General features: G+C 42.2%; 3 protein-coding genes across 4 annotated transcripts; all 3 read right to left on the reverse strand.

The window, feature by feature from the left end:
* Positions 1-17,414: 17,414 nt before the first annotated feature.
* On the reverse strand, positions 17,415-24,764 carry napbb (N-ethylmaleimide-sensitive factor attachment protein, beta b). 2 transcript variants are annotated; one of them, XM_079214702.1, is made up of 11 exons: positions 24,626-24,764; positions 23,092-23,171; positions 22,743-22,859; positions 22,205-22,251; positions 21,715-21,792; positions 21,538-21,593; positions 20,379-20,463; positions 20,176-20,280; positions 19,743-19,811; positions 19,596-19,646; positions 17,415-18,644 (listed from the first exon to the last, which is right to left on the reverse strand). In XM_079214702.1, exons 1-11 carry the CDS (start codon positions 24,724-24,726, stop codon positions 18,543-18,545), a joined length of 891 nt encoding a protein of 296 aa, XP_079070828.1. In that variant the 5' UTR covers positions 24,727-24,764; the 3' UTR covers positions 17,415-18,542. The 2 variants fall into 2 exon arrangements, with proteins under 2 accessions (XP_079070828.1, XP_079070829.1); XM_079214703.1 differs by having other exon boundaries at positions 23,080-23,171.
* A 2,748-nt stretch (positions 24,765-27,512) lies between these two features.
* gpcpd1 (glycerophosphocholine phosphodiesterase 1) lies at positions 27,513-40,035 on the reverse strand. Its single transcript, XM_079216031.1, has 20 exons — positions 39,847-40,035; positions 39,525-39,609; positions 39,058-39,148; positions 38,819-38,903; positions 37,252-37,327; positions 36,955-36,996; positions 36,510-36,633; positions 35,949-36,192; positions 35,634-35,796; positions 35,339-35,468; positions 35,144-35,198; positions 34,962-35,054; positions 34,719-34,796; positions 34,278-34,317; positions 33,950-34,008; positions 33,603-33,668; positions 32,863-32,999; positions 32,312-32,447; positions 31,627-31,787; positions 27,513-28,915 (listed from the first exon to the last, which is right to left on the reverse strand). Exons 2-20 carry the CDS (start codon positions 39,571-39,573, stop codon positions 28,717-28,719), a joined length of 2,028 nt encoding a protein of 675 aa, XP_079072157.1. The 5' UTR covers positions 39,574-39,609; positions 39,847-40,035; the 3' UTR covers positions 27,513-28,716.
* Positions 40,036-44,973: 4,938 nt separating this feature from the next.
* Positions 44,974-52,899, reverse strand: LOC306734355 (solute carrier family 23 member 1-like; the record flags this gene model as incomplete). The annotated part of the gene is given in 12 exon segments (XM_079215713.1): positions 44,974-45,239; positions 45,328-45,389; positions 45,391-45,401; positions 45,404-45,423; positions 45,548-45,656; positions 45,743-45,907; positions 46,034-46,286; positions 46,378-46,538; positions 46,692-46,812; positions 46,978-47,159; positions 49,601-49,760; positions 52,877-52,899. Coding segments are annotated over 12 exon segments (1,533 nt in total).
* Positions 52,900-72,089: the final 19,190 nt, after the last annotated feature.

Below are 72,089 nucleotides of genomic sequence, written 5' to 3' on the forward strand. Positions count from 1 at the left end.
GCTTTTATCTCATTAAACATGAAAGATCATCTACATCTCCAGCACCAAGTCACTTTAAGTTTAGTGTGTTGTGTCCTAATTTCTGTGAGAAATACAATATTGCAAATACAGAAGAATGAAAAATGCTGCTCATACATACATGAACCATCACGTATGGATTCTTCGAGAATCATTAACATTGAAAGCACATGATCTATAAGCAAGGAGGAGTGACGTAGGGAAGATGCCGCAGTAGAGGGATTGTAATGATTAAAGGCTTTCTCCCTGACACAAGAATCCACATCAAATGCATGTTTTTATCTGCCGTCCATACATCCATATGTGGGCCGTAGAATGCAGTTAAGCCATTTGTGGTTAATGCCCGTCTGAAGAGTGGGGGAGGAAGAGGGATGTCCATCCAAGTTAGGAAAAGATTGAAAAAGTAAGCAGCCAGATCAAGCTGGCAGGAAAGATAAATTGCACACATGTGTGTGTGTGTGTGTGTGTGTGTGTGTGTGTGTGTGTGTGTGTGTGTGTGTGTGTGTGTGAGTGTGTACATGCTTATGTGTGTACGTGTACTGGGCAGGCACATGAAGAGGTGCCAGAAGAGAGGCTTTGATGAAACAGCTGTAGGCAATGGCAGGAGAACGATGAGACACTGGGTCACTCATCACTTTGTTCTACCTTGCACCTCAGGGTGTGTGTGTGTGTGTGTGTGTGTGTGTGTGTGTGTGTGTGTGCGTGTGTGTGTGTGTGTGTGTTCTACGCCGGCCTGAGTAAGCTGAGATCCTCTTTAACTCAAATAGAAAACACTTGCATCTTATTGCTCTCACATACCCCTCCATCCACAGATTCTCTCCACCTTTCAAAGTTTTCGGCAATCTCTCCCCCCCAAAAAATCGGTCTTCTCCACTCGATGCCCGGGCACTGAGGGCACCGTTCTGACTTTCTACAAGGCCCCAGATTTTTGACATCTGGTGGCCTAGATAAGCAGGAAACTCCCTGAGCACATCAGCTGATCTGTGAGCCTAAAGGGCGATTAAAGCACATAATCTACCTGATATAAATAATGAGGGGAAACTGCCCCGGATCACAAAGGCAGATGGACACACACACTCAGAAATGAGGACCTCACGGTGTGGTGCGCATCTGTCACATTATGAGAAAGGAATGATGGCAAAACCTTTGCATCCTAAAGGTCTATGTTGCTGCGTATGCTTTTTAATAGATGTGAAAAAAATATAGTTTTGTGCATTTTGTGCATATATATTTCATATGCATGTTTTCCTGTATTCATCTAGTGTGTGTGTGTGTGTGTGTGTGTGTGTGTGTGTGTGTGTGTGTGTGTGTGTGTGGATCGTTTTGTTCCCGTCCCTTTTGTTCCAGATGCCAAAAAAAGAATAGAAAAGCATGTGTATGAGTCATAGCGGCGTGGTGTAGTTTATCAGCGATCTGAGTGTCCCTGACGAAGAGCAAATGTGGAGAGACAGACAGACGAGAACCCCCGTGGAAACAGTCTGCGACAATGCTGCTGGGTTGCCATGACAACCCGGCTCTGTGCGAGGATCGCCGGGAACATAACGTCTTTCCCTAATGAGGCAAACTGGATCATTTTGTCCATCTACCTGTGTACCTAGTCTCTCTCCCATCTTTTATCACTGGTGCACACAGAGGAAGGCAGCAGGGGTGTGTGTGTGTGTGTGTGTGTGTGTGTGTGTGTGTGTGTGGAGGGGGGGGGTTATAACTGCAGCTTGTGTATTTACTTTGTGCAACGCTGAGAGGGTAAATTGCTTCTCTGCGCTCTGATGTGAGACTCACTAGACAAATGTGAAAAAGATTGCCCTCCCTAATTTACTGATTTGCACTGCAATGGCAAAGTCAAGGTGACCTCCACACTTCTTCTGCTACTGCTTTAAAAGCACACACACACACACACACACACGCATTCACAATGTCACCATGGCACCACGTCCAACTAATGACGTGTAATCAAAACTGCCATCTAACATCGATAGTGTCCGACTTTAATGATCTTTTTGTTTGTCACGATAAGCAGAAAGGACGCTCGACGTTACGATAAAAGTGAACGCAGGACAGGCGTGAAGGCAGAGCCGACAGGATGCTTAGAATATCTGCATCAGTGCAGCATAGTTCTCATTGCAGCGTTAATCTACGGAGCTCTGAGAGTATTACTATCCGTGTTGTTAACATCGGGTACAGTCTGTACTGCGCTGTGGGCACACACACAGTATACAGATGGCTTCTTAAGGGAGGTCAAGCACCTCTTCTAATCTTGTGTCTCTCACAGAGAACCTTCGTCACTGCACTCCATCACGAGCGTGCACGGCCCTTAAGGGTATCGTCTGCTGTAAAATAAATAAATAAACCAAATAATAAGTGCAAACTGCACTTACAATGATTGAACACACAGACTAACCCCGGGCATCAAATTAATCTAAGTTAATTAATGTTTTCTGGCGCTGTTAAAAGGTATTTACATCACGGATGTACCTCGTAGAATATTAAGGAGAGAAAGTATGTGTGGATTTAGCGCTGAACTGTGATTAAGAATGCAGGATTGGGCCTTACAAGACGGGGAGCATTTTGATTGCCTCTCAATGTCTCTCTCTCTCATTTAGCTCAGGCCTTCACTGAACATAGTGGTTCATTTGCATCTTTAAGAACAACTCAGGAAACATTAAAGGGTCACTCTGCTGATTTTACACATGAATATCAGTTAACTCGTCATGAAGAGTACAGCTCAGTCTGGGAACACAGTTGGAGGATATCTTCTGTGGTTTGGAAGCAGCTTTCTAAAGTCTGCAACGTTGACCACGGAGATGTCATCAGGGTTATCATGGGATTCGGCTTGAGACTACGAATGTATAACAGAAAGCCTGCATAACCATCGGTGTCAGATGCTGAGGAGCACGGACCGAGCAGTATTTTGGGAGTTGGGAGTGAGAACAGGTGGGTAGTTGCATTATGGGAATTGTAGGATTTAGCTTTTTTTCCTGTTTGATCCGTACACTATTCTAGGGGCAACTAATGTGTACATTTCAGGATATGTATCAGCGACCATTCATTTCTTAATGTTAGCGCTAACAAATTCCCCAACTTTATTGAAGTGCTATACAAAATTGCTGCTGTACCCCTTCTATCTACGAATCGTGCAACATTTACATTATTTACGCACATGTATATGTTTAAATATTTCAAAGGGTATCATTCGGTGAAACCTTCTTGGGATTGGTACTCCAATAAAATGGTGATGAAAGTTATTGCAATGCAGGGAAGACATCGAGACTTGTTGAAACATTTTTAGGACAGGGTTGACTCCTGAAAAGCTTGGGATTCAAAAACTAGGCATCTGGACTCTGGACATCAAGACAAGAAGACTTCCTGAACGCATCATCAAGGAAAGTTGAAGTTACATAAAGACAAAAAGAATACATGTTTAGTGTGATTGATTACTGTTTCAATGAAGTTTCATACTGCTGCTTTCACTGTGGTGAGTTATTGGCAACCAATGTCTTCCTGTCATGTGGGATATTAATCTTAACCTGCCTTAGAAAACAATCTGAAAGATTTTGCCCTGCAAGTAAAGACATTAATCAATCATGTTATGCAGAATTGATATATTCTAGACATACACTAGTGTACAAGACATAGTACCAAGACGGCAAACTTCCTTATTCCTTTCAACCCTGACTAAAGCATCGCAGACCAGATCCACTCCTTCAGTTCTTACCTTTCACGATAAAAGCCCTAAAACTGCGTAACTGATCACCAGAGTAAAATTCCCGAAGAGCTTTTTGCTAAAAGGAAACTCAGACAGACCACCAGATGCTACTCTGGGTCAATAGGATGCAGTTGGTCCTTTGCATGCTTGAATATTTAACCTTTTATCAGAAAAGGGTTGCAGCTGTCGCAAAGTTGCATTGCAGGCGAGTATTTGGCATTGCTGTGTCGTTTATTCGTCATGGAAAGGCTATGAAGTGAAGAGTTTGCTAATTGTGGCAAATACGCTAATAGTGCAACCTCTGATATGGCCCTTTAAATGTCTGTGTACAGCGCTGCCCTGTAGTCCAGCTCCGAGGCCTAATGGTGGGAGATGATCTCACCGTCATGCCCACGATGAATGCTGGATGATTCAATTACAGAGCAACACAATGAATCACTCTCCCCTTCTCTGACAATCTCCTCCACACCCCGCTCATCTGACACCGCCGAACCACAGAAGATGGCCCCGTTATCTCCATAATACGGATAAACACTGACAGTTGTCTGGACGGAACGCCATTTGGACGGCGGCAGATCAAATGAGAGCTTGTTATGGAAAACGTGACACATTAGTGTCTGCAGAGAGGCCTCCAGTGGGGGAATAAAGAGATGGCAGTCCTGCAGAGGAGGCTGTGCCCCTGCAGAGCTCCTCACCCGGCCTGGATGCAATGACATTAGTAAGCTGGAGCTTCAGTCTCGTGACTTCAGACACTCTCTGCTGTGTGCGTGCGTGTGTATGTGTGTGTGTGTGCCTGTCAGAGACAGGCATTATTTCTATCTCGTCCTCTCACTCCGTGTCTATCTCCCTCACACACTCACATAGATGTCTTGTTCCACAGTAAATGTGTCAGCCATGGGTCTCAGCACTGGAGCAGCCTGTCAGACCCCCTCCCTCCCTCCCCTTTCTCATCTCTCGTCTCCATTTTTGGACATTTTCAGAAGGATGTTGAAGGAGAGCGAGGATCATGGCAGAGGAAATGGTGGCGTTTACGGCAAAACTGTGTTTTTTGGGATTATTGGGATTTCGCAGCGAGTCAGAAGGGAAATAGGTCGACATTTAAGATCTTGCCTCAGGAATTGGATTCTCAGAAACTGTACAGCAAACACCTCCCTCATTTTCTCACCTGGCACAAGAATTGTATTATGTTGAAAAAAAGAGAAACCGTTCAGGCATCTACAGGCCGGCTATATTACGTGATTTGAGCCAGTTGGCCGTATGGTTGGGCTTCATTTCACATAGGTATTTTCATGTCTGTGGTCTGCTTCACTTCTGGGAGAAGACCCAAGGAAAATGGACAAACGGGAGGCAACCCCGGAGTTAATTCGACACTGTGTATTTGACAAGCGGTGGCGTGTTTGAAAAGCGATCCGTCTTGAGCCGCTGTGTCAACAAGCCAAAGCCTAGCAGCGGGGTGCAGCGTTTCTCGACAACCATTTGTGGTTTATTTTTACTGGGCGAGCCGTCCATCCAAAGCGCCGCTCCAGCGATCCCTGTCAAACCTCCTGTTCGTGCATGTGATTGGCTCGGCTCAAGGTCAGACGTGTCAGCAGGAGTGTTTTGGCACGCCGGGAGGGAGCCCGTGTCTGTGCAAAGTGGTAATAAACACGAATGAGGAACGTGGACGATAACGCCCACCCAGTGTTCCCCATTTACTGCGATAGCAAGCGAATACGATAATCAAATAAACTTTTGTTCAAGAAAAATGAGAGGTGCATGAAAGAGAAAATGTCTGAGGTGCTTTTAGAAGGATCCAAGGTCTCTCTATGTCAGTGTTGTGCATATTCATGTAAAAACAATAAATACCTTTAATAGGAGGAAGAAATGGAAGAAAACTGCTTCATTTCAAGATCCAAAGTTTTGGAGTGTTATTTTCTCAACATCTGTATGACATCGTGACGGATGCTCCCACTCGAGAGACTCGAGGATCGGAGCTTTAATTAGGCAGGGCTCTGCGTTCCTCCATCAGCCCGCCGACATGAAAGGATGACTGGTTGAACTGCCGTTCTTTCAGGCGCCCTGTTATTACACAAGAGCTGGCCTTCTGCCAGGTTACACAATTCGGAGAATAGGTGAACCCGGAGTCCCCCTTCAAGGCTACTGTGACTCCACAGGAAGGTGTCACTTATTTACAGTCACTGAGACATCAGAGTTAAGATGGACAAGGTCTTCAAGTGATGACAGCGTGGGGCTCAGAGCACCGTGACCACCCTTTTCTTGGGGTGGGTTCGGGTAGCATGTTGACCCCTGGTGGGAGTGCGAGTGTGCAGTTACAAGACCTACAGACCCGCCTATGTTGATCAGCATGTGTTTCCTGTATGGGAATGCTTAGAGTAGTGCGATGCGCTTACAGTAAGTGTGTGTGTGTGAGAGCACGAGTGAGACAAAAAGGAAGGGAGAGACAGAAAGACGGAGAGAGCGAAGACATATCCGAGGGGATCAGACCTAAACCACAGGATATTTCTGACCTTGAGGGCGAGCGGGTAAAGCAGAGGGGGAGGAGGAAAGGGGACAAAAAAGAGAGGAAAGCAAGGAACAAAGACATTGAGGGAAGGAAAGAGAGGAGCAAAGTCTTTGGAGGGCAGCTGGAAAGCCTCCAGAATCCTCCGCTCAAACCAACCATGAAATTCCAACTCAAGCCACAAAACCAGTATGAGGACGGACGGGGGTGCCTTCTGCCCACAATGTGTGTGTGTGTGTGTGTGTGTGTGTGTGTGTGTGTGTGTGTGTGTGTGTGTGTGTGTGTGTGTGTGTGTGTGTGTGCGTGTGTGCCCACATTTACTTTATGTGTGTGTGTGTGCCATATGTGATTAAAGGGTCCGAGCAAAGGAGGCCAGGAGGCAGACGAGTGATGCAATCCACGGAAGCGAAGGAGAGGGCACGAGGGCGGCAGGAAGGAAGGGAGGGAAGAGAGGACGGAGGAATTGTTGCTCCTGGGGATCCAGCTCTCCAGGAATGTGCTGACGACCATGTCCCACACAGTCTGGGAGAGTATTGCATTCTGGGAAGCTGCGCGGAGGTGAGACCACCTGTTTTAGTGTGCTACAGATTGCAGCGGGGTGATAAATATCACACGTTATAAAAAGGGATAGACTTTGTGAGTCACCACTGTTAATTTTTTCAAAACACACAACAATCCTTTTTCGCCGTGCGAACCGGTCTCTCTCTCTCTCTCTCTCCCTCTCTCTCTCCCTCTCCCTCTCTCTCCCTCTCTCTACCTCTCTCTCACTCGCAGACTGGAGGCCCAAATCCACCCTCACGCCACCGAGGTGGAGATCTATTTCGGTGTGAGCTGCATAATGTCCACAAGCACCCACACAGGCTCGGTGGGTAAGGTGATTGGTATGCCCGGACAAATAGTCTATTTATGAGCATCACAAGAGTGGGCGGTCGTCCTTGAGCTGGTTTGTCTGTGTCTGAAGTGCTAAGTGCTGTATACAGTTACAATAGATAGAACATGCAAGGACGAGTGAAGGTGGGGAGAGTGGGTGAGGGAAAGAGGAGGATGGGGAGTGGGGGGGGGTGAGAGCGAGAGAGCGCTGGGAATAGAGATGGTGAGTCAGAGGCCATTTGGAAAGTAATTTCAACTCTGAATACCGTATATCTTTTCATCAATGAAAGGAAAGTATTTTCCGAACCAGAAGATAGAGAGAGAGAGAGAGAGAGAGAGAGAGAGAGAGAGAGAGAGAGAGAGAGAGAGAGAGAGAGAGAGAGAGAGAGAAAATAAACTCAGTTTGGTGAAATGGAGCCTATTTGCCGGGGAGAGGACGGACGCTATTCTCAAGTTATTTTTGCACTATATTTATTTTCGCAGAGGTTCGCAGTGAGTTGTTTGTTGCAATACACTTAAGTGAAGTGAAGCTCGGAGTCGAACCACCATCTTGGATGCATGTCAGCACGCGAACGTGTTCCACAAAACTCGATGCCGACATGCCGAGTGTTTACTGTGGTCGGCGTGTCAGCGCAGGCATTGGCTAATTTCTCTTGCAAGTTGTTTGTCATAAACCGCAAGAAGAAAAGTCATTAGGGTGAATCCTCTTGACGGCATGATGGTCTGGACCAAAACATGCTAGCGTGGCAAAAAAAAATTCAAACCCACATTCGGTCATGTGTGTGGCTGTCTGCAATTACTGTAATTTTTCATCAACCAAGGAGAATTTCCACATTAGGGCAGTCGGTGTCCGCTGCAATTTTTGTGAATCATTGTTGTTTTTTTCTTCTCTCTTATGTCCTGATGTCGTCACTTTGAGGTTTTCAGGGTTCCAGGGATATTCTGGACTGGCTGAATGTGGTGTGGCGTCCGGCCAGTTTAGGAGAAAAAGGGAAAAGGAGAAAAGGGGAAAGAAGTTAGGTTGAAGTGTGAGGAGAGACTAGCAGACAGCAGTGCCGTGTGTGTATCCTGGCACGGCAGCCTTGGTCTTCGACAGGACAGCACAAACATGGACAATATTTGACTGCTGCTCAATTTCTACCTTACATAAACATGCCTGGAGATGCCCGTCCATTTAGCAGAACAACTAAAACCACTCTTCAGATCTACATAAAAACAATAAAGTTCATCCTGGTGTCAACGCAGGAGAAGGCCCATTGATAAAAAAACAAAAAACAACAATAACGAAAAGTACGGACTCCTGACAAATTCATGAAAGATGTTTTCTGCTAACCAAGTTAAACGACTGGAGGGGGAAAGAAAACCACCACGGAATGGTGAGCCGGACTGGTTTGTGATCAGTCTGGCGTCGGCTGTGTGGTTCTATGGGAGCGTACAAAAGAGCGCGCTGCGGTTGTTCTTGGACCGCCACCGTCTGCACTTCCACGTCCTGTAATGTTGTATGTTTAACATCACTGGATCCGTTCATCGGCGGGGATTGTGAGTAAGCCCTCTCATGAAGCCGTGGAGAGGTCCTGCGAGGACACCGGCCGGCCGACCGACCCCTCACTGCATCCAAATTAAAGTGTTTGTGGGCCTCCAGCACACAAACCGAGCCCGGACACGACCGCCGCCACAGAACTGTTGAATTCTGCTGTGTTTTCTTTCCAGTGTGTGTGTGTGTGTGTGTGTGTGTGTGTGTGTGTGTGTGTGTGTGTGTGTGTGTGTGTGTGTGTGTGTTCTGTAGCCTCAAATTAAAACCGGCCTTCGGCTTTAGAGTTTAGCTTTTCCCCCCTCACACAGTGCATGTTTTTGTCAGGTTGTGAAGCTATTTTCGGTGGCGTGGAGGAGTCCACCCAAAGAGCCCGACACCTTCTCGGCGAGCATCTTGCAGCTCATCCTTCCTCGCTGACAACGCGATGATGTATCAGCGGGAATTTAATTTGATGCCGGACAACCTGGCAATGCAGCTGGCAATCAAGCTGGCAACATCTCGACTGGAGTCGACTTCCAGGCCAAGCTCTCTCTCTCTCTCTCTCTCTCTCTCTCTCTCTCTCTCTCTCTCTTTCTCTCTCTCTCTCTTTCTCTCTCCACGCCTGAACTCCCGAACAACATGTAAATGCCCTGCGGTCATTGGAAAAGTCAACCAACCACTATCACCGCTGAAAATAAATTACAACGGCATGTTTCTGAAATGCCTGTTTGACCTTTTGTTATTTCAGTGACTCACCATATACGTTCATGCCCTTGATTACACATGTCAACAGGCGATGACATGTCGCAACCTCGTGTCTGTTTCTCTGCCATATCTTCACTCTGACAAAGCATCCTGTGGCAATACAAAACCACAACTCGGGGGTTTAATATTTGCCATCGACATTACTCAGAGCCGGACCCCGTTGAACTTTTTATATGTCACGTTACAGTATGCGACGAGGGAACGTTTAAAATGGGGCCCAGCTGGTCATAACTCTTTAATATGAAGATCGTTTTGGAAAAGCGGTTTATATGAGCCAACTTTTATAATAACATTCATTATAGTCCTTTATTCAGAAATGAAAATAACAAACTTTTGCACAACTTTTCCTAAGGTGACAATACAAGTTGTATTAATGACAATATACTGAAAATTAATTTGTATGGCATGTCTCATTAATTTGCAGTTTCGCACATAGCAAATTAGTATTCCATTAAACTCTAGGCTTATTTTCGTGGTAATACTTTACAACATATTAATATCTATGCAAATATTTGGTGTTTCTCATGAGCATACAAGTTACAGATCATTACATCTGCAGATGTTTTGTCTTTAACGTCAAGCTCAACCAGGTGTGTGCGTGTGTGTGTGTGTGTGTGTGTGTGTGTGTGTGTGTGTGTGTGTGTGTGTGTGTGTGTGTGTGTGTGTGTGTGTGTGTGTGTGTGTGGCACAGGAGCAATGTAATAAAAGCCAGGCGAACACAGTGTTCCAGGTCAAAGCTGTAGTCTGCACAGCTTTCGACCCAGAGAGCAGCATGAGTCACCGGAACAGAGCAGATTGCTAGCTTGCAGAATTCATTAAGACAAATGTAAGGTATATGGATTTCCTCTGGAGGGGGAGGGAGGGAGGGGGGTGGGGGGCTTGGCAGATGCAGAACAGCACCCTAGTGAATCCTCAAGTAGCTTTCCATACACCTTTGGAATGGCAGCAGGCTTTTTTTTGCAACTCTGTAGATGATTTATGCTGGTTGGAATGTATATGAATTAAAGCCTTCACCGTTTTGGCCTATTTTCTTTTTTATATATACATTTTTGGAACCACTCTCATTCAACTACAACCGCCCTCAATACTAAAGCGCTACTTTTTAAGCAGCTAGTTTCATACCTAATGAGTATCAGCCCAGAATGAGAGTAGTATGTGTGGAAACTGATCATGCATTTAAAATCAACAGTAAACTAGCTGTTGACAACAATGTTAATCCCTCTGTACAATGGCGCCCCCGTGCGGTAGCGATGCAGTGCTGCACACATAAATACAATATTAAACCACCATTTAAACTTAAACAATAATGCTATTGTGGCTTTATACCTGTACTATGTTCAACGCATTTACAGTACAACATCCTCTTAGCTTGACAAAAGAGGTGAAATACAATAATTCATTACAGAAACGCAGTGCAACCCGTTATTGCTTTTAAAACGGTATTGAACTGGTATTGAACTGAGTATTTTGGGAAATAAAATAGGCAAAATTCAGTGCTAGTTTGAAATTGATGACCGTAAAGACTTAAATGTAACTTTATCAAAGTTGCTATTTTTCAATTGAGATAACGTTCGTTGCGCTTCTAGTAAAAAAAAAAAAAAAAATGCTTAAAAACGACCCGGGAGCAGCAATTCTAATCGGCAGTCCAAACTTTAGACGCGACCATAAACGAAGCACTGATCCAGAGTCAGTCGCTGCGGCACCGGATGTCGCGAAGTTAGAAAAAAAAGACGAGTGCCGTATTTTCGGGAGCGATTTCTACACGAAATACCGTCCGCTGTAGAGAACATTTGTTAAGGGCTGCCATTTTACCGACCTTACGGTAAGAACGTTTGCTTCGTGTTGATGCGGAGCCAGCTAGCTAGCGGTTAGTCAGCCGGCTCGAGCTCACGCGTAGATTTAACTTGTTTCATCGCATATGTATAGTTTGTTAGCTAGCCTAGCTTGTGTACCCGTGTGTCTACGGCGCTACTGTTGTCAGTAACACGTCCTCGCACTGAGCATTATTAAAGTAAAAGCACAGAAACCATCACACAGATAACAGTCAACGTTATGCTTCAGTTAGTAGGAAGGTTTGAGGGGGTTTCACCTGCACCGTATGCCAGAGAGTTAGCGTGGGGCTTAATAATAGAGGCAGCTTCATTTAGATTTTTGTGCCTTTGCTACGTTCACTGCTCTTTATAGTAGCCCCAGTAATGAAAGCCACACATTGGGGCTTCTTCCAAACATAGGTTGTAGGTCCATGGTTGAAACCTTTGAGAAATGATGTACACCTCTTTAAATGTATTGCACCACAACTAGTTAGTGAACTATTAAAAGTCCTCCACCCCCTTTCTTTCTTTTTTCTCCCAGCAGCACCAATGAATTATGGGGGTCAAAGTGGTCCAGCTCACCTCTAGGTTCCACCATGAGCACATCCTGTCCTCTCTGAATCAGCTGAGGCTGCAGGGACAGCTGAATGACGTGACTGTGCAGGTGGACTACCAGGGAGATGTGCAGGAGTTTCAGGCCCATCAGCTGATGCTGGCAGCGTCCAGTGGCTATTTCAAGAAGATCCTCCTCTCTCAGGACGCTGCCAGAGACAAAGTGTTACTCTCCAATATGCCCTCCAGTGATTTCTCCAAGTTTTTGGAATTCGTGTACACCGGTAAGGTCGAAGTTGTCAGAGACAAGGTCGGCGATGTCCAAGCGGTCGCACAACTTTTGGACTGCGAGGATCTGGCCGAGGTGTGTGGCGAGGCCATGAGTGCCGGAATCCTACAAAGAACTACAAAGAGAAAACCTGCATCAAAAGTTGCAGTTAAAGGTGACTCTCATCGGGCCAAGAACGAAAATATGACCCGAGGGAAGAATCGGACTAAAAGTGTTGTTCTGAAGCGGCGGCTCTCTCCGCAGAGCTCTGAGAAAGAAGTGATTCCCAAAAGATTAAACACAAAGAACACAGTGGAGGATGAAAAACGACAAGGACGAATCCTAAAACTGAGGCTGGCTGGTCGCAAAGTCCTTCAGAGGCGTTTAAATAATAAAAGGGAAGCTAACCACGACAACGAAGACCGAGTTACCAATGAAGACACAGACAAGCCTGAGGACAGGACGGACGCCGAGGCTCTGGCAGAGAAAGGATGCGCGTCTTCATTTGTAAGGCCGGTCTCTGACATGGAGGATTGGGAATGTGAGGAAGATGGGCAGAGTAGTGATCCCGAAGACTCCTTGTTGTTATCGCTGGGGGAGGATGACGAGGACGACGAGGATGACGAGGATGAGGAGGAGGAAGAGGAAGAGGAGGAGGAGGAGGGACAGTCCAAGAAGAAACTAAAAGGTACCTCCAAGGCCCAGTTCCAGTGTAACAAGTGCCAAAGGACCTTCCACTATGAGAGGAGCTACTTGAAGCACATCAGGTAGGACACATTAGGGCTCGGCCAGGGTTTATTTTATTGAGTGATACATAGATACCCTGAAGTATCTCAGTTAAACCCTGTATTCCTTGTAATGGGATTAATTCCAAGGGGCAATTGCAAGCAATTTGGGTGAGGTCAGCAACAAGCTTTCTGCAACCTCGTTATCCAACACAGTTTGATATTTTCCTTGTTTGTCTCCTCGTGTTATAACACCTTTTTATATAGCCTCTTAATAGTCTGATCATTTCTAAATTGTACTAAAAGCTCATACAGCGTATTTTTATTATTATTTCTGATTTGACTGACGGCAATAAGTTACTGAATTCTGAAATTTTCCCAAGTACACAAGAAAGTTGTCCAGCGGTTTTCTAACTATGGCGGAAAAGTTAATGTGTGATAATTGTGTAAGTTGTTGTCTTCCCCGTTCTCCTGACCAGTACGTACCACGGGGTGAAGGCAGACGTCATCTATCGCTGTGAGACCTGCCAGCAGACCTTCGCTAACCGCAGCAATCTGAAGATCCATGAAAAGCACGTCCACAGCAGCGAGAGGCTGTTCGCCTGCGAAATCTGTGCAAAGACCTTCAAGCGAAAGAAGGATGTCGTCCGCCATCAAAGACAGGTGAAGATTAAGTAAATTCCACAAACTTTCCTAAATCTAAATGGCATGGACAGTATGTGTTTTGCAGTAGTGATAACTTCACAAAGAGCCCCATGTCTCTAGGGCTACAACTAACGATTATTTTAATAATCGATTAATTGGTTGATTATTTTTTCGATGAATCGGATAAAAAAATGTTTTTATCAAAAAAGCGTTCATTTCCAACCCTTTATTCAAAAACAGAAGTGACAGTGCAAAACATCTTCAGAAAGTGCACAAACAGGTTGATCCTTGAACATCCCTGAGCTGTTAATTAAAACAACAAAATGGACTAACACTAAAAACCAGGGCTCTCAAGTGTCACGTATTCGGTCTTAAGTCACGCCCTCCCGCCACACATCGTATTTCTCACGCTATTTAATGTGCCGCAGCGCGCAAACATGACCTGGTCGCGCTGCCCTCACCATGAAGGAATCAAGCACGTCTCCCCCGAATCCTCAGCCAATCAATAAAAAGAGATGGGCGACACGAATAGCCAATCAGAAAAAACGTATCTGTTGTATCTGGGTGAAATGTAATCCCGGCCGTGCCTCCGCCCCCCCCGACAATACACAACCCAAACACGTTAGGTAACGTGATAGCAAGCTGACTAGCTTCCATTAAAAACAAGTTTGAGGAACATGAAGACGCTGATTGGCCAAGACTCGACTTGTCAAAGATCTTCTATTTTTGAGAACATCACAACCTCAGCTTTTCTCGTGTCTCACTCCAATCTCAGAAACGCTGGCCGGCCAGTTGCTCTGCTCCGCTCTTTTTTTTTCTTCTCCGCGACTAATTGCCCGGCGTAATAATCGCGCGACACAAGGAATCGATAATGAAATTCGTTGCCAACACTTTTGATAATCGATTTTTATCGATTTTATCGATTCGTTGTTGCAGCCCTACATGTCTCCCTCCCCCGTGATTTCTGTCTCAGGTACATGAACGCAACAACCTTCTACATGTCTGCCCCGACTGTGGGAAGGCGCTCAGCTCCAGAACGGCCCTGTTGCTGCACGAGAGGACGCACACCGGCGCAAAGCCCTTTGAGTGCACCGACTGCGGGTCCAGATTTACCCAGAACTCTGCCCTCAAGATGCACCGCAGGTACGGAGCTCACTCAGAACAGTGATGGACCGGAGGGGGAGGTTTGTAGATACTAAAGATGGGCGAGATCGTAACACTTTTTCAAACTGCTTCGATGTTGGCAGAGAAACTCCAGTCCCATTTTTCCTTCGCTTTCCTGTCCGTTAAATCATCGATTGTGAACATAAACATATTAGTAATGACTTAATGTTCATTTATACAGACTAATACCATGAGTATATGTATCAAATAGATGAAACATGTCTCTTTTGCTACGTGTAGGACTCACACAGGAGAGAAGCCATTTGCATGTGACGAGTGCGAAGCTCGCTTCACTCAGAAGCACATGTTGGCTTATCATAAGCGATCGCACACAGGTAAGAACGATTTGGTTTTCTTCATCATCTTCATTTTTGACTTGAGATTTTAAAAGGGTTTCATAAAAAAATTGTTCTTTTGTCGTTTTTGTTTTTTCTTCTTTTTAGGTGAGAAGCCCTTCATGTGTGAGGCCTGCGGGAAAAGCTTTGCATCTAAAGAGTACCTGAGACACCACTCGAACATCCACACCGGGTCCAAGCCGTACAAGTGCGAACAGTGTGGCCGGGGCTTCGCTCAGAGGAATTCCCTCCACCAGCATTTAAAGATACACACAGGTGATTGTATGAATTATTATTTTGATTATTGACACATTTGTTTTTGGTAATCTGGAGTCCTAGTCTACTTTCACAGCGACGGGACCAGTTCCTTGTTGTTTTCTGGCGCATGACCGCTCCTTCTCTGTTGATTTGACAGGCGAGCGTCCGTACAGCTGTAAAGACTGCGAAAAGCAGTTCACCCAGCTCAACGCCCTCCAGAGGCACCAGCGCATCCACACGGGAGAGAAGCCATACATGTGTGGTCTCTGTAGACGCACCTTTACAGACAAGTCCACCCTGCGCAGGCACACTATGGTGAGCAGCTTTACCTGAGGTGTTGTGTTGAAAGCACTTTGACCTGACAGTGAAAATAACATCTACGCTCTATTTATTTTTTTACGTTCAGATTCATGACTCGGACGCTCCCTGGAAAACCTACCTTGTGGTGCTGGAGGGGAATGTGGAAGACAAGAAACCCAAAACTCCCACGAAGGGAAAGACGGAAAAAGCAGGAGGGATGGAGAAAAAGAGCACGGCTGGAAAAGGTGCTACTGGTACCAGTACTGGTTCTGCTAACGGCCCTGATAAAACCCACACTGACTCCTTCGTGGTGCCGCCTGAACCAGTCACTCTCCCATCTGAATGGACCACTCAGGGGACCATTGCCCTGGTCAGCCACGGCGCCCTCGGCGGAATCACCGTCTTCCACACCGAGATGCCCCCCGGGACCCAGCTCCAGCCCATCGTGACCACGGACAGCACGGGGGCCAGCGTCATTTCCTTAGATGGATCGGCCATCCCCGTCCCCTTCTCGATACCGGTGTCCATGGCTCAAGCGATCCCCTTGCTCTCGGAAGCTTCCTCCACCTCCCTCTCTCTACCCCCTATCTTCGTTCCCGTCTCCGACGGCGCGTTGGCGTCAGTCTCCGAGATCCAAACCGTTTCCACGTCGTCCGTCCTGGAAGCCGCTGTCTCGCAGACCATTTTGGCTCCAGTTCCAGAGACTACGGATGCTTCCGAGGCGGCTATTTTGCAGCCTGATATTCAAACTGTGATTGTCGGCGACGAGGTTTGTGGAACAGAACAAACGGCTGCCGTCCCAAGTGATGACGAGCGGATGACAGACCCCAAAGGGGCCGCAAGTCAAGACTCTGTGTAGAAAGTGCACGTGAACAGGGATAATTTAATGTGGGTTGGGGTCATTTAAAATCCTATTCATATCATGTGTATACTTTGGCATTAGGAGTGTGTGAAGGGGTTTGGAATCCATTAAATTACATCTTTTATGTGAAAACTAAAATACGATTATGGGATTAATGAAATAATGTCTTTTAAATTCACAGAGTGAAATGTGGAACAAATCCTATTGAACACAAATGCTGAATCATTACAGGTGATTGCCAAACATCACATTGGGTTTGGTGCAGTTTGCCAATCAAATTATTAGCCGACGTCAGCCTCCCCCCCCCCCCATAAAGTGTTGCAGGAGTTTGATGTTCGGCAGGACGGTCGGGGAACCTTGACAGAAGAGCACAGCAGCACCTCTGTGAATCGTCTAGTACCTTCCTGTACACCTTTGGAATAACAGCATACTCTCTGCAACTCTGCTGATGATTTATGTTGGTCTGAATGTAAATTAAGTTGTGTAAATCCTTCAAAACCTCTGGCCACCATCAGTCTTCCCTAAGACAGATATGGTGGTTAAGAAAAATCGCCATCGAAGTTTGAGTTTTTAATTCGATGAGAATGTTCTATTTATTGTAAGCAATCACAAAAATCGTAATAAGTTGCCATAAAACAAATATACGCTTGTCAAGAGGGAAGGGCGGTATTATTTCAATGGGTCAGTGGTGGCATGTGAGAGGGGAAGTGCACGCTAAGCATAAGGGAGACATCACTCAGAACAAGGTCATTGATCGGATTAATTTTTCTGTTTGCCGTCCAATCAAATGGTCACGTTTAAGTGTCGGGTTGTCGTGTGACGGGGAGGCAGATCGAGTGCCAGCGAATGACAAGCAGAGAAATTAAATGATCAATAAAAGAACATGTAAGTTTTGATTATGTATCAATTCAAACAATGGAAGCAAATATTGTATCTAGTGGTAATACATTCAAACTTATGAGTGGCGGCAAAGTTAAAAGACTTATTATTCAACTATAGCGTACTTTATTTCCAGTCTTATTTTCCTCTCTTAGAATAAGAAAGGTAAACACATGTGACAAGCTTAATATAGGTTTTTGCACCCATTTTCCCATACTCAAAGTACCTCATGACATGTTGGTAATAAAAGATTTTTAAATATAACATCGCTGTTACATTTGCGGTCAAAGGCAGGACAGCAGAGCCGGGAATATATTATCTTTATTCTCCATTCGCACTAGCATACAGATCACATCCACGGTCCACTGTATTTCCATCAGGAAGAAGCTGGATACGCAGGGCGGCGGACTCTTTAGTAAAAACTTTGGTCTAGCTCACACTAGTGAATGTGACAACACTAATCTATACACAATGACATGCTCAGCGACTGGCCCTTTGGAAGGCGCACTGCGGTAGTAAAACCCTCAATGATGCGTTCACGGCACGAGATGAGTGACTAGTGATGCCCGTGACTCCCCAAGGTCATTTGACAGATTCAAACGTTCAAAGAATTATTACATCAAAGAATCCTAAAGTTAATAGAAATTATCCCGAAGTAAGTGTAGGTTTGAATGTGTGTGAGGGCTTAAATGTTTAACAGTCTACACTTGGTGCATATTGTTGCCCTTCTTCAAGAAGAGTCCCTCCCCCCAGTTGGTGATACAAATGGAATCTAAATCTTTCTGTGTGGCTGTAATGACTTTAGTTTTAAGAACAATCGTGATGTGGATTTGAGCCCTTCCCTTCTACTCTGACAAATAACAAATACAAAGGTACATTCTGGAAATCCATACACATCATGTAGAACAAACTGAAACATTTAAATAAATATATATTAAACTAGATTTAAAAAAAACAAAACACAAACTGCATCCGACTAGGAAACGATAATTGTACAAAACATGCAGCGCTTGTTGTCAATACTAACATGGGTTTCAATACAATGTACCGCTCTGAAATCCCTCGGGACAGACTTCAGCAGAATAAGGTACGCAGCAATCCTCCAAGACAGAGGTGAGGGCGACGAATTTACATTCTGACCAGGTTCAGATATGCTCGGAAGGGAAGCAAAGACAGTACTCTGACAGTATAGCAGTGAGCAGTGGATTATTCAAAGTCATCAACAGACACTCATCTCCAGATGCTATACACAGTGGGCTGAGTGGAAGTGTGTGTGTGTGTGTGTGTGTGTGTGTGTGAGTGAGTGAGTGAGTGAGTGGAAGCATGCGTGATGGGTTTGTCCCTCCATGCTGTGTTTGTGACCCTGGGTTTCTTTCATTTCAAATCCCCTTCGTCGCCCTGGATGGTCTTCTTGATGCGCAGCAGGAGGGCCGTGTGCCACTGGTCCAGACGGGAGATCGCGTCGAACTCCTTCACCTGCAGGCGGGCAAAAATAGATTAGGCGAGGAGATGAGGTTTTCTTTCCGCCCCTGAATTATCTTTAAAGATTGAAGGGTTCTGCTCATTTATCTTAATTTAAAAGATTCAAGATTACTTTATTTGTCCCAAAGGGAAGAAGAAGAAAAAACACGTTACAGTGCAGTAACACAGAGTGCATTCAAATATCTACGATATGTCCTGAGTTTAGGAGATTTGCCGTTTGAGGGATGAAAGAGTTTTTATATTTATTCAGGCATCTTCTCCTGTATTTAATTTGAGCCATATAGCGTCTACCTGATGGCAGCAGTTGGTATTCTGAACACAGGTTTGCCTAACCCAATCTTCTTAAATATAATTTATTTAGAGGGATGCTCTCCCTCCCCCATCGCTTTCATGGCTGTGAATCAGCCTGTTTGTGATTTTTATTTATATACTACCTGAGCTGAGATTGATCAAATAACATCATTACAGTCTGTAATGATGTTATTTGAAACATCCTGAGTTCGAGCAAAAGGTGAAGTCCCTGTTGGGTCTTGAATTTGTTCCACATTACTAGATCATTTCAGATTAAATTGCACAACATGATCACTTCATTTTCTAGCAGCAGCACTGAACTTGTATAAACTAACACCTGTGAAAACTACGACATGAACAACGCTCTGTATGTAACATACTGTAGAGAAGGACTCTTCCCTCTCCGACTTTGAGTTAACTTTGAAAACTCTTCTCGGAGCTCATCTATATTTAAATGTACTCCATCGGTCTGCACCAGTTCAATACAAGCACACAGTCCTGGGAGACTGAATGGATACCTGAGATTCGGCTTTCAACTGTTCTGAACACACAGGGGATCCAACAAAACTACAAGAGCTGAAGCCCAGGTATTTCCTGTGCCATATTTTTATTTTTTTTTTACTTGAAAACTTTCTTAGGGTATACAAGACTTACTGCCTCTGTAAATGCATCGCAGTTCTGTTCCTCATGAGCCTCAAGAAGCTTCTGTTAAGACACAAAAAAAAGTAGGTTACTCATAGAAACAGATTAAAAGGGAAAAGTAAGCCATCAGATTCCTCAGAGCTCTTAGCGTTGCGTTACCTTCAACAGTTTGCATTCTCGAGAGTCTGAGAAAGCCGGGAACATCTCCTCATATTTTTCAACAGCAATCTGTGGAGACACAGTGTTAAAGGCAAGGCAAGTTTATTTGCATAGCACATTTCAACAACAAGGCCATTCAAAGTGCCTCACATAAAACCATTAAAAGCATCAACACATAATGCAGAAGAAAAGATTTAAGAACATTCATTAAAACATTAAAAAAGAAATTGAATAAAAGTTGCATTGCAGTTTAAGAAATAAAATGCAGTATTGAGATGCAGCCATTGATTAATATCCTTGAATCTGGTTCAATTAAAAGGCAGCGGCAAACAGAAAAGTCTTCTCAGCAGACCCCCAGCTTTAGCTTTAGAAAAGCTAAACTCCTAACACGACTCCCCATACCAAATCCAGACACTGAACCACGTGAACTCGCCTTAGCGTTGAGCTCGTCGACAATGAAATGACACAGGGAGGCTTTGAAGAAATACTCTTTGGCGCTGTATTTCAGCAGCGGGTTGTCCATCGTGTTGGCTCCAACCTAGAGACATCCACGTCGCAAAAAAACGGTGTTAGAAATGTCAGCGTCGCCGGGTTGACAGATGAAGTGCAAGCATGACAAATACAAGAAGTGTACACCTGCTCGTAGATCTCAATGGCCCTCTGGTACTGCTCCAGCTGAGCACAGTAACCCCCCACCTTCAGCAGACACTTGTTGGCAGAGCTAGGGACAAATTGCACAACACAAAAGGGACGCGACTCATTTAATACAACACAGACTATTGAGTGTAATGTTTGTTGTGTGCAAGAATGTGAATGTGATGGAACGAAAGTCTGAGCGTAGGTTGGACTTGTCACAGTAGGAAAGGCAAAGGTGTCGTAATAAAGTGTGACAGAGAGCCGACATGCACAAAACCAGGCAGCAGCCGCTGTTAATGTGAAAAATGCCTTCATTAACTTCATTACATGCACCTGTGCTTCTCCTTCCACAACATGTTATTTAGCGTGAAAAAAAGAGGCCTCCTGTTTACGGTACAACTCTTTACTTGTACTAGTTTGTCAGAGAAGTCTGCCTTTTGGAACAATAAAATATACACACTAGCTGTTAAATGAAGGTTAACACATTTTAAAACCCTGAAAATTCATCAGAAATCCATTTTTTTTTAAACGTAATAACTGCTGCTTTGCTTATCGCAACAGCAAACTGGTGAAATAATGCAGACGGGCCCCTTTTTCACTGCAGACGCAGGGACAACACAGGTGTAATTAATGGCGGTAATGAGTGCACTCTGTGTCGGTGACAGGGTGGTGGCGTTTTACACGCTGGTTCGCTTGCATGTGCTTGTTAACGTCATTAGTGACAGCTGTGCTGTCGATGCTACGAGGAAACCGTGGGAAAAAAATGTCTCCTGTCAACGAGAGCGTCTCTGATTCTGGACGAGCAACATGGAGCCGGAGATAGAGACGGAAGCCATCCACCACACAGCAGGATCAGTTCAACTTATTTACTTAAGATTTAAACAAAGTGTTATTCTTTACAATAGCATTTGAGTCTTAATTAGTTGTATAAGTTGCAGAAAAAGAAAATCAGTGTACTAGACCTACAAATTTAGAACAAGACTTCCTCATTTTGTGAATTACCTATTTTGGGTGTTAAATACGACAGCGATGAGCGAGTTTTGAGAGATTTTAATAATAATAATGCATTTATTTTTTAACGCACTTTTCTTTCAAAAGAATCTCAGAGTGCCAATTTTAGATCTGAAAAAAGACTTTAGTAGACAGAATTTGACGATACCTGTTGGATTCTTCCCCTTTGTAGTAGTCTGCTGCTTGTTCATAATGTGCAATAGCCTTTACAAAGGGAAAAACAACAAAAATACTGTTCGTCAAAAGAAATATGACCTCTAGTGATAGTATCAATAATTATCAGCAGAATTAACCAAGCATGTAAACTCTGATTATGAGATATTACCTTCTCGATATCCACCAGTTCGGACTCATAGATCTCTGCGATATTGATGTGGTGTTTGGCTGCGATGGTGAATCTTCCCTGCAGGAGGAGGAGGAGGAGGAATCGTCACTAACTGGATCAATCCAACAGACGCCTCTCGAGTCAATGAAAACGTTGCATTACACTCTCTGTGCAGAGAGGCGAGGTCAAGCAATAGCCTGCGGCTTCCCGTCTACAAGGTTTGAGCTTTTTAATCCCGTCTAAAGAGAATAACAAGTATGCAATTTGATTAAGTTGTAACTTTTGTGTGCTATAAATATATAGACATGGGCCAAAAAAATTAAGTATCTGGGAGTGTGAGGAAAGGCAGGTCTGCTACTTCATGTGTGTTCATCTCAGAACTACTAAACACAACTACTCACTTCTCAGCTATAAAAATAAAAATAATCATGTGTCTAAAGGTACTGTTGTGAATCAGAACATAGATGGACACTCTCTCCATGCATCTTACCATGTCTGTGTATATATCGATGGCCGCATTTAAACACTTGATTGCCTCTTTTGGCAGCATAAAGGCGAGAGGAGGGGACAGTTAGACATCCTGTTAGTTTTGTTAAAACTTTACAAAGCGTTGCACAGCACCTCACTATGCATCAGCGCGCATGCTGTGTCCCTGCAACCGGGTGAAATGAGGCCGATGATACATTCAAAGTTTCTAATATGCTGCATGCAGTCAGGTGTTACATATGACAGGTAAAACACAAAATAAAACCCCAAGTCTCTTTTAAAAAACAAATATGTTCACCCTAAACCTATGGCTACAACTATATTTAGGAGAATATAAAGCGAGGCCACAGAGAGTAGAAAGAGCACTATAACTCGACTAATGGTAAATGCCAAAACAAGGGCACTAACTCGAGTCCATTAGAATTGATCAAACAGCAGAAAATATGTATCCATATGAAAGGGGAAGGAAAAATTCAGGGACAAACATGTAAGATATGGTTTGAAATTGGGTCTGAACTGAATGAGTTACCACATAATCTCACCATTAGGATCAGACTTCTTGAAAGCATTTCCTGCATCAATGAAACTGGTGGCGCAGTCATGTTTGTTCTGCAGCTGCATGTGGAGACGAGCGGCCTTGCAGAACGCACTCCCAGCAGCTAAAGACAGAGGAGAGAAGGACAAACACTCAATGCTTTGCATTCATTTTACACTCTAAATTTATGCACATAATTCCACCTTTTTGTAATTTATTTTTACTTGTGGCACCAATATGAGTGCTGTGCTTTGCCGTTATTGTGCAAAAAATTCAATAAGTAATCCTACAGCTTCTCAAGCGTGTTGAAATTGATACGGTAGATAATATCTTTAGTAGAAAACAGCGTATCGCACCACTCCAGTTCTTGGCCATCTTGAACATGTTAGCCGCTCTGCAGTACATCTCACATGCTTCTTCCACTTTTTGAGGTCCTCTAGATGAAGAAAGTAAACAAAGAATATAGTGAATATAGGGCACGTTTTTATACAGGCTGTGACGACAACAAAAATCACTACTCTTGATCTACATATTAAAGTTATATCTAATGAATTATGCCTAAATGGCACAGTAGGGTGATGAACTGCTTAACATGCAAAGTTGCTGCATTTCTCAGAGGGATGCAAGGCTCAGATTGGTGGTTTGGCTTATATCAATCCCTCTAAACAGGCACTGTAGATCACCCTCCCTCCATGACAACAAGTGGACCCCTGGGAGCTCCATGGAGTTGTAATAATACTCTAGCCATTCAATCACGGCAAAGGTATTACATCACTGCCTGGTCAGCCACAGAATTAGCAGAAAGCCTGCCAAGAGTTATCACGCACAAGAGTTGCCAACTAGTAACATCTGGGGTCACCTAGGACAGAACTTTGGGGAGAAAAAATAACACTGAGTCATGCAAGGCAATAGCTGCTGGCATTTTGCAAGCCCATGTAAACAACGTCATCCTCGCCTTCTCGTCTCTATGACATGGTAAAGTATTCAAATATAAGATGGCACGCATTTATCAGTTTGAAATAACACCAAATCCATGATCTCCCGAAGGTCACTGGTAGATAATAAGTCATGAACGGGAGTCAGTTACCTTTGTAACGACGGCTGGTGGAAACCAGAATCAGTCTTTTGAATGTAAGAATTAAAAAATGGTATTCTATGTTTAGGTTAATATTATTACTACTAGTTAGATAAGCAAAAATGTCAATAAGGGGCCTTTTTGGAGAATACTTTGCCTCTGTTGAAGTCATTTTTGTTGCACATCACTCCTGCATGGTGCCAACCCATTAATATTGGCACCTTGCAGGAGTGATATTGGTAAAGTCAATATAAACAGGCGGAAACCTTCAGCATAAATCTTATTACAGCATCTTCCACCGGAGAGATTTCCCCTAATACTTTTACCTTTAACCTCTAAGAAACCTTTGTGTGTGTGTGTGTGTGTGTGTGTGTGTGTGTGTGTGTGTGTGTGTGTGTGTGTGTGTGTGTTTTGGTGTTAATGAGTGCACTGATTAAAGGAACCATTAACATTGAACCTTGTTATGAATACTGTTGAGTTACAAGCAATAAATTCATAGCCAGGGATTATGAGGTGAGGTCAGAGGAGGTTGTGTTTAATCATAGCTATAACAGCCTGCCAGGAGAGAGTCGTGATCCGCTGGCTTGTTTACAACGGTACAGCTACCTTAGCTTAACTGACACATAGGGGTTGTTTCACTGAATGTCACGTGTCGTCCCCCCTTGGTTTAATTTAACTGAACTACCACATCTCGCTCATGTACACGTCGAGAACTAACTGTACTGAAGTGTACATAAAGGTCGGCTGCGTGCCAACTTCGCTACTGCCAGTTAACGGTTGCTAGCAGTTTGTTATTTGGTGCAGTGCTGTCTTACCCTCCAAACATCCCTCCCAAAAAAGAGCCGGAGGACTTGACTCTTTTGTCCGCGTCGGCCATTAGCTGAATCGCTTCCTTCTCTTTCCCGCTGTTGTCCATTTCTTTGCTTTATTTGAGACAAACTTATGGCGAGGCAGAAGAAAAAAGAAAATACCCGCAGAGGATTTCGCTGTGTACAGTGAGGATTACAGTCGACGGGGTTTATTCAGCGTAGGCGTGTACCAGCCAGTGGCTTAGCCGAGTTCCGTTGCATCATGGGAGTTTGAGTGCTTTCCGTCACGAACGCAGTTGGCTTCGAGGCAAAATAAACTACAACTCCCTGTGAAACACGCAGGTATTTTTACACACGATCTCTGATGGTGATTCGCAAAAAAAAAAAATATATATATATATATATATATATATGTTTTTGTCATTACATACAACCAAATCACGTTGTATTTCCACTTTTCCTAAAGAATCAAATAAAATATCGTATTGTACGAAAAAAGCAACAGTGTACGCCGTATTTCTGTACATCAGGGGGCGCTAAAACATTACCAACTGACCGGGAATGTTTTTTTTTATATAGTTCTTTATTCAACAATTGCATATTTAAATTTCATGAATTGTCAATAAGAAATGTCAAAATACATTTGAACTAACATTCAACCACAGAGAATAAAAAAAAGCATAAAAAGCATTAAATACAATTTAAAAAAAGGGGACACTAAGGCACAAACTCTGATTGTATAATTACCAACGTATATCTTAGGTAATGCATGCCACCACTGTTCTCATGGCCTTGTTGGAACAGCATTTAAGAGTTTTTATATAGATTTCAAACTATTTGTAAAAAACACAAACAAAAGTGTTATTTCTTCTTATGTAGTGCTCATTATTTATTTTACGAAATAGAGATGAGCTATATTTTTTTAGGTCGACTGCACAGTACAATTCACGTCATATTGTTGTTAAATAAAAGGATGCATAAATTGTACCACGTCTTAAGCCGCTGCTTTTAGTAGTTGTTTTCATAGTAGACATTTAGCTAGACTTGTATAACAGGTGTGGCTTTTAAGATTAATGACTGATGAAACTCCCCCTCGACATGCACCGAAATTAAGATGTGCTCACATGAATGCAACATTGATAATTATACAACGTTCTCAAAAAAGAACTGCACATTAAGGCCCTGACACCGACGCACCTCAGTGGAGCCCTAATTTTTGTTTTCCAAATGAGCGTAGAAACCTCTCGCCTTTAACAAAAGAGCTACACTTGTACATTTAAAACGCTGGTCTAGTATGACGCTCAGTCAGTTGTTGATGCCGAAAAGGTTGAGCAGTTATAAATCAGGTTCAGGTTTCATACTGAGAAACCCTGTGACGTCGGACTTCTGCTGAATGTGTATGTGTTATCTAATTTAGACTGCAGGGCCAACAGCACAACCTGTTCCATCGTTCATAGGGACAGAAACATTATGTCAAACCTTTGAAGGCTTAGTTTTGTGAATAATTTAGATGTATTATAATCCTACGCCAGCACTAGTTGAACGTTTCAACTCAGGCTACGGTCGAATAGTCAAATAATTACCTGCTAACGTCTAACCCTAAGCACTTTTCATTAACCTCTGTGGAAAACATCACGGGGTTAAGGAAAGATGGGAAGGAGAATTCATGAGGAGTTAGGAGAAGACAACCGCGGTGTTTGGCAAATCCGACTCCACTTTCCCTAAGCGACGTAGTTATGACGCGACCTCAGTCTGCAGCCAGCGGTGAAACTACAATGTTCCGAAGATGGACTACAAAAAGCGCATCTTAGATACTTTGTCCGTCTTCTTACAGTGTTGTCATAACGCCATAAACAACCCGGTTGATAGTATCATTTTAATAACGAGGTTGGAATAGAAATGAACGAAGGAATAGTGAAACCAACGTATTTTTCACAGAGCACAACGCTACTAAACTGTCTCTTTGTTCAGTTTCAAACATGCTGAATTAAATACGTTATCACACTAACGATGTGTGTCATATGTGTGTGTCTCATATCCTTTTTTTGTCGTTATGGTTTATCTATATGCAGATTATAATCGGATCATAAAAATATGCAGACAACAGTTTATGAAACACCACACAACTAGTGTTGACTTGATATGTTTTATTGTAATGTGACAAAATAGTTGATTAAAAAGATGATAAACAGAAACATGACTCAGACTGAAGAGCTCGTCCAGTTTAACTCTTTCATCAGAGCTTCTGTAACTGAAGTAAAGTAAAATAAAAGAATGAGGGCTGAAGCTGCAGTTCAACACCAGAGAGAATATCAAATACGTCAGTTTGATCACTTTACAGCAGTTTTCAGCAACGTTACGTTGGTAGTTTTCCAGCAGGTTTAACAGATTATTGAAAGTATTTCCAAGTTATAGCAACGGTTATTTACATGATCTGCGTTTGTTGGTCATGATCGTCTGTTCTCGTGAACGGCCGAATGATACGTCACTTTAAATGTTGCAGCCGCAAGGAATTGTGGGTCAGCATAAGCTCCTTTCCTTTCGCAAAGGCAGGTTCAGTGGTTCCAATGCTAAAGGAGCTAAGTTAGGAAGCATTGAAGCTCCTTTCCTTTGCGTTTGGACAATTCGACCGGCACTTATCATGGCGGCCACTTAGGTACTTCTGGGTCATTTCACTCAGTTAGGAAGGTTCCTAACCAAAATGGACTATTTGACTGCAGCCTCAGTGTGTCCTGATAATGGTGATGCGGTAGTACAACTGTGAAGCTTTTAAAGTAAAACAACCTCTTAGTTATTTAAAAACAATCACTCTATATTACTTAAGCAAGCCAGAGGAGTCTGCAGCCAAACAAAATGTACTAACCGGATGCAAAATAAAAGTCAAAAGGCGTAATTAACAAATATAGGTTTCAATTTTATTTACATTACCTTTTAAACTTTTCTGTCCTGAAGTGGCAGTTAATATATACTAGATTCATACAGATACAGAGGCCATGCACAACTCAATCATTACAGTTTGTAGTTAAGCGATTGTGTGGTGAAACAGATATATTACAACACATGGATTTGTTTTTGCTCTGATCATACAACTTGCATTACACGATTACATCATATCAATATGAAAACGATCAATTATTTCAAGCGTAACTTGTGCCAAAAACATGATCTTTCATGCAGTAAAAAGCAAGTGTGTCGTGAAGTTAAAAAGGATTCATCGCAGAGAAGGAAAGTATGTGTTCATTCTGTCCACACAGTTCAACTCAAGTCTATTCTAATATAAGATGAGTGAGGTATTGGCAGTGTTAAAACAGAAACAGACCTGATTTTTTTTTCTTCCCCCTTTAAGGCTGTGGTATTAACTGTGTGCACAAGGTCACAAATAAGACATTCTGCTCTTTTCCTCAAATCAACAAGATAAGAAGAATAAAGATTATCGCACATTCAGTATGCAGCATGTAAAGGAGAAGGAAGTGCTTCCAACAGTCCACTCAAAAGGAAATAAATCGTTCATGCAGGCTGAGGCGAGTGTTTCTTAATGGCACCCTGCACCCCCCCCCCCCAGAAAATAATTTCTGTACTGAACCTGAAATAACAGCCAGTTGCTATTACTCACTCCTATTTGAGACGACGAGAGTAACACTGAGTGTAATGGCTACATGCACAGAAAAGAAAGCATCATCATAAACTTAAACATAAAATCTGTAGTTACACTATTACACCCGTAAAACATCAAATGCATTATATTTGAGCACGGTAAAAAGCTGCAACATATTAGCTAATTACATATGCAATGTGATGTAGAATTTGCCACAGTTGTAAAGACCTCTTTACACACTATTCTGAAGAAAAAAAAACATGGCTGTCTTAATGTTTTGGCAAAACATGCACGTATTTCAATATGAGCATAAATAACAAAAAACTTGAGTGAAGATGCACGACTAGACATAGGCTGTAATCAAGTGGTTTTACAATTGTGATTATCGAAGAGGTAAAGAAATGATGACTCCTGTGACGATCTTCAATCAACACGTTTTGGTTTGATGATCTATTCCTACCCACGGTCCTCGAAGACCTCGTCCACGGAGGTTTGGGGTCGTTCACGAGGAGCTGAGGCCAGAATCGGACTCCGTGCTGCCAGCGTGGCCCTTGGAGGCCACACAGGGAGCCATGGAGCAGGGGATGGAGTAGCAGGAGCAGGATGCACTCTTACGGGTCTCATCGGTAATGACCTCCTGCAGCGTGTGTTGCTCCTCTACCTGAAAGATGTTCCCCTGCTCTCCTTGCTCCTCACAGATACTAAAAGGAGAAAGTGAGGAGATATATTTATGTTAGATCAGTGAATGTAGATTGTGTAAACTGCTGCCTAAAGAGTTTGTCATAAAAAAAAAAAACTAAACAAAAAAAGGGATAGCAGAGTTCTCCTGATCAAAATAACATACACACACACATATATATATATAATTTATACAATTCTTAATTGAAATATTTATAATTACCAATTAGTACGAATATGAATCATCATATGGCACATGAAGGACAAATGTCTTTTAAGACAATTAATTTGAACTGTGTGCTTTATGCATTACATCAGACAAAACTCTTCACTATTGTAAAACTAAACTCATTCATTAACATTAAATTCCAATCGGCGTGGAATCAATAAATAAGGGAACAACATTTTGTAAAACAATATGGATATGATGATATGATTTTACTATTACTATTATTGACTAACAATCACAATGCCCTGAAAGTAACTTAAAGATCATATTGAATTGTAACTATAAGTCAGACTTATGGATTTCTTTTACATTTTATCTGATAAAAGAGAAAGAAAAATGGTTGAATATCCTTCGGGCAAGATGCAAAACAAAACAACTCCAGTCTATTTCTAAAAAGGGCAGTATTACCGTACACGCCATACTAATGTTTTGCATGCACCCATGTTGATGGAAACAACACAATCGGCTCCATTCAAGTTGGCTTGAGGGATGATTACACTAGTTGCCAGCAAGTTCATGCTCTCAGGTCAAATCACATGTACCATGTATGGTAGATCCTTCCATCCCCATATGAACAATGCCATGCATTGTTCCAGTAAGCGAAATCCTCATTTCCATGGTTGTACAATACATTTAGCACAGCTATGCAGGCTTAACAGTAAACGCTGTTCCCACAATGAGCTCCCTCTCAATCAAATACTTTACAGTGAGTAGGTTCCCGTTTCTGTTCAAGCTATAGCCAAATATTACACATAGAAGTTGAACTTTTGCCTTCTGTCTGGGAGGTTGACGTCAGGGTAAAATAAATAAAGTCTCCATAGTACAAGTTATCAACCCCATCTCTTAAAGTGAACGCCTTCACAGGAGGAAGCTCATTGCCAGCTTTCTAAGCCGGCCAATCAAAGAGCTGTCTGTCAAGCAGGAACTTCTGATAACGTTCAACTTGAGTCGTGAGAGAGGCCACTGAAGGCTTGGTCACACGACAGAGCAACTACTTTCTAATCCAACAAAGAATGTCCAGTGCAATCACCCCTCCCGTGAAGAAACCAGACAGCTGTACAAGCAGATCATCTACAAACGTAATCGGTGCAAATAAGAGAAAAATGCACTAGGCCGTGGCATCTGACAAAGTTGCTAAGAGGTGAATAGCCACACATATGAGGCTTGCATCACAAGACCATCCCCGACACACAGTGGCTTGCATACATCCGCTTTAGCCAATTCTATTACAACCAGCATTTCCAAGATATGCAGAGACATATCCATCATTTTGGTCCATACAGAAGCCTAATATACAACACCAACTCATGCATGAAGCAAGCCATTCACTTTCGGTGCCTCTCTTGTTTCAAAAATTAAGTCGAAGAGCATGCCAAGCATAAGATGAAAAGGCCTTTCATAACTGAAAACAATAAGCAGCTTATAAAGAAGGGGGAGTGACCCTAGCCTTAAAAAAAAACACAAGATAAACATGGCAGTTGACTAATCAAACCACCATGTTTAGTACAATCCAGAAAGATAACAAACACTCATTGCCAATGAAAACTCAAGTACGGTACTCTCAAAAATATCAGCCAAGACTGAGTAAATAAACAAAAACACAGCCAGGAACCAGAGAGACATTACGGGAATCTGAAGAACTCGAGTCAAAATATGGCACCAAGCATTCACAAATTCTGTAAGAAAGAGGCACAGTTATAACAACAACCTGGAGGTTTCAAACGGATTGAGATCGAACATGAAGTCACATAAAATAATGGAAGCTGCAGGGACTCTTGGTGTTGTAAACTATGCGTTTAAAGCCTGTGGTCTTCTTTTCCGCAGGGGTCTGAAAAACGTCTGGGCTAAAGTGCAACAGACATAAATATAGCGCAAAGGCAGAACTGAAACAGCTGCACAAACAGGTTATGGTGACCGTGCAGCTTTTCTGGAACCAGAGGAAACTCGTTCCACCTGCGAGCAGAACAAGCTTTATGTAACAGCATTGGCACATCATCAACGTGTACCAGTAACAGACAAAGCGGTCAATGAACGATCACACCATTTTCATCAACAGCTATGGCAGATGCCAAGTGACGAACGTGTCTGCCAAGGCTTGATGATATAACCTTGAACCTTGTGGCACTTTGCTGATAAGAAAGGCCCTTTATCTAACAAGGAGCAGTGCTGTGAGTGCACAAATCAAATTTACAAAACTGAAAACCCCAATTAATAACGGTGGCCTCGGTGCTGAAACGGAGACACAACAGGACAGAGTGTACTGTTGGGTTTGGAATAACAAGAGATTGTCGCTTGAAAACACAAAAATAAGAATGTTAAGCGAAGAGAAATTAAAATGAATGTTTAAATAGAATACATTGTTTTACAAACAAATCACCATAATGTCACTTTTAAGATAGTGTAGGTTCGACACTTTATGCTTAACATTAGCAGAAATGGTTGCATTTGTGGTCTGCTCTGCACGAGTGAATTTGTTAAGGAGATACGTGTTGTATTTTCACCGACCTATCGTAGATGAGCCCGTCAATGCCCTGCTCTCTCAGCTTCCTCCTGATCTCGTGTTCGTTGTTGTCGTCTCCCCAGCTGAACACCACCAGGCCTTTCGACTGGGCATCCGCAATGTAGGACAGGTTCTTTAGCAGCTCCTCAGAGTGGCCACTGATGCCCTGAAGGACACAGGTGAGGGAGTCCAGTCAGAAAAGAGTCATCTTGTTTAATTTTGTTCAGTTCATCTAAAAAATAATGACTCACTCTCATGTGGTTTAAAAACACTGGTTAAGTATGTATGTAACGTGCCTTCAACAAAAAAAGAGACGTTGTCAGATCACGCTGCACAAACTGTCTGGAGTTTAGCATTTACTAAAACCACTTAGGATGACAGTGCGATGCAACGGACTATTTATTTGACTGACGTGAGAGCGGTGAACTAATTCTCCAAGTCCTTTGTTCAAGGGCACTGCAGCAATGCTTGTTAAGAGAAGGTGCCAAACATTCTGATGCAAGCCAGGTATCTGTTCAAAGTAAAGCTCTAGCTAGTTTTGGAATTACTGATTTTAATACATTTATATAGTGTTTTGGTAACTAAATCCTGTATTCCCATTGCTGTATGTGTTTTTTAAGTTATATAAAGCCTGGAAAATTCTGTCGATACGTTATGACGAGTATTTGACTTTCTGCAACAACTTCTCACCAGAATATTCTCACTCTGGGCGAAACTTATGGCGATCTGTGTGGTCTGGCAGCGAATGTCCATCAGTTCAGAATATTTCTCTGAAATTCCCTGAGTCAGGAAGAGGATCGGGTACTTGTTCTGCTTTCGACGCACCCTGAAGGAAACGCATGAAAAGATGTCAGGAGCTGTGAGGAGCACCGTCTGTGTTTATAAATTCATGCTGCAAAAAGCAGCATCTTAACTGGCTAATTAAATTTTTCTTGAAAACTGAATCATAGTGAATCCGAATCTCAAATGTCTAAACTGACTGAAGCACAATTAACATGCTAACTTTAAAGACAATGTACACTGAGTATTTTTAGTTGATGTAAGCTTTTAAACCATTTATTCAGAATAATTGTGCCAATAAATGGGATTTTTCTGAAGATTAGGAGAAGACTTTCTATGGGTTTTTTTTTCTGAAACCTTGTTAGGCAAGCCAAAAGGTTATTGCATCTTTGGATAGTATGAGAGTCTCCAGCCTAATCAAATCTGGGCGTACTTTATCCTCTGCTGTTAACTGTGCTTACATGGTGCAGATATCTGGGTCGAAGCAGGAGAAAACGATGCGTCTTTTTCCTCCTTTTTCCAGAACGCAGGACAGGATGATGTCCAGGAAGTTGTTCATGTTGAAGTAGGACGATAGGTTGCCATCCCATGACCCATCCTGTCAACAGAAAGCATTAATCATACACGTTTACCCTGAGAATATTCCATAAGCCTCATTTATTGAGCAAATGATTATATCGTCGACCCTGTTGACCGATGCCTAGTCACACTGCTTGACTTTAACCCCGACTTTCCCCTCGTTGGCAGTTTTGGAACTACCAGATATCTAGCATGCTAATATCTGACCCTGTCTGGGAGCTACAGCCAAGTGAGAGCGCAAGACACAATTGAGCGGAAGCCCCGGGGGAGGGGTCGCCTAAAAATATAGGAAGTCTACTGTACGAGTTGCATTTGGAACACAGGCCAAAGTTGTTGTTGCACCTCGAGGAATCAAGGCTGTTAATAGTCAAGGCGTGTGAGCAGGTGGGAAACGAGCACGACTACCAGAAAAGCCCCACAGATTGCTTGAGCAATAAATCATGCCTCCCGCATGCTTTGGATTTTGCCATTTTCCTTGTCGGCTTCTGGGGTTGGTGGGGATGAAATTCTTCCCAGTGAGAGATCTTATAGCGTGGGACCCCTTCTGTCGCTGGTCAGTCATGACGTGAAAACCACTACTAGAGCAAATTGTGTGGCGTGAACTAGGCTTCAGTGTACCCACCTTCAACTGGCAGATCCATTTGAGCTCAATGTTGAAGCCCACGTTCTCAGGAATGGCTTGAAAGATCTGGAAAAGAGGTATGAAGGATACTGTTAATTATATTATGACTTTGATATGACAAAAGACAGGTGGGTGATAGGTAGGTCATAATGACAGTGAGTAGGTAAAAATGTATCAAATCAGTTTGATTACAGGAAATTTGTAGCAATTTGGCAAGGAGCACCATCAAATGAGGTGGGGAAGGGAGTTCCTAATTCTTCCCGTTTATCAATAGATATGTTCCGGGGAAGGCGAACAGTTCATACTGATTCAATAAACTATTTAACGATCACTATAAAGTAATTTACCTGTGAGAGAGAAGGGAATGGCTGATGTTCATCGATTTCCTCCTCCTCATCCAGCAGATCTGACCCGGCAAACAGATGATCGTTAATGCGCGTCACTCAAACTATCTGCTGACTAACTTATACATTCAGTTTTATACGTCACTCTGCTGTGAAGTGTTACGCAACGTTCACAATCTTATGATTTACCGTTTGTATAAGAATACAGAACACTGGATGCAGCAGCAACAACAGAAATGTAAGCACACTGTTTTGCAACGTGTCGTGGCACAATTTTTTGTTTCCTAGGCAGAGGGTGATGAAAAAACCCCCACAAACAATGGGTGCATACCTTTAGCATCATTTTCTTTCATTGCAGTGGCATGGACCAGCTGTGAAACAACACAAAGCGTACATTATCTACTCTGTAATCGTTAGTTTCAGTTCCATGTTTTAATCATGAATTGTTGGTGGTGCTATTTTTTTTGGTGTCCTATAATGATGACTTAGCATTCTGTCCAATTGTAATTTGTGGGAAGTACACAAAGTACTATAATGCTTCTTCCACTGAGAAGGCACTAAGGCCAAAAATGCTTCAGTGGCTGATGGAAGATAGAGCTATTTTATTCAATGTTCATTATATTAAATCGGGAAGATGCAAATGTCCTACGCGGCACGAAGCAAAAGACATTTAAAAATGTGCAGGAAAAGCACCGATGTAATTAATAAACAAAAAAGGTTAATTTCAACCAGGGTTGTATTTTTTTTTTTCTCAATCATTCCAGGTTTTTACCTTCAGAAGCTGCAGCTGATCAAAAGTCAAGTCTTTGACTGGCACCTCAATAAGCTCCAGAGACGTCTTGTCATTTTTCTGTCAAAGAGATTTTTTTATAAAATTCATGACATTAATAGATTTCAGTAGTAACATGCATTTGCTTTACAACTTTCTAAACTTCTGTTTGTAGTTAATGAAAAATAGAAATGACAGAAGTTCATATGTCCTTTATTAAACTCGACAGGCCTGTCCTGATTTTACCTTCTTGGTGGATATGCAGCACGTCAGATCGTGGTAAACAATTGGAACAGCATCCTTGGAGAGGTGAACATCAAACTCTACGTAGGCAGCACCCTACAAGTACACAATGTTCAAATGATTGAGGCTGAAGTCCTGTTAAAGGCAAATATTCAGTCGTGCTTTAACTCGTCTGCATAACTCACATGGTTGGCAGCGCTTTTAAATGAAGTTATTGTGTTCTCCCTGACTCTTTGGTGCCTGTAAAACACAAATTTAAAAACGATTTATTGACAGGGAACCGATGCACAGACGTAATGACACACACTATTGTGATAATAACTGTTTCTTTGTGGTGTGCATTCCACGCAAGCCAGTCAAAGACTGTTGTGATGACTCACTTGGCTGCATGCGTGCTTCCAGCTCCTCTGTGTCCCACATTCAGAGTACTTCTTTTCTTCCAGTACTTGGTGAAGGAGGAACTCATGTCACACTTAAACGTCTGGATGGGCCGGATCACCAGGTAGTCAACTAAAAAAAACAAAACAAGGCAAGTCAACAGGTTTTCCCCACGCACATTGTTTGAAGAGAAGACCAAAACAACAAGCTCAAAACAAGTTTGGCAGTTCCTCCCTTCCTTTCACATAGTCGGATCAATGTCAGCCAGTATGAAATTTGTTTGTGCAGAAATCTTACCTCTGACTTTCCCGATGGTCTGTCTCGAATTTCGACCCATTATGGGAAGCGTGGCTACTCCATAGTCCTTCCCGCTCTCTGAGAAAGAGGAGGAGAGGAGGCAAGCTGTGCCCACATAACCTGGATGACCATCCCCCTGGACCACGTGTTCACTCATATCCTCCTGTAAACAAACATAGAAAATCAGTGCAACTCCAATCAAATGGAAACAGACCAATCTAATCACGATAACTGATATGCTCTTCATTTTTCAAGAATACTAATTTAAAATCAAGAAATGTTTTCACAGGTTTATCAGAGGCAGACGAGCATTACCTCAAAGAACTCAAATGTGAGCTCCAGGTTGTATGGGTCCATGCTGTGGATACTGTACTCGGTCCACTGGGAGGGCTCCAGGGCATAGCCACATTCAGGCTGAGAGTGGCGCGACTTGTAGCCGTTGGCACTGATCATACTGATCTCCAGTGTGGTGGTCTCCTTGTGCAAAGATAAAGGACTATCCTCCTCCTCCTCCTCTTCCTCCTCCTCCTCCTCAAATCCCTCCAAAGTCAGCTTGATTCTGTATCAGGCAGGTCAAATAAACACTTACTTAAATACACAGATGTGGTGATCGTGAAATCCACATGTTTCTAAAAATAATTATATACAATAATTATTTTTTTTAAAAAGAAATAATTATTCATCAAAAAATACAAATAAATGGTTCAAATTAGTCATGTTTTACTCTTAGTTTCTCTTATTTATATTTCATACGCAGCGCTTCTGTCACACGTAGGTAACAGTAGCACTGTAATGATCCTCTGAGCCGCCTCATGTCACTTTCAAGTAGAACTTTCTCTGGGTGGTGTTAAATTCGACCTTGGTGTCTCGCCTTACCTGAAGCGAGACTTCTTGTATTTCTTCTTAGTGATGGACACAGGAGACGTCTTAGAATGATGCAGACGCAGGCGAATCTCTGTCTGGCATGTGAGCCACCCAGAGTCAACACAATTCACCCCATCTATAAATAGGAAGGACACCGGCAGGAAGCATGTGATGACATTGTATATCCATCAAAGAGCTGGTGTCAGCGATAATAGCAAAGGAAGAGGTAACGGTTTGCTCTGTTGTAAAGAATGACTTCAAAAACTCTGCTGTACAAAATACAGGAAGTGACAACAATGTGGCCTCCAGGGGTTTCAATTTTCTAGGGGGATTGCATTACATTACTAAGCAATTCAGTTTTACAGTACATGGAGATCATGTAATAAATGTAGAAAGCACTTTAGTTACAGTTTGTGTTTTTCTAAAGTGGTAACTTTGTTTTTGTTATCCAACTTACTGTGAATTCCAAATTGTCCATCATCAATATTTTGGTGTGAAACTGCAATAAAAGGAAAAGCGGATTAAAAACAGGGTAGAAGAATCTCTCAATTAAAAAGGTTGAGGTCAAATAAAAAATTAAAAAACATTTCCTGACAGAGGAAAATCTCAATTTGATGCCTTTAATAATGATTTGCCTCAACTTTGATTCCAAAACTCTTTCACTATGACTGAGCATGAGCACATCATTAAGGCTAATTTAGCAGAATATGACACACTTTCTACAACGTGCATCTTTTTTTTCTCCATTCTATACCTGTGGGGCTCATCATGCGGGGCTGTTGATGGGTCTCCCACATATTGACTATCACTTGAGAGGGACCCCCTGCATTCTGCAATTCCAATGTTTGGTACAATGTTAGGGTTTTCAAATCAGATACATTGCTATACTTTTCAGTCTCATTTCAAAGCCGCTGTTGGACTAGAGTCTCAGAAAGGTTTTAGAGCTGGTATAGTCACCAATCCCCATCTAGGGCAGTCAGTTCCCCTGGTTGAAATCTGAAAAGGGGATTAGTTAGTGAAGAGAAGAAAAGAAAATGGCTTCAGTTACACATTGAGCTGCTCTCTTCATCTGTAACAAAGACATGATCAACATGCACACCAATATGGTAGTAGCATCACATTTTTTATTATATCATTATAGATTTGAAAGGAATATTACACTAAGGCAGTGGTTCTCAAACTGTGGGGCGCGCCCCTCTAGTAGGACGCAGAGGTATAACAGGTTTAGAAACAGGGTAGAACAAGCTCTGAATTAAAAAGGTTGAGGTCAAATTTAAAAAACATTTCCTGACAGAGGAAAATCTCAATTTGATGCCTTCAATAATGATTTGCCTCAACTTTGATTCCAAAACTCTTTCACTACGGCCATGCATGAGCACATCATTAAGGGTAATTTGCACTCATTCCGTTTGGTTTTGCACAGGTTGCACGTTATTGTTATCTTAAAAAGATATTCAGTGCAAAACAGGTTAATTCCAGCCACAATAGGCAATTTTTTTGTGGTGGGGCATGAACATTTTTCTTCATCCAAAATGGGGCGTGACAAAACAAGTTTGAGAACCACGGCACTAAGGGAATAAATATTGCTCAAACATATAATTGTGAGAAACATGGTCCCCGAGTTTTAAAGCTGGATTGCTGCTAACATTTGTACACGGTCATGAGAGTAACTTTGGTTTCTTAAATTTCCAGAATGACACTGATTCAATGAAGAAATCAAAACCCTGGCGAACGGTAACCTCTTGAACATTGCAGCAACTGTTGAAAGCCAGGGACATGTTTCACTTCGCAGGAACATTGAGCCTGTGCCGTTTATAAAGTGAGGCGTTTCACAAACAACACAGTACAAAAATGTGAATAAGACAAGTCAACTCATGCAATTTCAACCAAACCCTTGATATAGAAAAACAATACCACACCCATACTAGAAGATAATAAGAGAGGGAGCTAGATAATGTATTTTTCCAGGCCATTTTCTGGCCCTTTCTTTTCAGGGGGAATGCGTTTCATTCGTGTAGATCAGAGTAAGGTTGCTGGGGCTGGCTATTCCACAACTATACCATGCATGAGGGTATGGAAAGAGATAACATACTTTTTTTTTTTTTTTACAACAAACTCTTTCAAAGTCATAGGAACAGACAAACTAATATAGCTTGTCTTCCCCATCCCTGCTGAGGAGCTGTAACAGGAAAGGTATGAATTTATATGGTCTTTAAATTTAACAATATCTATCTTTAGCTACTCCTTTGACAGCAATTTAGCAAAATTCAAATCAGTTATTTTAAGGCTACACCACTGTAAATAAAGGAGACTCTGTTCACCTTTGACTGCAAAAAGAAGCCTTTGAGATAGCGGTACATAGACACAACTCCTTTAGGCACAGAGACCGTTGTAGTCCATGTGTTTCTGTCAGGGAATAAACACGCACATTAATATTGAAGATGGATGGAATAGCAAGGAAGGCAGACCACCCTTTGCACGCAACATAGTACAGAACATCACATACTGCCATGATTCAAAAACGTGTTTTATTGATGGCGACACGTGAAGTGTAACGTACCCATCATTCCCATCAGGGTGTAAGATGGTGGCATTTTCATAGCTCCAGCTCCCCAGGGCCTCACAGCTACCAACAACTGCAATCACCTCCCCTGGAAATGTTCAAAATGGCCTTTTAGATTATACTATTTCAGCATGAGATGTAAACAAATAAAGAAAAAGAAAAAAAAACACAAAGATGACTCACACTTATACCAACCTTTAGACTTTTAAACTACAATATTTAGATGTGAACATGTTTTAAATGTCTTTGTAAACAAGGAAATGCTGACATGGGCCATAAATCATCTTACATTCCGTGTCTAATATAATATAAAAAACCTGAAAAATTGTGGAAAAATAAGTAACACCACTCGAACAATGATTTCGATATTTGTGGCCAGGTAGAATAATATATTGGCAACACTATACTTCACAAATAGATCATCACCTATGAGAAAAATAAATGATGAACATCGGATAACATACCTGGGGATGTTTCGCCTCTGACAGCAAAAGTCACCTGAGCGGCCTCCATGGTGGAAAGAGATGCACAGGGAAAGGCTGGAAGCAGCTGAAAGACATCAACAGATTGCAACAAACTGACACCACAACACAATTTAAGCACTACTTCTGGCTAATAACTAAAAGGTGCTTTGGATATATTATCACTTGAGAAGTATGCTAGCTTACTCATCTTACCGCTTGCTGACACATGGAAGGAAAGTAGAATTGCTAATTTATCTTTACGTTTCCAGTAAGTTCCACGTCTACTAGCTAGCTAACAGTAATAGTGGCCATGGGAACTTACCTTGGGGACTTTGGCCGCTGGCTAACGGGTTCGCCTCAGGGGTCTTGAAGATGGAGGGATCACAGCGCGCCAGGTTCAGCTATCCCGCAGAGAGGCACCGGTCTAACGTTACGCTTCGAGAAAGCATCAAGCAGCTGGGTCACCGCGATCGATAGAGAGAGAGCTCGGCGCTAACTAACTAAATATCTCGAGTGTAACACTAACGCCAGTCGTAATGCAGTAATTAACAACATAAATGTAACGCTATCAAAAGTATGTACGCTCAAAATAACCCGGCCGCGACAAAAGGAGGTTACACAATGGTTGATACTTGGGAGAAAAACATATCAGGCACAGACAAAAGCGTCAAATTCGATAAAATGGAGAATAGGACTTCCGGTGTCGACTTTCAAAGTAAATTTGTGTAATTTCTTGACCGTCATTCTTCGGTGTATTTAGCAATAAGTAAAAATAGTACTAATGCCAATTTGTCGTTAATTATGAGGCAATTTTGGATGAAAAATCCTTCATTTCATTTATATTAATTGGCACAACTTAATAATAGAAAGTAAAAAGTGACATCAAATACATTATACTCTATACACTGCTATGTTTTAAGGACCGATTTTAATGTATTGTTTCTTTGGGTTTTGGACTACATATCGTTACATCTACATAATTTGACTGCAATATTCTACACCATAATTGCATACGAGGTCTTCAACTCAGAAGAAATTGAGGGCATAGCTTCGTTTTTTTCAAAATCCTCAATCTCTCCCAGAATCGCAAATTCGTCTACCTGTACTAGTATTTAACCCTTTTACTTTGAAAGTATCATTTACTTTTGTCGGGACGTGTTCTGGCTTCCGCCTGCTACTTGACGAAACTGGCGCATACCGCCCTGTTCTGGATCCGCTGCGTGTCAGTTGCTGCATTTACGTACCCTCGGAAACACGATCTGGACGCTGAATATTATATAAATAATATTGATATAATTTATATATATATATTATATAAATAATATACTAATAATAACACTTGATCCATTTTACCATTTACGACCAAATTATCCATGTTATAATTTACGACGAAATGATCTAAAATAGCAATGGCTTAGGAAAATTTATGTTCACGTAAATGACTCTGCATGGTAACAAGGTTACACACGTCACTCACGTGTGCACCATGTACAGTCAGTAGAAATCGATACACTCGCACGTGTGGAGTAAAAACAGAACTTGTTTTGAAGACAAGGCAAGAGTGTTCGTGGAAGTAGAAATGGGATGTTCTTGAAAGCTGTGCCAAGAGCAATGTCCTTGACTGGTGGCCGTAAACATCTCGTACGCAATGGTTGCCATTATATAACCTACAATAACAGAGTCCCAACTCGGGAAATATGTCTTCTAAGAAAAGCGTCCAGTTGCACAACTGAAGTGTAACTTTAAAACATGCAGCTATTAAGACACTTTCACTTTTCACGTTATACATACTACTCTTCAATAAAATAAAAATAAAAACAGTTGATAGCGTTTCCACATTCTCCGGAAGTGTTGTTGCGCCAGGATGATGTCAGGTGTATTTACTTATTCTTGGAACAGTTATATAATACAACCCAGCTTGCTCAAACTATCGCTGCCACAGCAGGCCTCTGAGCTGCTCCAAGGAACACGTGGGGATGTTCCGCTCAAAAAGTTACGATACTGTGCATGAGTTTTCGTTGACAAAAAAGGTTGTGTAATACAAGCTCAAAGCATTTTTAAATGAAGCTGCTAAAGAAAGCTGTGACCCGCCTCCTTTGTGGTTCAGACTGAATACCACCGTTTAACCTATAGCCCCCTCCAGTGTTTGAAGGAGCATAATGCAGGCAAGGAGGAGAACACGTTGCAGTATACATTTAAAGTAAATCATGTGTCTTCCTCACAGTGCCTCATCTCTCGCATGCAATATGCATATTCAAATAAACGTGAGGAAATAAAGCCCTTCGAGTCTTTTGATGAATCAGGGATTGCAGGGTCCCTCTTGTTTTGGGTAAGGCAGACAGGGCAGAGTGCTAATGAGTACAATAAGAGCTAACATTTAGGGATGAGCGGTTTCTTAAAGTTGGGTGTCTGCACTTCTTGTATGTATTTGTTAATGAAGAACAACGGGACCCCGCTGTGATGACGCAGGGTAGGGAGAGAGTCATCCATCTGACCAGGGGAAAGGCCGCATGGACATCTGCCCCGGATGTTTCAAGCATGGTGAGTTTGGAGAGCTAACTGCCAGAGTGTGTTTATGAGCCATAACAATGGATCAGTGCTGAAAAGTGGTTTGAGATGGTGAGAGAGAGAGAGAGAGAGAGAGAGAGAGAGAGAGGACTTGATGAAAGAGAAAAATGAAACAGATAAATCCTGATGAGTGAAGCGAGACTGCAGGATTATTAATATTTCAGGCTATTTCTCAGCACCCAGCAGTGCTCTCATCACAGACTTGCAACCTGCTCCACTCATTCATTTACATATATTTTGCCCACACACTTATATATCTGCCATTGTTGTCGGTTAATTATGGAGTAAAGGTCCCTGGATGCTGCAGCAAAATCACCAGAATTACGTTACTTTGTACGGCCACAACATTGATCACAAGGTTGGCGTCTAGATGCAGCATCTTTTCTAGTAGGTGACGACACATCATTCACTTTCTCTCAGATGTTTCGAGCAAACACCCAATAACAAAAATCGTTAGTGTCGTCCATACATTTAGCATCATCCATAGTGAGTTACTACAATTTAATTGATTGATTTATGATCCCAAAATGTAGATGATACAAATAAGAACAAAACACCACTGGAGAATAGGGCATACCAAGTACATACCTGTATATGAAAATGAACATAATGGAATATAAAGAAGAAATAAAGAAGGATAACATATTCTATAAACAAAAATACATATATATATATATATATATATATAGACGTGTATATATATACATTGATATATAAATCTATGTATATATATATAAAGACAGTAAAAAGCTAGGCTGAAATGTTGTAGCAGCATTTAGACAGAAGTTTCACCCTGAATCAAAGTCTGTGTCAGAATTAGTTGTAAAGTAAAATGTATGTAAATAAAATGATGTCTTAAAAAAAACTATATATAATAGTACTTCTTAAAGTAGACTTAAGTAGACTTAAAGTACAGCCACATTGTAAAACGAAGTCCTGCAAGAGAAAAAAATGACTTAAGAAATATACATTTTGGGAGATTTCTTTTTCTACACAGCATGTGGACGCTATAATACAGTTTCTGATGAGAATCCGTGAATATGTTATTATATATTAACCTTTCTGATAATGTGGCCACACCTCTAGACTAACAATGATATCAATGTTGGTTCCATTGATTGTTTAGATCAATCTGACATCAGAGTGGCGTTAATGAGTCAGACTTAGCTCAGCCTAGGAGTCAATAGTCACGACATTCTTGCTCAAATCGAGATTAATCGAGATACAGATTTACCTCAGTGTGCTGACTCATCCAGTGGTAGCAGATATACCACGGAGCTCAGCAAATGAACAGACTGAACTCATGGCTCACTGAAAGAGTCAGAGACTTAACCATTATAATAATGTAATATTGTATATTGCATAACACCACATTTCCTACAGCATGGCTGGATAGGAACATATCAATATCCCCAGAATGTGAGCACAAACATGTAAATTAAACAAGTGACTGGGAAACAGTTATGAATAAATCCTTAGTGCGGATGTATTTGCATTTGGTTTTACATCGTGAATCAATTTTCTAAGAATAGAAAAATAATAGCAGTTAATATTGAAATTCCTGCCCAAATTGCAGGGAAGAAAAAAGAAGCCACTGCATCGCCTACAGTTTGCACATAAAAAAAATCAGTCATATGAATGAACGTGGGTACCGTGAATGAGCTGAGATATATTTACTCATGGGTTGAGTCATTGAATCAGCAGGAGTGTGCAGAGGAGTCTCTCTCATTTGCCTGCAGTTTGATCCTCATCTGCTGGTGATGAATACACAGTCTCTCCCTCATTTCTTCTGTTTGTCTATTCCCGTTCTCCAAAACTCTGTTTACGTCCAAAAGATAAACTTGCCGCTTGAAAGCGTTCGAGGGCTTACAATGAATCTCATAAAGTGCCTGAAAGCTGAGGGGGGACTGATGAGATCATGTAGATTTCAGAAAGGAGAAAATAAAAGCAATTCCTCAAAGCTGGAGTCTCACAGACAAATAAAAAGTAAAAATAAATGGTGCTGGCAAATTTGAAGCCTTCTGTGATGAAGATGATTCCAGCAAATTATACATGCACTAATGTACCATCCTGAACCAACATTAGAGTGTGCAGCCAGCCATTGAGAAAGCGGCCCAATTGGACCTTGGGGAAAACCAATGGCTCCACAGATCAAAGTGTTACGCAATATCCCACCTGCCTGTCAAGAGCTGGGAAAGGCCGAGGAAATGAATACAGAGAGAAAGAGATGAAGGCACATCGGGTCAAAGAGAAAGATTAAGACGATCTGTTATCTGTGTTCGCTTCTGCAGAAAGAAACACAATAACAGCCAGAGGGTTGCCGCTGTGGCTTTTTAGAAAGCTGCCTACATCAGTGTGAAGATAGGGGATGTGTGATAATACATTTATCCACAGGCTCAATTTAATTTCCTTCGAAAGAGGAGAACGAAGAACCCATTGCTCTAGTTTTCGGTCCGTCTCTCTCCCTTCTCTGTGTGTGCGTGTTCCCGGCCGTGAGTTATTGGAAGAATTCTGAGTAACGGTGGAACACGGCAACATTTGTTGACTAGTTCTCTTTTAATTGGTGTTGACAACATGTGAGAGTTCCAGTTCACATGCAGATGTTTTTATTTCTCAAATAGTGAAAAACATGGTTTACACACCAAAAAATAAACCCACTCCCGGTAGTCTTGCAACAAGTAGGTCAGAATGTAACATTTAAACTCCCTGTTATCAACCAGTGATGGCTAGTGCAAAGATTGAGACAATATAGCTCCACAGATTGGCACATCATCACGAATGTACACCTGATAGATAGAAACAGACGGATAAAAGAACTCAAGGTCAGTGAGTACAGAGTCGAGTAGCTTTAACGTTCACTTCTATGACACCACTTGAGATCTTATAGATCAAGTTCATCCGTGACCACAGTGCTTCTGAGCGGTTGCTCACTCCCCCGGCACTGTGCCGCTCTGTTGTCCTCCGACCCGTCTCTAGATCTGGAACCCTTCCACGGGCAGAAAGGGACGTAGGGAACCCAGGATTGGGACGAGAGGCAAGAGGTAATGCCAAAGGGGAGGTCGTACACCTCTTCCGTTCCCGCGGCATAGATAGAGTCCTCCAGATCCACTTTGTCCCAGGCTAAGAGGCCTCGCTCACGTTTGGTCCCTTAGATAGTAGTATGAGAAAGACTATTAGACGACACATATAGTTTACATGCTATTTGATTCAATAACAATCTTCCACTTCAGCTTACCAGGAATTGTGTTATCCAAGAAGAAGCCCAGAACCCCTCCCACGAACATATTTGTGGTCAATTATATGCGTTACACTTGGTCTACCTCTTTAACACCTGAGTTACACACCAAGGGCAAGAAAGAGAAAAGTCCAATACAGTCAAAATGCTTTCAGATTGATATGCATCACTTGTAATCAAACGCAAGCTGTTTAAAGTAATAACATATCCTGTTAGATACCTGTTTGTAATAAATCCGAATTCTTCATTATAAAGTTCGGAATGACGAGGGCAGAAAACATGGAAAAACCAAAAACAAATATATTCCTGGAGGAATTCATGTCTGTGGACTGTAAAAAGGCACGTGTCAGCAAAATTCTGAATCGTGGCAAAGCATTTGGAAAAAAATGTGGCTGCATATCAAATCATCCATTACCTGCAGGTTAGAAACTCCTGCTGCAGTGATGACTCCAAACATGATCAGGAACATCCCTCCCATCACAGGGGTGGGGATGGTGGTGAAGATGGCTCCAATTTTACCCAGCATCCCCATTAAAATCATGAATACTCCACTCACCAGGATCACCACCCGGCTACCCACCTGCAGGCACACAAACAAGGAGTTTTAAATATAAGAGTTTTGTTTGGTCTGTTCGTCCAAATCCAAGTCAGCTATGAAGTCATGCAGTAAAAATGAGGGTTAGACGTCAATATCTTCTCTTTTCACCTTAGTGATCCCCAGGGCAGCCACATTCTCACTAAATGATGTGGTCCCGTTGCCTGTGCCAAAGGCCCCTGCCAACAAACTACCGAGCCCTTCAACACCAATGCCCCGGCTGATGGCGTGCTTGGGGGGAGGAGGGGCCCCTGACAGCCTGGCACATGCGTGGTAGTCGCCCACTGACTCGGCCATAGAGCATACTATTCCCGCCATCATCCCAAACACACCTGCCAAACTCACAGCTGGCATTCCCCACCGACTTATTCAATAACCGTGGTAAAAAACAGTGGTTATTGAATAGCCGAGAAATAGTCGTTGACACGAGGTATGTTCATAGTGGTCTTGTGGACCGACCGGGATACGGTAATGTAAACCAGGATGCCTGGTTCAGCACATCTCCCTTCACATCGGTGCGTGCCAGGTGGCCAAACCCGGCTGGATCAGATGGTAGGACGTCAGTGATGGTCAGGAGGTAGCAGACAAACCATGACAGCGCAATACCCAGCAGAATCTAATAAGATGTATTATATTAGTATCAGTATTTCCAAGTAATCAAAAAAAATGCAAACATTGCTTGTTTTAAATACATAGAATAGAGTATGCATGTAACAGTATGTATTTAACAGTATCTGAGTGTATTGCGAAGACCTTCAAGAGAACCTACAGGCATTATCTGGAAGATGTATAACTTTGAGGTGTGCAGTTTCTTGGCTCTGCTGTAGGCAGGAACAGGGATTGGTATGCGACGGAGGTACTGGGAGAACAGGATGATCAGCACCGTGGTCCTGTGTGTATGAGGAGAGCTGTCATTAGCGCGATGAAGCTAAATGAGGGACTGCCATCAAGCTGGAAACAGGCAAGTGATGACACCGTCTCCACTGAAGGAAAACACTGCTGGTTCGTTTCCCTTCTAGCCGAGACGTTTACCGAAGCAGCAAGCGCTTACGTACATAGCAGAGATGCCCCAGTGGCTGCCGACCTTGGCGCCGACTGAATCGTACAGTGACAGGCCGATGAGAGAGACTGTGGGGGCGATGGTTAAGGGGCCAACGAAGCGCATGAGGAAGCCGATGAGGCCCGAGAAACCGATCAGGATCTGGAGCAGAGAGGCCACCATGATGGAACCCTGCAGCTGTGGACAGCAGCACAATAATCAAGATCATTATAATCAACGTCATCGCTCACTCTCTCTCTTTATAGAGTGACAGACTATAACACCAGCAGGATAGGCAGTGGTATATAAAGTACCCAAAAGCCATACTTGAATAAAAGTAAAGCTACCTCACAATACAAGCGGCCGAAATGAGCTTCCTCCGTAGGGTGGCCGGGCTCAGCCTTAGGGATAGGGTAAGGAGCTCGGACATCAGGAGGGAGCTTGGAGTCGAGCCGCTGCTCCTTCGTGTCGAAAGGAGTCAGCTGAGGTGGTTTGGGCATCTATTCAGGATGCCTCCTGGATGCCTCCCATTAGAGGTTTTCCAGGCACGTCCAACTGGTAGGAGGCCCCGGGGAAGACCGAGGACACGCTGGAGGGATTATATCTCCCGGCTGGCCTTGGAACGCCTTGGGGTCCCCCAGAATGAGCTGGAAAATGTTGCGGGTGAGAGAGAAGTCTGGGTCGGCCTGCTGAACCTGCTGCCACCGCGACCCGACCCCGGATAAGCGGTTGAAAATGGATGGATGGATGGATGGAGGTCCGCCTATAGAAAAAAGCACTATCAGGATGATTATCTCCTTGAAATGATGCTTCACTAATCCCTGAAGCTCTCCCAAATCATAGCACAATTTGTGAACAGTCTCTCTGCACTGTTTTCACTTGAAAAAGTGAAGCAGAACAAAGTCAGATTGGGTAAAGTACAGAGAAAATTCAGGCGAGGTTTACAAAATTTGCATTTCGGCACATTTGCGCATATTTTCGCACATCTGTTACATTTGAATTTTTTCATGTAGCAAACCTTATATTTCACTTTCATATGACTTATGGTGTTAAATAAACTTGTATCAGTGTGGATTTACTGGGGGAAATGCATTTTTAACAAAAAAAAAATAAAGTTTCAAAATGTGCTGACGCGATTTATGTTGCTGTGTTCTTTGATGCTTTGCAGCAGAGGGATTTGGTGAACAGATTTGGAATCTGTGTGGAATTGTCTTGCTTTTTGTCTTTTTCTGATAGCACCAAGCTACGGGCTGCTAGTTCCGGAAACATGCAGAGTGGGCTGACTCGTGACAAAATTATAACTATTTTATTTTAATAATTATTTTAGTTGGTGTTTGAGTTGTGTTGAAATGGCTGACTAATTATTGTAGCCCAGGTTCCCTTGTTTAATTTGATGTGCAGCCTCAATATATTTGTTCATGATTATTGTAATGTTTTACACAGTTTAATTAAAATTTTAAAAAAGGACCTATATAGGTCCATGCGGGGCTTAAAAGGTTTTAAATGTACTTAAGTATTGAAAGTAAAAGTACAAGTAAATGCTGTTAATAAAAAAGCAAAGGGTCAGAATTTTGAGAATTATGAAGTTGATTCTTTTAGTGGCCACCATGTCCAAGGAGCTGTGATCCATCCAGGAGCTTTCTTTGAAAGTGAGAGAAAGACATTTTGTAAGCGCAACAATTTTAGCTAGCTCCACTTGCTACACAAATTGTAATGTTGCACTCTCGCAGCTCCTGTTAATCCTATGGTGTGGTGGCTAGCGTTAAGTTAGCTAACGTCAGCCAACTAGTGCTGCAATGATTATAGTTAAGATGACTCAAATCAACAAAATCTCACAACTGTCAACACTTCCTCAGCTAACTAACTCGCTAGCGATCTGTCTACTACACTAATTGTCTCATTTGATTTACGATAACTAGAGAACATTAGCCTAACATACACCATGCACAGCTAAATTAGAAGATCAGACACCTGTCTCCTCCCCTCGCCTGCCAAACATATACTCCAAGGCCAGGTTTTTGAAGGCCAATATTCCAGTAGCTTTGGGTAAGAAATGAGGCATTTCATCCGGTACGAAGAATCTTTCACTCCAACATAAGAAAACATTTCTCGCAAATATTGTCACGGGTGTTGGTCTTTGTCACCACCGTCGTTTGTTGCGGGAGTAGCAGGTGCTTCCATTTCTGCTTCCATCATGAAATCAGTCATCGTAGAGTCATGTAGTCGCTCGCTAGCTAGCATCCTGGGCATCACTGGGAACTCTGCACAGTCCCCGATGTTGGTCTCATGATTCTTTTTTTTCTCTAAAGAAGATAGATTTGATTTTGTAGCGAGTAACAAAGGTTTCAGGGGAAATGTATCTGAGTCAAAGAATCATTTTTCTTTGCAAAATGTAGTGAAGTAAAAGTCAACAGAAATATAAATAGTAAAGTAAAGTACAGATATCCAAAAAATGACTTAAGTACAGTAACAAAGTATTTCTACTTCATTACTGTACTATACACCACTGAGGATAGGTTATACTTTCCAGAGATGAAACTACAAAAGCTCACTGAATTAATCATGAGCTCCACAGAAGTGCTGTTTCACGTCAAGCTTTCATCAGTTCTGTGAATGCACAGGTGTTTTTGCCGGCTCACTGTTCTTATGCGGGTCTGCCAGACTTCTATAAAGAGAGGCGAGGAGGTGTCGACCAGACTGGTGTTCTGGGTCCAAGCTGGGCACCTCCACTCTGGCATGGACAACATGGCCATGGAAGGGGTCAACAAAGCAAAGGTGCCCCCCTGGAGGATGGGAAGCCTGCAAGTGTGACATAAACAGAAATGGTTCTCTGTCAGACAAAAATACTAATCATTTCACGTCTACTGATGTATGAGACTACAAAACAGTTCAGTATGCAGCTGCATTAAATGGACATTTTTATTTTCCTTGTTATGGGGTATTGAATCAATTTTTGGCACTAAAGTTTGCTAGTTTAATGGGTTCTTCTACAAGGCATTAACACAGGGGTGCCCAATACGTCGATCGCGATCCCTATCAGGGATCCTGTAGTGTGGGTAGATCGCATACCATTAAAAAAATGACTTTTTTTTTTTACTCTTGCAAAAACTTTTGTGACAAAACGCAGCTCCCGGTGGGCAAATTAACAGGCTTGTTCGAAAGAGCTGCACCTCGCCTGGAATCCAGACGAGAGCAGGCGGGAGCAGCAGGGGGCGGAGTAAAAACTGCGGTCAAGTCGACAGTTTTCAGCTGCCTTCAAAGTAGTCAGTAACAGGAAGTCACAGAAAAAATGACTTCCTGTTAGCTCCGAACTTTAGGCTTCTTGTAGTTTACAGATCACGTTTGGATTTATTCATATGTGTTTATAAATATATATTTATGTAGAAATGTGGGTCTAGCTGCATCCTTTGTTGTTTTTATGTCTGCCTGTGAAATACATTACTACTGGTTTTGATATGTGCTATATAAATACGATTTAGTATTATCAACCACAAAAGATATGTTTTTAGATTAAACATGAGACTAATAGTCAACAATCGAGCGTCAAGTATTACAACTACACATACAATAAGGATTTTCTACAGCACGTGGTGTTTGCTGTCAAATCTAAGAGCCAATCAGCTCTCTGATGTGGACGACAGCCAGGCGTTTCCCCATCATGCACTGCGCCACGCAGTCGGTGGAGAGCTACTGCGGCGCCTGGCTCTGAAATCGGGGTCTGCCTTGCTCTCGTGAGATTATCGTTGGCTACGTGCGCATGACGTCAGATCAAGTCGGGATCAAGTCGGACACAAATCCAACCGGCATGCATTGCGCGCTGATAGCCGGCGATCGATTCTGTGCAGAACTGGCTCATCTCGAACAAACCTATTATTGTCAATCACCACGGACGGTGCGTCCACAATGGTTGGCAGCTTGAATGTATTTATTGCCAAGTACAGGGATGATGATGTTTTCCTCGACTTCCATAATTACCACTGCATAATACACCAACAAGCATTATGCGCTACAATGCTAAACATGAAAGAGATCATGGATGTGGCAACGAAGATCGCCTGTTCTGTTTGAGCGAGAGCTCTTCAAAGACGGCTGTTCCGTGCGCATCTGGAGAAGGCCAACTGTATAATAATATTATAAAAATATTAAGTCCAAACACCTTTCCATTACATTTTCATCTTTCCACCATGACTGATGACTATTTGGTCTGCCTGAGGCTGGCTACCAGCAGCTACTGTCCGGGCTATGCAACCCTGCTGGTTCCATTCAGTGACGTCATCAGAGTAAAATGTAATGACCAAAAGTGTACAGAATAGTATTGTGTCATAAGGATTCATGCAGTTATGCAAGGTACGCCAATATTGTAAATATAAAGTATACTCGGTATATATATATATATATATCATTATTAATGTAGGTAGATCGTTTTGACTTGGTCATTTTAAAAGTAGCTTGCGAGCCAAAAAAGTGTGGGCACCCCTGCACTAAGACATAAGCATTCTAACATTCTCACAACATGCTAATGTTTGGAGCTGATGGGAATGTCATCGGTCTTTCAGGTATTTGGTCAAACTGAAGAGCAGTTCACATATTAAACACAATCATTAACAATCTGACATGGTCCTCACACATCTCCATCCTAGTGAAAAAAGCACCAAAACGGCTGCATTTCTTGAGGGAATGTAGGCAAAATTCTTGTGCGCTCTCCGTCTTGTTTATGCTTTATAGGTGTGACTGTTTTGCTGTGTCATTAAACAGATAAAATAATTCAGTACAAACAATCCTTAATAGATCCCGCCTCTTAATTTTGCTCTCAAAGTGCATCTATTTTCTGCGTTGCCTGTGCATTAACACAATAACTGGGGGTGATGTGGTTTAGCTTTAACTTGGTCTCCACCAACTCCTGAGAAAAATATCCCTCTATTTCTTCACCAGCTAACTTACTGTCTGCTAACTTAACTATTTAGCACTTAGTGCTGGGAAAGCAGCATACAACAGGAAGTTTACCAGATAGCAAATTGCTGCTGCTTAAAATGGTGCAAGAAATCTCTGTTTGTCACACTTTTGTTAACATAAATATACCAATTTGTGGAACCCCAGTTAAGCCCCAGCCATTTAAAAAAAGAAATTCCGAATGGGTTTGCATACCCATAATAAATACAGCATATCTCCTCAACCACAAAGGCTATTTGAATAATGTCAAAAGGTATAATATACATACAACACTTGTGAGACTAGTTAAGAGGTTAATATAGCAATATATGTGTTACTGATTTATTGGTTGACTATAGAACAAAACAAATTCTAGGATGTATTTCCTCTTTTTAATCATGCATATCATTGCTATAAAATAGCAGCATGTGTTAAGAGTATCTCTGCAAGGTTTGACTTTGATTGAGTGAAGTTAAATTATTTTTAGTAATTAATTTAGTGCAGATTTCGTGAACCATAGGTTTAGGTCCGTTCTATCATTCTTCCTGGACTTTGGATGCCTCTGGTTTCACAACAGAGGGGCTCTGCTCAAGCAGATGCACCAATACATACCAAGCAAGGTCGCGTGGAATATTGTTTCATCCATAAGTAAGTCATATTTCAGGTTTTTGGCTGGAATGTGGTTGATATCTTGCTGAAGCTTTGTCTCACAAGGGATATTGGCGGATTCTGTAGGTCGTAAGCTTTCCAGAAAAGTGGACCAATCATGTGCGGCATCAAGCTAGGGATATACAAATTGATATTTACATAACTTGGGGAGCTGTCTCGAGCCACTTTTGAGTCCTCACAAGTCATATTTTTGGTTTATGTTCATATTTATGGTTGAATTGTGTTATAAACATGTACAATGGACTTATATGCGCTTGTAAGTCCAGGCTTGATTCATTTATCGGAGAACGAGGACTTGGAGAGTGAGGAAGAGCTACCTGATGAAGAATTCTGCCCCCATTTTTCGGGGAGTAGGGCTCAACGACTGTGTCCATGAAGTGGAACGACAAGTAAAACGTTTTAAAGTTTGTCTCGATCTAACTATCTTTATATCTTTATCCAATAAGCACAACGAAACGATTGCATCGTTACTATCATGTGACCGTCTCTCTAACTTCAGTTCATTCTATTACGCACTCCTCCACTTCCCCATCGCCGCACAGTTTTCGCAGATCTCCCTGCAGAGTCTTTAGAGACTTTGTCATCACATATCCCCTGCTAATAATACACAATTATCTTTTCTTTATCTGATTTGTCTCCCCTGATTGAACTGACATTCATAAGAATGGATACATGGATTTATAGATAGATAAAAAATGTTTGTTTCTTATTGAGAGTTTGAAATGCCATGACTTCTCTTCCACAAGAGGCTGCTGCTTAACTTTTAAGTTACTTACAGAAAATGTATTAATTCATGTTGATGGAAAAAAACCTGAAGGAAATTCTTAACCAGGAGCTCACCACAAAGTACTGAGGAACTATTTGAAACAAGGCATGGAGGGCAATGCAGGCAAGCACTTTAAGATACTCTTTTTTTAATAATAATTATAATGCTAATATGTGCAGTCGGGCTCTACACTTAGGGAGTCATTTATTTTCTAAAGGATGATCTTTGCAGAACACCAAACTTTAATGTCATTGGCTGCGATGTAACACATCGTTAAGCCCCTGTCATATTTTCATAAGTAATACCGCTTTATCATTTTGTGACTTATAACCAGGCAAGTTATTTTTTTCACGTTTTCAATTTAGAGAAGCAACTTAGCCAATTTGTGGGGAGATAGTATATCGTAGTTTTGGCTCTTACTCAGCTCATTAGAGCACAGAAGTGTACCCCCCCAGAATGAGTTATTTATCTTTGTTCTGTTGGGTAGCTGCTCATGCTGATGCAAACTGTATATGGGGGTGTCATGACCCGGCTCTAATGCCACGACGAGAGGGAAACACAGCGTTCACTGCAAAACATGGCTTATTTACTAACTAAGGTGGGTGGCAAAACCCCAAAACAAACAGAAACAGTTAAAGACCATAAAGCGCTGTCGCCTGGCTGGCCACCAACGAATAATGCACAGCGGCAGAGAGAGCTCGCCGTCTCAGAGGCGGAGCTTCATCCTCGGAGAGCACCGGGCCCAGGTGCTTCCATTTAGGGCGTTCTCCCCCCCCCCCCCCCCCGTTATCTGTTGGGTGCAGGAGACAGACCGACAGACAGACAGGGAGGCTAGGGAGCCGTCACACCCCCCCTCCATAAGAGCTGGGTCCTGACGGGAATCCCAGCATCAAAAACACCACAACATTTTCTAAATCACAGAAATCAATATGCCTCATCTAAAGAAGAATTTGGATGAACCAGTGAACTGCCCAAAAGCTGCAACATGGATGAACAGCCAGTCTCAGTGCATCTCCCAGCCCGCCAATCAATCCGCACACTGCCACCCAGCAACTCCAACATGTGGAGAAGCATCTAAGAGTGAGAGCTGAGGAAGGAAGGAATGACAGCCAGAGAGACTACACTGTAATGTGAAAGCACAAGATTGCACAGCAAGGTTTCTCAGGAGGGCCCGTTAATGCATAGAGATGCATGAACGATTTGGTGAACACAGAACTGTAATTTCCATAATTACCAGCGAACAAACAGAACTATCATAAGCACCAATCCAAAGTAGTATCCAAAGGTTTCTCTGAAACAAAGGCTCTTTAGCCAACCAAGTCGTCCACAGACGCAGACCACAAAGAGGCAACCCAACTACAACACAGCTCTCACAAAGCAAAACTGACAGACAGACCGGCAGGCAGGCTAGGGAACCGTCACACCTTCTGTGATGAAGAGAATTGCAGAGTTGTCATTATTAGACATCCAAAGAAAAGATTTCCAGCAAATTACACGTGCACTATTGTACCATCCTGAAAACAACATTAGAGTGTGCATCTAGCCATTGAGCAGCAGCCCAAAGGAGTGTAGGAGAAAAGGGCAAGAATGGGTTTTTCACAAAATTAAAAATGGCGGAAAACCAGACACAGGGATGGCAAGGTTGGGTGAAGGTAATGTATTTTATTAACAGAATACTGATGAGATGGTAGGGCAGGAGGCGAGTGCAGGCAGAGCGGTGAGGTGCACGAGCGGCTGAGCTGGAGTGTAGGCATGGGAATCCTGGGCACAGGGAACAGGGGTTAGTAGGGAGTCAAAACACAATGCAAAGTACGAGAGTAATCTAATTCCTAGAGAGGCCGCGTGTCGAAGTACAACTGGAGATGGTGAAATAATTTGGCAACTGGAAAGAGGTACGCCATGGTGTTTTAACAGGAAGGATCTGATGATATGATTGAAGACAGGTGCCAGTGATGAGGTGCAGGTTTGGCAATAAGGCCAGGTGCCGTAAGCCACGCCCACGGCACACACGTAATAGGGAACGAACAGGGGACACAAGAGACACAGGGAAAAAACAAAAAAGGACACGAGTCACGGGCGAGCCGTGACAGGAAGGTTCCTAACTGAGTGAAATGACCCGGAAGTATCTAAGTGATAAGAGCTGTTTGAATTCTCTAAATGCAAAGGTAAGGTGCTTGTATTTATAGTTCACAAGAACAAATGATCATAACGACAAAAATGCAGGTCATGTAAGTAACCGTTGCTATAACTTGGAAATGTTTAAATGTTGTGAATTTGAAACACTCATTGGTGTTGTACTGCAGCCTCAGCCCTCATTCTTTGATTTGACTTCAGTTACAGATGCTGAAACCCGAGCCGGACGAGCTCTTCAGTGGGAAGAGGAATGCGGCATTGAGGGCAGCAATGCTGGTCCCTTTTTGTCTGAGGCATGTTTTTGATCATCGTCTTTTGAATCAACTATTTTGTCACATTACAATTGCTAAAACACTATTAAGTCAACAATTCCAGGTGACACTGAGTTTTGTGATGTTGCATAAACTATTGTCTGCATATTCTTATGATCAGATTATAATCTGCATATACACCACAACATCAAGGTCGTTTTTTTTCAACAAAGAGGGATATGAGAAATTGTTAGTGTGAGAAGGTACTAAATTCAGCATGTTTGAAACTGAACAATGAGACAGTTTAGTAGCTTTGTACTCTCTGCGACAATCCCTTGGCTTCACGTTTATATTCCTTCTTTAATTTCTATTCCAACCTTGTTAATAAAGTGATACTTTGAACCGGGTTGTCCACATTTAAGTCGTCTGCATGATACAACACTGTAGGAATACACGGACAAAGTATCTAAGATGTGCTTTTTTGAAATTCATCTTCGGGACATTGTTGTGTCACCGCTGCAGAATCACTAACATCCGCCTGGCAACACATCATAACTACGTAGCTGAGTCGGGCCCACTCCCAATGTCCACTTTTCTAACTGAAACAATAACAATAAAAGGGGTATAGTGTCTCATTACATTTACTTAGAACTGCAACATGTTAATGTGTCATGTTTATTGTTCAACAGTATCACAAATGTAATGAATTTTGTATGTACATGCATCTTTGTGCTAGACTGAAATTGGGCACACTACATATTTTTTTTTAGAACAAAACAACAGACACCTTACCTGAAATGGGACACAGGAGCAACGTGGACTTTATTCCACGAAACAAACATTTACATATTCAACAAATTATACTTGATTGCTGCCACAATGTTAGTCCGGAAGGATTGTGCAGGAAAGCACACTTTCCTTCAGGTTTGAGTGCCACTGACTAAGCTGTGTTTTTTTTAAGCATTAGTGTGAAATTAATTTAGATGAAAGCTCAGACACACGTGTCTTTCCCAACCCTCAGTTGGGAACTCATCCTAACCATTTGAAATATAATTACAGCTGGAGAAAACAAAAAAATCCCCAGAGTAATTTTGCCAAGAAAACAATACAGAAGTGTGTAATCCTTTTAAATATTTGTTTTATATTATAACTAGGATTTATTTTAGTTTGAGTATTGGCTATCTAAAACCGCACTTGTTCGACCTGTAGAAGAAAAAAAATATATATTTAAACATATTTTCGACACTTCAATAAAAAAATTAAATAGACATGTTTCGCCAATTGAAGAAAACCAACTAGAGTATTTATACCATCCCTCGTCTGAGCAACAAATGAAAACCTACTTGTGTGTGTAACAGTGAAATGTTATCAGTGTGAGAGAGGTCTTGCCTTTCATCCTGGTTTGAACACTGCAAATTACAAGCTCTACCCACTGGACATCACAGTGGGTAGTAGACAAAGACCTACAAGATATTAACTAATGTTAATGCAATTGATGTTTATGGTGTATACATTTGTTTTCCCAAACCTGAAACTTTTTTTAAAAAGGAGAAGAGTATACATTTTAACTCTGGCATCAGGCAAAACATGGTCACACCTGTGTATTGTAATTAACAAATGTATATAACAGCTGGTGATGGATCAGAAAGCAGTCAGTCACCTCAGTGTTGGTCTGCTGTGCTGGGTGTTCAGTGCCTAGCTCTGATAGCAATTGGATTCCTCTAGTTCTTTTGTTTGGCTGCACTTGGACTGCAACATGTGGAGGCTTGGGAACATGTAAGTTAATTTAGTTTCTTTTTTCAAAGACTGCTAGCTGCACATTTAATGTCTCTAAATGATGTGTTTTACTTGTTTAAGGTTGTTATGGAACTTGATGGCTGCAGTAATCTTCTTGGGTCAAGCAAGGCCGAATATGAAGCTCAATTCACAGTCAAGTAAGCCTGAACTCAAACAAAATTACTTTACCATTGTTACAGAAAGTTTACTCTTCCTCACAAGCCTTTTCTTTTAACAGGCAGTGGCTTACATTCAGACTGTTCGGGTAATCTAATGAGGCTGTCTTTGGACAAGGCCCTAGCAGTGGGGAATGAGCTTGAGGTGGAGGCCATAAGTAAGTCAACAAGGCACTAATAAGCATGATTGGTTCCTCACTAGGAGAGTGGTGTCCTCGTGTTTATCTTTATCTCCCCCCCCCCCCCCCCCCCCCCCCCCCAAGATGGCACCCAGCACACTGTGTTAACACCCAACTTGGCTGCTCAGTGTGGATACAGCATGGAGTCTGACCCGTGGGGCAACACCAGAATCTACTCTTCTCTGCTGGGCTGCTACGTGGACAGCAAAGTATGTTTGAGGTCATTTTATTTGATGACGCTTTATTATAATTTGCCAGTGAGAAAACGATGTTTGCAAATGTTCTGCATTAATTACTTAAACAAAGTGCTTGATTTCAGCTTTGACTTCCCTCATTGCCAAATTCTTTCTCATGCATTTAATTTGTAGGACGATCAAACCTTTAATGTTGGCTTAAGGCTCAGAATGTACGGCCCCAGTCGATCAGATGTGGTTACCCATGAAGTGACGCAGACGTGCAGCTACACTCGGTGGGCCTCTAGGGAGATTCTCTGCGACAGAAACTACATGGAAGTAGGTCACTTCACATTGATGGTTCTACCAACTAGTCTCTCGGAAACTTAAGCCACCATTTCTTGTTCTTAGGTGTCACACCACATTGCTACTCCTGTTGCTGAAGCTAAGGGACAGGCTCAAGATGTTAAAGAGATCGACACCATTCCTGAAGTATGTGTACAAATTCTACTGTTTCAGTGGACTTGCTTTTCAACCTGCACCCTTTAACTCAGTCAATGGAGGAAATTATTAATTACCCCCTTCCCTATAGGCCTCTGGGGCAGTGCATGGTATCTGGAAGGTGACATTTTACACCCCAGAACCAGTGACCATGGTGCTGGGGGAGGCTGAACAAGCCGGCTATGGTGCCATGGTGACCTCGACCCGTCTGGTGATGCGATCCCCGTACAATACAGCAGAGACTTATTCAGAGGATGTAAGCAACACGCCCATCAAGTGTTTTGCATTAAACTTTGCTTCAAAGCATGACATTAAACCTGACCTTAGGTGGGTGGAGTCTCCATGGACGTGTTCGGGGTGAGCGCTTACTACAAGGCCCCACATGGTCTAAGTGTGGTGAATTTGGCAGCTGCTTGTCCCACAGGCAAGTCACGAGCAATCAGTGGATGGACACGGTTAACGTTGCATTGTCACAGTTGTGTCAACAGTTGGTTTATCATTAACAGGTGGCGTCCTCTTCATCAACAATGTAATCTCTTGGCACGTACCTCGCCGTGTGACACCTCTGGTAGATGGAAGCTTTGAAATCCTAGAAATGCACATGGGCATCAACGGGAAGAGGCTTGATAGATCTCAGATGGCCGCACGGGGGTACACTCTGTCGACCACAGATTTCCACATCGTCATTGAGATCCCAGTGGGGTCACCTGATGGCCACTACAAGGTTGGGAAGTCCTCTATCTTAAAAATGCAAGAGTCACTTTTTGGGTAGTTTTATTAAATATCATGGATAATTGCAGAGCCATGCCCCAGATTTCCAGTACCACATCACCTATATTGTGGAGCCCATGCTTGAGGTACTGTGGAGGACTACTGACACCCAAGATGATACCAGATACAAGGTTTTGTTCCCCATTACCACCCCGCTTATGCTTCAACCTCCCCAAGTCCAAGAAAGTAAGTCATTATCTGGCAGACAAAATAACTTCAGGCAGTGGAGAAGGCTATAAACCTGTTTTCTGTCCCTCAGATACTGTCCCAGAGTCCCGGGTCTTCAGCGTTCTCTTGGGGCCCCTTCTTCATGATGTGGTGCTGAGGAACATCACCTTCTTCACCCAAGTTCTCACCGTTGAAGAGAGCAATGCCAGAGGCTTTACCGTCCAGGACCACCGCTACTCCAATGGAACAAAGACCATCTCTGTTTTGGTGCCTTTTGACGCAGATATTGTCCTGACATATGTATGTGAAATTATAGATGCTAAATGTCACTCTGTGCCAGCTTATTTGCTCTGCATTGAAGTGTTTCAGTGACATGACTGGGCTGTTTATATCTGCAGAATCCTGAACCCTTGGTTACAACCTACTTTCTCTCATTGATCTTTGGGTTTATCATCCTACCTGAAGAAAGTCCATTTGCACACCCAGTCGAGTTGCAGGTATCTCTGCAGGATGTTGGTGAGATATTTAACCTTTCACGGTATCTAGCTCATAATTGCTTTGACCAACAGGTGACTAATGCCGTGTGTACAACAAAAGAGTTGTCTCTTCTGAGTCTGAATGAAGCCGCTCCTTCAGCGGACCCGCAGCAGTCTGCTTCAGTGACAGTGGTGATGCCGGGCGGAGCTTCTCAACGGCGCATTCGTCTCCGAAGTTGAAATATTTCAACTTCAGCGAAAAATGCTTTGCGAATATTCGCAATGCCTTTTCGCCTCTATCGCGCCGCCCGGCATGCAATCTACTCGCGCGACTATTTTGCAACTCATTTGTAACACGGCATAAGGAGAGCAATTTAACCAATATTGCCATGAAATTGAAACGCGTAGTTTTAAAATGTATGTTTTAAAATGTTTAATTTTGGTGCATTCGGGAGGCATCAAAAGGTAAAAATACAGAGAAAAGGAACATGTATTTTTCATTCTTAAAGATGTGTTATGGAAGCAAATTTACCAAAATCTTCAGTGTCTCCCCTTAATGAAATGATGCCAGCACAACCCCAGTGAGAGCCTAAGGATGCGCAGTCAAACGGTGAACCTTTTCTCTGCTTTTAGAGCTGCCCACCATCACTGGCACCTGTGACGAGAACCAGTTTTACATCAGTGTGACATACGGAAGTCAAGGCAACAATTTCAAGGCAATGGTTGGACATCAACAGCTGACACCTGAGATGGCTGACTACCAGTTCCAAGAAAACAGCACACACTTCAGCCTCGTACTGCCGTACACTGCCAAGGACACAGCTTTTGAGGTATGTCTCACTAGAACATCTCGCCGTAAATCTCCTGCACTGGATAACTTCCCTCTTCATCTTACAGCTGATGACCTCAGATTCAGTAAGAGCCCGCGTTGACTTATTTCTGTTGCATACCAGTAATGACTGGGTTCTTACTGATCTCTTCTTGGCCTGCAACTTCCCCTTAAGAACAACCGGTAAGTCTTAAACATGTAGTTTTTCTGCTGATGGGGATTGTAGGACATTGTCTTAACCCTTACACCTCTACCCTCAGAGTGCTATCCCAATGGAACAATGACTGCTATGGCTGTGAAGGTGGATTCTGTGACTAATATCCTCCCAAGTAGGCTGACCCTGAAGGACCAGTCGTGCAAACCGGCTTTCAGTGATGACCGCTTTGCATATTTCTCTTTCAGTGTTGCTTCCTGTGGAACCACTAGAAAAGTAAGTGTTAGTTCACCTTAAATCCCCACATTTGTGTTAAACATTCTAATGCCTCTGCTCTTTAGTTCTTTGACCACTACATGCTGTATGAAAATGAGATTGCCTTGCCTTACAATAAAGGAGCATCACCAGTTGGTCCGCAGTACAGGTAGAGGGACTCAATTGTTTATCCTAATAAACTGTCTAGTGAGAGGGCACCCCTTCAGTGTAATTTTCTTTTCTCCAAGACAAACTATTTCCTGCTACTATGTGGTCAATGAGACTCGGACTGTTGGCTTCAGCTCAAAACCAAGACGCTATGAACCCACTGCAGAGATCGGCTCAGGACAGCTGATGGTGCAAATGAGGCTAGCCCAGGGTAAAGTTAACTTTATTAAAAACCTTCTCTTGCGAGACTGTACACTGTCTGGGCCATGTCTCTTTCTAATGAGACTCTTCTCCTCCAGATTCATTGTACGAGCTCTTCTACCAAGCAGAAGATTATCCAGTTGTAAAATATCTGAGGCAGCCTCTGTTTTTTGAGGTGGAGCTGGTTGAGTCTACTGACCCAAATTTGGAGCTCATCTTGGAGAGCTGTTGGGCTACACTTGATGAAGACCGGACGTCTCTGCCTAGCTGGGATGTCATTGTGGACAGGTAATGACTATCATAAAACTAAATGCAATCTCAAACTTCCGGTTTGACTTGAAGCATTTTATGTACCCCCCCCAGCTGTGAGAATCCTGATGACAGCTACGTGACAATTTTCCATCCTGTTGTGAGTGATGCCAGGGTTTTAGTCCCATCCCACATCAAACGCTTCTCTATGAAGATGTTCACCTTCACTAAAGATGAGAAGGTTCTGAAAGATGAGGTAAAATGAGTCCAAATGAAGCGTCTTGGCCCCATCGCATGGTAGCTCTGCGTAATAAACCCTTCTGTTGATCTACAGATCTATGTCCACTGTGATGCAGCAATTTGTGACGCACACAGCCAAGCAGATGGTTCATGCAGAGGCCAGTGTGTGCAACCTAGACACCAGATGAACTACAGACAAGAGATAAAACGGGGTATGTGATACCTGGAATAACATTTTGTCAACTAAATCTACATGCATTTGGTGATCACTATTGGTCTTGTTTTTCTAGTGCAAAGAGGAACAGACTCTACCAACCAAAGGCAAATCTCCTCTGGGCCTATTCTTTTAACTTCTGAATAAACTTTTGCAATCATCTCTTCACTCAATTTATATCAAAGCTTTGCAAAGTCCTTTTGGTTTTCACTCTGCATTACACCATACGTGACCCTTTGTATACAGATGCGATGGAAGCTGCAAAATGCGGACTTTATAAATTGTTTATTCAAAGCATCAATCATTTGCTTTTGGGGTAGTGGTCCATGTGCACTTTGTTGGAGCCTTTACATGCGCTTTAGCCCTCAGAGCTTCGCTAGACAAAATTATCCCATGCACTAAAGCTTTTTGAAAGTGACCTGTTTCATGCGTCTTTCTGCTGAACTCACCAAGAAAAGTAAAGCGTTACAAAGGCTGCACCACTTGGACTGTTAAAACTCCCTGAGTGTTATGTTCAGTATAGCCCACGAGATCTGACTGCAATTACTGACACAAATGATTTTAGTTGTCAACTAAGGGTACATCCAAAGTGTCTTGTCGTTTCCTTGCTTGAACCAGAAGTTGTTCTGCACCGCCATATTGACAGCCGTCCCAAAGCGCTTGCTTCTACTCGGAGTGGGTAGCGATCTCAAAGGAGCCATGAGCGAGGACGCACTAACAACCTTCCAGGAAGTGGTTTAACACGACTTGGCCCCTCATTGTTTGCTTGGAGCTGCAGCTGACTGATTGGACTGATCACTGGAGTTTAATACTATAAGACGGATCACAGATACTGTTTTGTTATCTGGTTAAAATGCTCATTGAAGGTCTGAACAACAAAAGGACCACAAACTAATTTCTATTATAAATCATCCTTCCTTGATCAGTTTCCCTCTCTTATGGATACGCTTTAAAATCAACCAGCTGGAGAGGAAACCTTTTACATTTATTGTCACTTCCTTTCAGTCACGTGAGGCTGATCATTCCCGCGTGTCGGTTTGAATTGTAGAATATAAGTTTAACCTGAAACATTGACTTTTAAACTAATTCCAGTGTTCAAGAGAAACTACAATCACATTTTGGTTATTATGACATCAGAATTGCAAAACATACAGACGCAAATATTTAAACTCATTCCGCCGGTAGAAATTGGTCCGTATAAGTAGAACACAGTATCTATACTGTGTTCTACTTATAAGTGCCACCTAGTCGGAAGTGCCACTTTGTGTCAGAGGAGCTGACGGAATGAAACCCAAGCAATTAAGATATTTAAAAAAGACACCTTAGTCACATCAATAAAAAGAAAGTGATTTGATAAAATGTCAGTGGAAGTTGTTTTAAAAAACTGGAAGAAGGGTCATTTGTAGGTGCACACTCATGACAAGTGGCAATAGTAGTCCTAATATAAGGAGTGGAGATATTATCCGACAATTATATTTGGGCATAACCATTTGTCTGTTGGCATTCTGCAGATGCCATGCAAAAGTGAGAAACTGTTCATTATCGCAGCTGATTATGAATAAAGTAGGCCAAATTTGTAAGACTATTTTTGTTCCTTCTTTCAAAATGGCCTAAATCATAACGTTATTGGCACTTCAATAAAGTTGATCTAAATAAAATTGAACCTGGTTGTTCAACAAAGGCATACAACAGTTTTAAGCCAGCTACGTAGATTGACTTATTCGCACCGTTGCTGAGTTACATTTCTCATCTGATTTCAATGGGTCCTGTTTGTTTAAGCTCTAAGTGTAGAAAACAAGTTTATCTTCCAGTTAATTAGAATTAATTTATATAGTTGTGCGGTTATAATTGCTGTTACAGATTACCCTCAAGTGTGTTCAGGTTTATCTGGTGGAAAAATAATTCCAGTCTTGTGCTTAGACTAACAGTGCAGTCTCCTCAAAGTAAAGTAACAGTGGTGGTATAAAAGTATGATATGGTTAATGATAAATTAGGCCTATATTATCTATCTTTAGGTATTGACAAAAGAAAACGGCTCCTCTGTAACTGAACTAAAATTCATTGTGTGTTCCCGGGCCGTGAGTAATGGTGGAACACGGCAATTACACGGTAGTTCCTTTTTAATTGGTGTTGACAAAATGTGAGTTCTAGTTCACATGCAGATATTTTTATTTCTCATAGTGAAAAACATGGTTTACACATCCAAAAATAAACCCACTCCCGGTCATCTTGCAACAAGTAGGTCAGAATGTAACATACTTCTCCCAGTGATGGTTAGTGCAAAGATCGATACAATATTTCTGCCAATTGACCTTTATTTGATTCAGCCATGTGACCTAAAAAGGCTGACTTTACTTTCACCATTTGATGCACCGTAACATACTATAGCAATAGCTCCACGCAATAGCACATCACGAATGTACGCTTGATAGTTAGAAACGGACGAATAAAAGAACTCTAGGTCAGTGAGTACAGAGCCAAGTAGCTTTAATGTTCCCTTTTACACCACATCAGACCTTTATAGAGCACGTTTATCCGTGACCACTGTGCTTCTGAGCAGTTGCTCACTCCCCCGGCACTGTGCCGCGCTGTTGTCCTCCGACCAGTCTCTAGATCTGAAACCCTTCCACAGGCAGAAAGGGACGTAGTGAACCCAGGATTGAGTCAAGAGGTTATGCCAAAAGGGAGGTCGTACACCTTTTCAGCTCCCACGGCAGAGATAGTCCTCCAGATCCACTTTGTGTGGGACAAAGTGGATCTGGAGGACTCTAAGAGACGTCTACAAATATTTAAGACTACAAAACAGTTCAGTATACAGCTTGTGGTTAGCTTGCATTAAATGGACATTTTAATTTTCCTTTTTTTGGTATTGAATTCATTTTTGACACTAAAGTTTGCCAAACGTTTACGCCACATAAGATGGACAATAATGGGTTCTTCTACAATGTACTAAGGTGCTAAAATACACATTCTAACACGCTCACAAGATGCTGATGTTTGGAGCTGATGGGACTGTCATCGTTTCTTCAGGTGTTTGGTCAAACTGAACAGCAGAGCTACATATTAAACACGATCAATAACAATCTGACATGGTCCTCACACATGAAAAAAACACAGCTGCTGCATTTCTTGAGAAAACCTAGGCAAAATTTCTGTGCCAAATTCGCTCTGTCTTGTTGATGCTTTAGAGGTTTTAATTTTGCTCTCAAAGTGCATCTATTTTTGGTGTTGCCCGTGCATGAACACAATAACTGGGGGTGATGTGGTTTAGCTTTATTTTGGTCTATGTTTGGAAAAATATAACACTTACCGGCACTACCAGTGCACGCACTGCTGAGTATCTTTTGGTTTCTGTTCAGCAGTCAGACACATATGGGGAGAGCAGTTTGTTTGATTGTTTTGGAAGGTGTCCGCTAACGGAACTAGCAGTAGATACACTTGTAAGTACCACTCGGTTGCTGATCTGCAGCCAGAGACAAAGTGGGGGAGAACAGTTTGCAGTACATCGCTGCAACTCAGTTGCTGCAATGTGGGCAGACAGCTTGACGAGTTTATTTAGTTTTTTGGCAAGTTTGTTTAAAATGTCTTATACGACAACTTCGGGCCAATTGCCTGCATACATCATGCATACAAGGGTCTGGTTTGTTCTGTCCTCTCAATAACATGACAAGTCCTCTTGTTCTCTATTGTTGACATGTAAACATCGTCCATTTCTCCCACTCCCAGAAAACTAATCGTAAAATACAGACAACTGCAGAGAGACCAAAATACAGTTGAACACAAGGACAAAGTTCAGCTCTTTTATCAGGCACATAATATGTATATATAAGCTAAGATATTTCTTTATTAGTACCGCAGTGGGGAAATTGCAGGATTACAGCAGCAGACAGGTAAAGTGCACACAAGAGACACATAGTAAATATATATAAAAATAATAATAATGTAAACAGTCCACAATAGCGATAATATATATATATATAGACAGAGTACAAATGTATTTATATTGCACCAGTTGAAGTGATTATGTATTACTTACCACAGTGTTCAGGTTTGATGTGAAGCTGTAATGAAGCTCTTGCGTAAGTTCAGTCAGAAAGACTATACTTGCCTAAGCTGATATATATTTCTCATACATCTGCCAATCACTTTTCTCACGCATGCTCACTCATTATTTCCCTGCTGTCATTGTTCAGTCATGATATCAGCTGGTCTCCTTTATCCAATAAGCACAATGAAACAATTATATCGCAGCCTATCATCTTGCTGCTGTGTCTTTTAAATATGACTGTCTCTCTACCTTCAGTTCATTCATGTTGCTCCTCCCCACTCCGCCCAGTCTTCGCAGATTCGTCCGCTTCATTAACACATCATCTATCAACTTCATCATCACCACCACCAGGTCTGGACTCCACTGGGGGATTTAGGATTTATCTTGCAGCGGATCAGGCCAGACGACCCTCGATTAGAAATCTCCCTGTAGAGTCTATCATCACATATCATCTAATAATAAACAATTATCTTTTCTTCATCTGACTTGTCTCCCCTGACTTAACTAAAATGGATAGATGGATTCATAGATTTAAAAAAAAAAAAAAAAGTTTGATGGATGAAGGCTATTTACCTTAAGTTACTTACAGAAATGTAATGAATTCATGTTCAGTTGGTTTGATCACGGTTTGCGATTAGTGCTTATACCTCAAACTGCCACAGTCAGTTGACAGGACATAATTGGGAAGATGGTTGGATAAAAAGATTCAAAGTGAGGGGGTTTCCCCTCACTCTGCATGTGGAGAATTGATATCTCTCTGTGTGACGCTGATAAATGTGTCAAGGCAGGTGCAGAAACGCATCTCGGGAAATTATTATGTGAAAACACCCTCTAGTTTTATAGCAGAAAGGATGCTTGCAGTTATATGGCAGAGACAGGTTCAAGTGTAGTGCTTCTCCTTGTCTTTGGGTACCACAGTGTTCAGGTCATAGTCACCCATGTTCTCTGGCCCCCATTGAATCAATGACAGAAACAGTTTCACAGGCTTGAAGCAGGTCAAACTGACACTATATACCACAAAGTACTGAGGAATCTTTATAATAATAATAATAATAATAATGCTAATAAGTGCATTTGGGCTCTACACTTAGGCCGGGAGTCATTTTTTATAGGATGATCTTTGCAGAACACCAACCTTTATGTCATTGGCTGCGATGCACATCGTTAGGCCCCTGAGACAGTTTCACAAGTAATACCGCTTTATCATCTTGTGACTTATAACCATGCAAGTTGTTTTTTTCTTCACGTTTTCAATTTAGAGAAGCAACTGAGCCAATTTGTGGGGAGATAGTGTATTCTGTTTTGAGCTCTTACTCTGCTCATTAGAGCACAGACGCGTACTCCCCGAAAGAGTTATTTATCTTCGTTCTGTTGGATAACTGCTACTGCTAATGCAAACTGTACATGGGGAAAAAATATTACTGCCACAAAGTGACCAGGAGCACTGACATATACTGAATCACACTGCAGATCTGCACATTATCCTGCACAATGGTACGGACTAGTTGTGACACATTCCGACAGAGAGAAGGAGGATGCAGAGATGTAGGCACAGGGGTTTGAAAGCAGCAAAGAACATTCAGTCAATAGCCGTCACAGCGCATAAAGTATTTGTTCATGCAGCAGCAATCCATCGTGTGTCAGCGGCGGCAACAAGAATTACAAGACAATAGCTCTCATATTTGTGTTTTATAATTTGCAGGAAGCATAGCATATAAACTACACTCAGTAATGCTGTGTTCATACCAAACGCGACGTGAATTATTCAAGCGAGTAGATTACATGCAAATGCACAGACGCGACAGGTTGTGAAGACGCACATTTTTCGCCAGGCGGCGAGAATAGCACGTTTGACGCGGGACGAACAGAGCGAAGGATGCGTCGCGAATTCGCGGCAGTTGAAATTTCCCAATTCTGGAGAAAAAAATCGCGTGAGTCATAGTTGCTTCAGCCAATCAGCTGATGTAAAAACCTTTGACTTTGTATAAGAAGTGGACAAAGTCATCGGGTTGTCACCCATTGGTTGGAATCCTTGAGTTCGTCATTTTGGCCGTCGCCACCTTGGATTACGGCAGCCACGGTTCTTTTTGCAACCAATGAATAGAATGATCACAACAAAGGAGTGACTTATACGGCTCTGGCAGGGTAGCGACCTGTCAATCCCAAGATAGCCCCCGCCCTATGAATGGCTCATTCTAAGCTAACAAAAACACAACAATCTTAGTTTCAGGTGATTATACACAAATACAAACCTATTATATTACATTCTGTCAATAAATCCCCCTAAATCCTCCACAATGTTCCTTCTAAAAGTTTCAAAAATATGTATGTGTGTGGTTCTCCCCCGAGGAGGTAACAGTGACTTTATTGTTTTTTAATGCCGCGCTATCGCTTCTCATGAATATCTACAGGAGCAATAGGGAGCAGTGAGACATTCATGTCTCCCCTCAGACAAACTAGAGACTGACTCGGCCTGAAGAGGATCGGCACGTGTTACATCAAGAATGAACATGTTTCTTGAACCAAACTCCTCCAGCTGAGTAAAATCAGATTATCGGTTGAATGGATTATACTTGTCTGCAGCAAAGAGCCCAGTTTGCGTTGCTTCTCAACCAGCATGAATCCCTTCAAATGTGAGGTCGAAAATAAAAAACGTTGTTATCAAACTGCGACTGATCTTTACACAAGTGTGAGTGTTCTAGCTATCGATTTATTGATTTAGACAAGAAACCTCCTGCAAAAAGCAATTTTTTTCATGTTCTTGTACCAGTTTCCGTGGTGCAACTGAACAAATGAAGTGTAACGAACCTCTGAGAGTTTAAAGTATTGTAATAGTTTGTTCCTTTTGTGATTGTTTGCCCTGCCCTCATTAGTTCCACCTGTCTCTTGTCAGGTGCCCTGTGTTCCTGCACACCTGCAGGGCTCACAAGTGTCACGCATTGAACGTGATTGTCACGCATTTCGGTCTTAAATCACGCCCTCCCGCCACACATCGTATTTCTCACGCTGAAAAAAAACTCTAGGCTATTTAATGTGCCGCAGCGCACAAACATGACCTGGTCGCGCTGCCCTCACCATGAAGGAATCAAGCACGTCTCCCCCGAATCCCCTGCCAATCAATAAAAAGAAATGGGCTACACGAATAGCCAATCAGAAAAACGTATCTATTGTATCTGGGTGAAATGTAATCCCGGCCGCAGATTATGAACATGCGATAGCTACTTTAATTTCATAGTAGGCTACTACAAAAATTGTAACAGAGTTATTGACAAAAACATTGTGGGTATATTTGTAGACGTCTCAAAAAGTAATTTAAATATGTGTTTTGTGAAATTACAAGATGTTCTCCTATTTGACTTTGTGGTTTTGACTTTACTTGTGAGGTATAATAAGTACAACAGTCAAGAAGTCCACTGAGGGATGGGTCAAACTGTCACAGTGCACCTTAAGCACAATATAACCTAAATGCATGACTCAGAGAGCAAATGTATAAAAAATATACGTATACAGCCGTATCAGAATGCTGGAAAGCCAAATTTGGCACAAGGCTCTAAGACAATCCGACAGAAAACAAATTTGACGTTGACGTAAATCCTGGACAAAGGTTACCTTTCAAACCAGAAGGCCTCATTGAATGTCACTTAGGAGTTGCCCTTGAGGCTCAGTCTAAGGTCAGTCCAAACTACTGCGTGAAGATATCTAATTTTAAACCTGAGGAAGAATTTAAACAAAGTAATCCACTTTCTCTCGCTGCGCTGTCACGATCCCGACTCCATAGCACTTGATGTGATCACCCCTGTGAACAGCATTTAACATCAGTGTCACTTTAACCGATGAGCTGAAGGTCGCAGCAGGGACGACGCTTCAAGGCAGCATCAATCATCTTTAATATCGTGTCAATGTGAGAGACTTCTGACTGTGAAGATGTTACTTCACTCTGTAATATTGCATGCGAGGGAGCTGTGAAAGAGCTGTAAATCATTTGCAGACGATGCATGCTTTCCTGCATGGAAAATAAATTACATCCATTACAGTATTATGAGATATGTATAACCTCACCAGTCAGCCTTATTAGATACAGTTGCTCCTGTAGGTATTTTGTAAGTGTTTTTGTTTTCAAGTACTTAATCCCTAATTGCAGTCCTAATTATCCAATACAAGATATTCCCCAGTGTGACGGCCAAACAAACAAAGATCAGTGAAACGATTACCAGTAAATTGCAGTCCTCCAGAACGTTGTGTCTTGGGTGCTTTTCCTTGGCGGCAATTAGTGGGGAAAAAATAAATAAAATTAATGACCTAAAAAAACGCAAATATGGGATTTAAGGGAGCGCTTGCAAAACAGTGTCTCAAACTCGAGGGGACACAAACCAGAAAGTGTCCGTAAAAACATAAAAATGGGTCTTCTGATTTATTGGGAAACTAACTAGGTTTCCGATTATTTAAGTTAATTTCTGCCATTGTTTACTATGTTTACTACTATACCTATGAAGAACAAACAGACTAGGAAACTAAAAACGTCCTCTCTCTGCTGAGCTCTTTCATGTGACACCTTGAAGAAGAAGAGAGCTGCAGTATATCATTAACATTACAAATTTACGAACACACGGTGAAGGAAAACAGGAAGGAAAGACTTGAAGGCTTTCACTTGCATCTTTTAAAAAAGAAAAAATTATTTAATATCCTTGGCTTTGTGTTTTGTGGAGATTTTTCTTTGTACAAATGCATGAAACCTGCCATTAATATGCAAACAAAAAGATCACGTATAAACAATATAGTTCAATAAAACTCTATGGAACGTTTGTAATGATCTTTTCACAATTGTGCATTGTGCACAGCGGTGGTGTGAAAGGGCTGTTTTGCATTAACGCGTCAAAATCAATAGTTATGGTGAAAACGCAGGAGAGGAAAGCATATGCAGCAACACTGCCCCATTTCATTATTTTATTCACCGGTGGGCAATTCTGTTATGTTTAGGGTGATGAAATATGAATGATAAACAGTAATAGTGTGGCAAAGAGCAGCTTTATGTCTGGAAATAATTCATTTGAAAGTGTATTAATGCTGTATACAAGGGACATACGACTGTGTGGCCTCCCAGGAAAACACTAGCATCATCAAGTTTGCGGATGATACGATGGTCATTGGAATGATCACTGGTGGGGCTGAGACAGCGTACAGAAGAGAGGTGGTGGAACTTGTGGCATGGTGTCGAAATAATAATCTCATCCTTGAACGCAGACAAGACGAAGGAGATGATTATCGACCCAAGGAGGAAGAGGGTGCAGCACACACCACTTTGCATAGGTGGGACAGAGGTGGAAAGGGTGAAAACCTTTAAATTTCTCGGAATGCAGATCAGCGAGGACCTCACCTGGTCTCATAACACACTGCAGAACATCAAAAAGGCACAGCAGCAACTGTATTTCTTAAGAAGGCTGAGGAAATTTGGCTTTCCACCCAAACATCTGTAGAAGCAACTTCTACAGATGTACGGTGGAGAGCATCCTTACCAGCTCAATCACAGTGTGGTATGGAATCTGCACTGCCCAGGGCAGGAAGGCGTGTGATAAAAACTGCACAGTACATCTCAGAAGCAGCCTTCCCCTCACTTCAGGACATTTACTCTACCAGAGTAACCAGGAGAGCACACCACATCATCAGGGACACAACACACACCCAGCACAGTCTTCTCGCTCCTGCCATCAGGCACACGCTACAGGAGTCTGAAGTCCAGAACTACGAGACTGACGAACAGTTTCTACCCGCAGGCCATCAGGCTGGTGAACATTGGACATTGTA

This window comes from Taurulus bubalis, assembly GCF_910589615.1.
Source record: "Taurulus bubalis genome assembly, chromosome: 3".
Taxonomy (NCBI): domain Eukaryota; kingdom Metazoa; phylum Chordata; class Actinopteri; order Perciformes; family Cottidae; genus Taurulus; species Taurulus bubalis.

Bases quoted from the DNA above. Each gene is read 5' to 3' on its own strand.
- napbb (XM_079214703.1), bottom strand. From the start codon at position 24,726: ATGGACAACAGCGGGAAAGAGAAGGAAGCGATTCAGCTAATGGCCGAC. The intron at 21,594-21,714 runs GTAATATCTCAT...CCCTTTGTAAAG, and splicing joins AACTGGTGGATATCGAGAAG to GCTATTGCACATTATGAACA. The intron at 19,647-19,742 runs GTAACGCAACGC...GTGTCTTAACAG, and splicing joins GAGAATGCAAACTGTTGAAG to AAGCTTCTTGAGGCTCATGA.
- gpcpd1 (XM_079216031.1), bottom strand. From the start codon at position 39,573: ATGGAGGCCGCTCAGGTGACTTTTGCTGTCAGAGGCGAAACATCCCCA. The intron at 38,904-39,057 runs GTACGTTACACT...ATTCCCTGACAG, and splicing joins CACCCTGATGGGAATGATGG to AAACACATGGACTACAACGG. The intron at 35,199-35,338 runs GTGAGTCATCAC...TGTGTTTTACAG, and splicing joins GGAAGCACGCATGCAGCCAA to GCACCAAAGAGTCAGGGAGA.